This window comes from Oncorhynchus tshawytscha, linkage group LG21 (assembly GCF_018296145.1).
Source record: "Oncorhynchus tshawytscha isolate Ot180627B linkage group LG21, Otsh_v2.0, whole genome shotgun sequence".
Taxonomy (NCBI): Eukaryota; Metazoa; Chordata; class Actinopteri; order Salmoniformes; family Salmonidae; genus Oncorhynchus; species Oncorhynchus tshawytscha.
Window position 1 is genome coordinate 1292875 of NC_056449.1, and position 72089 is coordinate 1364963.

Consider the following 72089-nt stretch of genomic DNA (forward strand, 5'->3'; position numbering starts at 1 on the left):
CTCTTATGGCCAATCTTCCAATGATATGCCTACAAATACGTCACAATGCTGCAGACACCTTGGAGAAACGATAGAAAGGGCAGGCTCATTTCCGGCGCATTCACAGCCATATAAGGAGACAATGGAAAACAGAGCCTCAAAAATTCTGCCCATTTCCTGGTTGAAGTTTCATCTTGGTTTCGCCTGTAGCATGAGTTCTGTGGCACCCACAGATAATATCTTTGCAGTTTTGGAAACGTTAGAGTGTTTTCTTTCCAAAGCTGCCAATTATATGCATAGTCAAGCATCTTTTCGCGACAAAATATTGCGCTTAAAACGGGCACGTTTTTTTATCCATAAATTAAAAGAGCGCCCCCTATATCCAAGAAGTTAATTTAGGTGAAAAGGAGACTGTGACTAAGTTTCAAACCATAATGTATGTAGAGCAGAAGTAGTAACAACCTGATATAGGGGAAGTGATAAAAACATTAGGAAATGCAAAGAAAGAGTACACAATTGTTGTTTAATGAATGTATCCATATTAACACTCACACTGGTATTCAGTACAGTATGAATGACCATGGCCCTAAGACTGATTGGATTGTACCAGTAGGTGCCCCTCTGCAAGGCCCCCCTTAGCCTTGTACATTAGCCAATTTGTAAGTAACAATTTGTATCCTTTTATCAAAAGTCAATAGAAATGAGCATTTAAAACCTTTTTTATTCATGTATTTGTATCTGGGGGCATGACCCCTGGCCCCCGTAGCAAAATGTCACCCCCCCAATGTCAGAGTCACTCCTACACCCCTGGTGCTCACTGCAAAATGTCATGGCAGTGTATTAGACATAATGATAGAGCTAGTCTTTTGCTCACTCCATTCAACATTTCAAACTATAGCTGTCTTGACCTGTTTTTGAACACACTGAATGCACTATAGTGAACTCAAAAATGATAATGATAGCAATGATAGTCATCTTTTGGCATATTTACCTCAATATTGTAGTTTTAAATTACACAGCATACCATGCAGTTAAGACATCATACAAAGCAAAAGTATACTACATCTCGAGGCTTAGTGCTTCCTCGCGTAGCGTAAACTAAAGGCTATCTTTAAAACTTGTAAGGGAGGATGTTCCTGTGGCGGGATCAAATCAGCGGATATTTTAGAGCGCCACCTATTGTTTTCGATAAAACTCAAACTTTCATTAAAACACAAATGCAATGTAGTGAATTAAAGCTACACTCGTTGTGAATCTAGCCACCAAGTCAGATTTGTAAAATGCTTTTCGGCGAAAGCATGAGAAGCTATTATCTGATAGCATGCACCCCCCAAAATACCAGACCGTCAACAAAACAACAGATTTTGCGGTAGCCGGCGCTACCCAAAACGCAGAAATAAAATATAAAACATTCATTACCTTTGACGAGCTTCTTTCTTGGCACTCCTATATGTCACATAAACATCACAATTGGGTCTTTTTCCCGATTAAATCCGTCATTGTATACCCAAAAATGTGATTTGCTGAAGACCGGTCTGATCCAGAAAAATGCCCCTTTACATGACGCAACGTCACTCTTCCAAATTACAAAAGTTACCTATATACTTTTACAAATCACTTCAAATTACTTTTCTAAACCAACTTTAGGTATTAATAAACGTTAATAATCTATTAAATTGATCACGGGGCGATCTGTATTCGATAGCAGCAAGTCTTGAAATCATCGTCCATGTTTTCACATTCAAAACATCCTGTGGTGAGCCCAAAGAAAGGAAATGCGTCACGTTTCCAAACCAAGGATAAAGCAGCCCCTAAATGACAGCATTGGCGACATCGTGTGGAAGCTGTAGGCATTTACAGGGGCTTGACATGTATTTTCTTCAGCCTTAGACAATACATTGACTGGCAGATGGATATTATTTTTGTGTTTTTTGGTGAGCAGTTTTTCGAAGGATTTTGAGTCCTAGCCACAGACACGATTTAACCAGTTTTAGAGACTTCAGGGTGTTTTCTATACACACACACCTATCATATGCCAGGAATATAGTATATGCATGAGTAGCAGGACGCTGAAATGTTGCACGATTTTTAACAAAAAGCTGCGAAAATTCGCAGCCTCCTTAACAGGTTTTAAAAAAAATGTAAGACTGAAATTGACACAAATTGAAAATTTGCAGCCTCCTTAAGAGGTTTTAAGCCGGGCAAGTTCTGCTTCTCATTGCAGTGTGACATGCACAGCGGTCTAATGATAAATCTCACTTTAAAAACCCTTCAGTATGATTGTTAACCCTAATTAATGCAGGATAATAATTCTGCCTTGGAAAGAGTCAGTTTCATGTACAGTGTTATGTACCATCTACAGTGCATTCAGAAAGTATTCAGACCCATTGACTTTTTTTCACATTTTGTTACGTTACAGCCTTGTTCTAAAATTGATTAAATGTTTTCCAGCTCATCAATCTACACAAAATACCCCATAATGACAAAGTGGAAAAAGGGTTTTAGAAATTTTTGCAAATATTTTAAAATTACTAAACTATACCTTATTTATATGTATTCAGACCCTTTGACCCTTTGGAAAACACAAACAACGAGGTCAACGGAATTGTCCGTAGAGCTCAAATGCAGGATTGTATCGAGGCACAAATCCAGGGAATGGTACCAAAAATTGTCTGCAGCATTGAATTTCCCCCAAAACACAGTGGAGTTTGCAACCACCAAGACTCTTCCTAGAGATGGCTGCCCGGCAAAACTGAGCCATCGGTGGAGATGGACCTTGGTCAGGGAGGTGACCAAGAACCTGATGGTCACTCTGACAGAGCTCGAGAGTTCCTCTGTGGAGATTTGAGAACCTCCCAGAAGGAAAACTATCTCTGCAGCACTCCACCAATCAGGCCTTTTTGGTAGAGTGGCCAGATGGAAGGTACTCCTCAGTAAAAGGCATATGACAGCCCACTTGGAGTTTGCCAAGAGGCACCTAAAGGAATCTCAGACCATGAGAAACAAGATTGTCTGCTCTAATGAAACAAAGATGGAACTCTTTGGCCTGAATGCCAAGTGTCACGTCTGGAAGAAACCTGGCACCATCCCTATGGGGAAGCATGTTGGTGGCAGCAACATGCTGTGGGGAAGTTTTCCAGCGACAGGGACTGGGAGACTAGTCAGGACCGAGGAAAAGATGAATCGAGCAAAGTACACAGACATCCTTAATTAAAACCTGCTCCAGAACACTCAGGACCTCAGGCTAGGATGAAGGTTCACCTTCCAACAGGACAACGACCCTAAACACACAGCCAAGACAACGCATCAGTGGCTTCGGGACAAAGCCTCAATGTCCTTGAGTGGCCCAGCTAGAGCCCGGACTTGAACTCGATTAAACATCTCTGGAGAGACCTGAAAATAGCTGTGTAGCATCGCTGGTAGACACTGGTAGACACTCCCCAAAATAACAGGTGTCAAGCTTGTAGCGTCATACCCGAGAAGACTCGAAGATGTTATCGCTGCCAAAAAGTACTTCAACAAAGTACTGAGTAAACGGTCTGAATACTTAATTAAGTAAAACTGATATTTTAGTTTCTTTTCAATAAATTTGCAATAATGTCTTAACCTGTTTATGCTTTGTCATTATGGGGTATTGTGTGTGGATTGATAAGGGAAAACAATGATTTAATATATTTTAGAATAAAGCTGGAAGTAAAAAAAATTGGAAAAAGTTAAGGGGTCTGAATACTTTCCGAATGCACTGTATATATCATTCCTATCTGCATCACATATAGGACACAGATTCAAATCTCCATAGATGTCCTTCCCACGATATGCCATTAATTTCCATTTTATTTTCAATATCTGGTAGTTTCCAAGACAACGTGTGAAGTTATTTAGAGATGAGTGAGGATAAATGCTATCTGTTTGGCCCTCCCTGCTGATATTTCTTTGTGCAGTGTGTCCCCAATGAGAAGCCTGTTGTGTACCTCACTGAGCAGCGACATGAGAAAAAACTTGTTTACTCTGCGGAGCACGATGTTAGGGAGTGTACACGGCTAATGATTCAAACGGTGAAGAGACGTGAACGTACATTTTCATGTTTAGACATGTGGGATAGACGCTCAGGACCTGAAGTAAGGATATGCATATTCTTGATACTATTTGAAAGGAAACACTATGAAGTTTGTGCAAATGTGAAATAAATGTAGGAGAATATAACACATTAGATCTGGTAAAATATAATAAAAAGAAAAAAACTAAAGATTTTTTGTACCATCTTTGAAATGCAAGCGAAAGGCCATAATGTATTTTTCCAGCCCAGGTGCAGATTTTGGCCACTAGATGACATCAGTGTATGTGCAAAGCTTTAGACTGATCCAATGCACCATTGCATATCTGTTCAAAATGTTGTATCAAGACTGCCCAAATGTGCCTAATTGGAATATTAATAACTTTTTAAGTTCACAACTGTGCACTATCCTCAAACAATAGCATTGTATTCTACTGTAAATTGGACATTGCAGTTAGATTAGCAGCAATTCAAGCTTTCTGCCAATATCAGATGTGTCTATGTGCTGGGAAATGTTCTTGTTACTTACAACCTCATGCTAATCGCATTAGCGCACATTAGCTCAACCATCCTGTGGCTGGGACACCGATCTGTAGAGATCGTTAAGAGGTGAAATGTTGCTGGTACTGTTGCTGGTACTGTAGTAAAAGGGGGTTGTGTGTGTGATTGTATGTATTCCTTTAGTTTTTTTCCTTCCAGCTGTGGTAGTTGACAGTTCAGCTTTTTTGCTTTTTCATGCATCACACTTCAGCAAACGTTCTTGCAAAAATACACATTACATTTAAGTGTGCGTGTGTGCATGCACTTGTAAGTATACCGTGTGGTATGTGTACTGTACATTTTCTCATGGCCATGAACTCGGAAAAATTAGGATTTAAAACCTGTTGGGCCTAAAGGGAACACCGCCTCCCATTCAGCTGAATTTTTTTAAATTTAGAAATATTTAACTTTCACACATTAACAAGTCCAATACAGCAAATGAAAGATAAACATCTTGTTAATCTACCCATCGTGCCCGATTTTTAAAACGTTTTACAGCAAAAACACAACATATATTTATGTTAGATGACCACCAAATTCAAAAACACACAGTCACAAAAGCATAAATATAGATAAAATGAATCACTAACCTTTGATTATCTCCATCAGATGACACTCATAGGACATCATGTTATACATGTATTGTGTGTTTTGTTCAATAATGTGCATATATATATATAAAAATCGCAGTTTACATTGGCGCGTTACGTACAGTAATGTTTTGATTCCAAAACATCCGGTGATTTTGCAGCAATACTCACAATAAACATTGATAAAAGATGCAAGTGTTATTCACAGAATTAAAGATAAATGTATCCTCTATGCAACCGCTGTGTCAGATTGAAAAAAAATATATATAATAATAATCTGAGAACGGCGCTCAGAACCCAAAGAAAAAGCCGCCATTTTGGCATCAACAGAAGCTACAAAAAACACTGTGAATATCTTCATCAGAAGGCAGTTCCAGGAATCCCAGTTCGACAATAAATGACTGATTTATTCCATAAAGTTCCAAAAAGCCCATAATTTAGCCACTTGTTGTTAGCTTGTTCAGCCCAGCATTCAAGCCTCAAAAAGTATGAGCAATTCCTCCAGACAAAACTCAAAAAGTTCCATTACAGGTCGTAGAAACAAGTCAAATGATGTATGCAATCCATATTTAGGATGTTTTAAACATTAATCAGCAATAGGTTCCAACCGGAGAATTTCATTGTCTAAAGAAAAGCATAGGAACGGGAGGACACTCTCTCGTGACCGTGCGTAATGAGACCGAGGCTTTCTCAGACCACCCACTCAAAGAGCTATTATGAGCCCCACCTTTATAGTAGAATCATACAACCAGAATCTAAAGACGATCTTGTGGAAGCCCTAGGAAGTGCATGCTCATCCATATCTAAGGTGGACATCCAATGGCACTGTTTTCTAAATTGAGTTCTCACTTCCTGTTTGGATTTCTTCTCAGGTTTTTGTCTGCCATATCAAATAAAATTTATTTATATAGCCCTTCGTACATCAGCTGATATCTCAAAGTGCTGTACAGAAACCCAGCCTAAAACCCCAAACAGCAAGCAATGCAGGTTTCGAAGCACGGTGGCTAGGAAAATCTCCCTAGAAAGGACAAAACCTAGGAAGAAACCTAGAGAGGAACCAGGCTATGTGGGGTGGCCAGTCCTCTTCTAGCTGTGCCGGGTGGAGATTATAACAGAACATGGCCAAGATGTTCAAATGTTCATAAATGACCAGCATGGTCGAATAATAATAAGGCAGAACAGTTGAAACTGGAGCAGCAGCACGGCCAGGTGGACTGGGGACAGCAAGGAGTCATCATGTCAGGTAGTCCTGGGGCATGGTCCTAGGGCTCAGGTCCTCCGAGAGAGAGAAAGAAAGAGAGAAGGATTCACACAGGACACTTAGATTCACACAGGACACCGAATAGGACAGGAGAAGTACTACAGATATAACAAACTGACCCTAGCCCCCCGACACATAAACTACTGCAGCATAAATACTGGAGGCTGAGACAGGAGGGGTCAGGAGACACTGTGGCCCCATCGGAGGACACCCCCGGACAGGGCTAAACAGGAAGGATATAACCCCACCCACTTTGCCAAAGCACAGACCCCACACCACTAGAGGGATATCTTCAACCACCAACTTACCATCCTGAGACAAGGCTGAGTATAGCCCACAAAGATCTCCGCCATGGCACAACCCAAGGGGGGGCGCCAACCAAGACAAGATGACCACATCAGTGAATCAACCCACTCAGGTGACGCACCCCTTCCAGGGACGGCATGAGAGAGCCCCAGCAAGCTAGTGACTCAGCCCCTGTAATAGGGTTAGAGGCAGAGAATCCCAGTGGAAGGAGGGGAACAGACAGCAAGAGACAGCAAGGTTCCGTTCACTTTCCCACTCCTGGGCCAGACTACACTCAATCATATGACCCACTGAAGAGATGAGTCTTCAGTAAAGACTTAAAGGTTGAGACCGAGTTTGCGTCTCTGACATGGGTAGGCAGACCGTTCCATAAAAATGGAGCTCTATAGGAGAAAGCCCTGCCTCCAGCTGTTTGCTTAGAAATTCTAGGGACAATTAGGAGGCCTGCATCTTGTGACCATAGCGTACGTGTAGGTATGTACGGCAGGACCAAATCAGAGAGATAGGTAGGAGCAAGCCCATGTAATGCTTTGTAGGTTAGCAGTAAAACCTTGAAATCAGCCCTTGCTTTGACAGGAAGCCAGTGTAGAGAGGCTAGCACTGGAGTAATATGATCAAATTTTTTGGTTCTAGTCAGGATTCTAGCAGCCGTATTTAGCACTAACTGAAGTTTATTTAGTGCTTTATCCGGGTAGCCGGAAAGTAGAGCATTGCAGTAGTCTAACCTAGAAGTGACAAATGCATGGATTCATTTTTCTGCATCATTTTTGGACAGACAGTTTCAGATTTTTGCAATGTTACGTAGATGGAAAAAAGCTGTCCTTGAAATGGTCTTGATATGTTCTTCAAAATAGAGATTAGGGTCCAGAGTAACGCCGAGGTCCTTCACAGTTTTATTTGAGACAACCATTAAGATTAATTGTCTTTGTTTCTTGGGACCTAGAACAAGCATCTCTGTTTTGTCCGAGTTTAAAAGTAGAAAGTTTGCAGCCATCCACTTCATTATGTCTGAAACACATGCTTCTAGCAAGGGCAATTTTGGGGCTTCACCATGTTTCATTGAAATGTACAGCTGTGTGTCATCCGCATAGCAGTGAAAGTTAACATTATGTTTTCGAATAACATCCCCAAGAGGTAAAATATATAGTGAAAACAATAGTGGTCCTAAAATGGAGCCTTGAGGAACACCGAAATGTACAGTTGATTTGTCAGAGGACAAACCATTCACAGAGACAAACTGATATCTTTCCGACAGATAAGATCTAAACCAGGCCAGAACTTGTCCGTGTAGACCAATTTGGGTTTCCAATCTCTCCAAAAGAATGTGGTGATCGATGGTATCAAAAGCGGCACTAAGGTCTAGGAGCACGAGGACAGATGCAGAGCCTCAGTCCGATGCCATTAAAATGTCATTTACCACCTTCACAAGTGCCGTCTCAGTGCTATGATGGGGTCTAAAACCAGACTGAAGCATTTCGTATGTTTGTCTTCAGGAATGCAGTGAGTTGCTGCGCAACAGCCTTTTCTAAAAATTTTGAGAGGAATGGAAGATTCGATATAGGCCGATAGTTTTTTATATTTTCTGGGTCAAGGTTTGGTTTTTTCAAGAGAGTGTGAGCGGACCAAGTAATTGGGCGTCACTCTAAAGCGGGAAGGTGGAATAAACGAGTCAGGAGTAGGTTTTCTTGATTGAACACAGTTCTCTATTGAGGGCATTTGGTCAACACAAACACTCCAACATAATCAATGAAAATCTTCTAAGGAAAAACATACATCTTCTTCTCCAGATGAAACAGGAACACAATAGGATTATCTTTAAACTACAACATAAAGTCACGGGATTGTCACCGTCTTAGTGGTTCTTCCTGGATAGCTCCTCTCTCTCGGTGGCCATCTTTCAGAGATAGTTTCCCCCCCATCTCTGCTGGTTCCATTCTCTCTCTTATAGGGGAAGGAGAGTATGTCATTAGTAACGTCAGCTGTGCTTAATTGCCTCTGGTTACCTTGTCTCCCATGCCTTGTTGGGCTACTATCCATGAGCCCAGCCTGCCCTCTGGTGGTCCTTCCACAAGAGGCTTTATTACTGTCACTTTTAGTGAGTTTGGTACACATCCGGTGGATAGAGAGCCGTTTATTATCTTCAACATAGGAGGGCCAAGCACAGGAAGCAGCTCTTTCAGTAGTTTAGTTGGAATAGGGCCCAGTATGCAGCTTGAAGGTTTAGAGGCCATGATCATTTTCATCATTGTGTGATATAGTACTAAAACACTTGAGCGTCTCTCTTGATCCTAGGTCCTGGGAGAGTTGTGCAGACTCAGATTTAAAGAGGAGTCTGTAATTTGCTTTCTAATAATCATAATCTTTTCCTCAAAGAAGTTCATGAATTTATCACTGCTAAAGTGAAAGTCATCCTCTCTTGGGGAATGCTGCTTTTTAGTTAGCTTTGCGACAGTATCAAAAAGGAATTTCGTATTGTTCTTATTTTCCTCAATTAAGTTAGAAAAATAGGATGATCGAGCAGCAGTAAGGGCTCTTCGGTACGGCACGGTACTGTCTTTCCAAGCTAGTCGGAAGACTTCCAGTTTGGTGAGGCGCCATTTCCGTTCCAATTTTCTGGAAGCTTGCTTCAGAGCTCGGGTATTTTCTGTGTACCAGGGAGCTAATTTGTTTTTAGTTTTTAGGGGTGCAACTGCATCTAGGGTATTGCGCAAGGTTAAATTGAGTTCCTCAGTTAGGTGGTTAACTGATTTTTGTCCTCTGGCGTCCTTGGGTAGACAGAGGGAATCTGGAAGGACATCAAGGAATCTTTGTGTTGTCTGTGAATTTATAGCACAACTTTTGATGTTCCTTGGTTGGGGTCTGAGCAGATTATTTGTTGCAATTGCAAACGTAATAAAATGGTGGTCCGATAGTCCAGGATTATGAGGAAAAACATTAAGATCCACAAAATTTATTCCATGGGACAAAACTAGGTCCAGCGTATGACTGTGACAGTGAGTGGGTCCAGAGACATGTTGGACAAAACCCACTGAGTAGATGATGGCTCCGAAAGCCTTTTGGAGTGGGTCTGTGGACTTTTCCATGTGAATATTAAAGTCACCAAAGATTAGAATATTATCTGCTATGACTACAAGGTCCGATAGGAATTCAGGGAACTCAGTGAGGAACGCTGTATATGGCCCAGGAGGCCTGTAAACAGTAGCTATAAAAAGTGATTGAGTAGGCTGCATAGATTTCATGACTAGAAGCTCAAAAGAGGAAAACGTCTTTTTTTTTTTGTAAATTGAAATTTGCTATCGTAAATGTTAGCAACACCTCCGCCTTTGCGGGATGCACGGGGGATATGGTCACTAGTGTAGCCAGGAGGTGAGGCCTCATTTAACACAGTAAATTCATCAGGCTTAAGCCATGTTTCAGTCAGGCCAATCACATCAAGATTATGATCAGTGATTAGTTCATTGACTGTAAGGGATCTAACATTAAGTAGCCCTATTTTGAGATGTGAGGTATCACAATCTCTTTCAACAATGGCAGGAATGGAGGAGGTCTTTATCCTAGTGAGATTGCTAAGGTGAACACCGCCATGTTTTGTTTTGCCCAACCTAGGTCGAGGCACAGACACGGTCTCAATGGTGATAGCTGAGCTGACTACACTGGCTGTGCTAGTGGCAGACTCCACTATTCTGGCAGGCTGGCTAACGGCCTGCTGCCTGGCCTGCACCCTATTTCATTGTGGAGCTAGAGGAGTTAGAGCCCTGTCTATGTTGGTAGATAAGATGAGAGCACCCCTCCAGCTAGGATGGAGTCCGTCACTCTTCAGCAGGTCAGGCTTGGTCAGACTCGGCCTCTGACTCCGACTCGCTGCTTAATGGGGAAAACCGGTTGAAAGTTTCTGTCGGCTGAATGAGCGACACCGGTTGAGCGTTCCTACAGCATTTCCTTCAAGAAACCGTGAGAAAGTTGTCCGGCTGCGGTGACTGTGCCAGGGGATTTATACTACTATCTGTACTTACTGGTGGCACAGACGCTGTTTCATCCTTTCCTACACTGAAATTACCCTTGCCTAACGATTGCGTCTGAAGCTGGGTTTGTAGCACAGCTATCCTCACCGTAAGGTGAGTACAGCGACTTCAATTAGAAGGCATCATGTTAATGTTACTACTTAGCTTCGGCTGTTGGAGGTCCTGACGGATCGTGTCCAGATGAAGCGTCCGGAGTGAAAAAGTTGAGGAAAAAAATATATATATATATATATAAACGGTAATTAAAAAGTAAAAACCGTAAAGTTGTCAGGTAGCAAAATAGGTTGGCAACAAAACGCACAGCAACTCGAAAACAAGTCTGCAAGTTGTGACCGGAAATGACCGGAAAATATGAGTTCTGTTATACTCACAGACATAATTCAGAGGGTTTTCTATCCACCAGTAATAATAATATGCATATATTCCCATCTGGGAAAGAGTAGGAGGCCGTTTACTCTGGGCATGCCTTTCATCCAAAAGTGAAAATGCTGCCCCCTAGCCTCAACAGGTCACTGTCCACATCAAATCAAATTTTATTGCAATGAAATGCTTCCTTACAGGCCCTACCCAACAACGCAGAGAGAAAGAACAGAGAAATAGTAAAAGTAATAATAAATACACAATGAGTAACGAAAACTTTGCTCTTTACACAGGTACCAGTACCGAGTCAATGTGCATGGGTAATTGAGGTAGAGATGTACATATAACTAGGAATAAATTAGAAATACAGTGATAGATAATAAACAGTTGTAGCAGCGTATGTGATGAGCAATTTGGTTAACTATTTAACTAACTATTTAGCAGTCTTATGGCTTGGGGGTAGAAGCTATGATTTGTTCCAGGCATCGGTACTGCTTGCTGTACAGTAGCAGAGAGAACAGTCTATGTATGACTTGGGTGGCTCGAGTCGTTGACAAATTTTCTTTCCTCTGACACCGCCTGGTATAGAGGTCCTGATGGCAGGGATCTTGGCCACAGTGATGTGCTGGGCTGGACGCACCACCCTCTGTAGAGTCTTGCAGTTGGATGCCAAACAGTTGCCATACCAAGCAGTGATGCAGCCAGTCAATGATGCTCTCAATGGTGCAGCGGTAGAACCTTTTGAGGATCTGAGGGCAAATGTCAAATCTTTTCAGCCTCCTGAGGGGGAAGAGGCATTGTCGTGCCCTCTTCATGACTATGTTTGAGTGTGTGGACCTTGATAATTCTATAGGGATGTGGACACAGAGGAACTTGAAGCTCTCAATCCGCTCCACTACAGACCCATCAATGTGAATGGGGGTGTGCTCGGCTCTCAGGTTTCTGTAGTCCACAATCAGCTCCGTCTAGACTTGTAAGATATCTAGACAAAACGGGTCCCTGACTACCTCTGGAGGTGGGCAGGTAGATCTGATCACAATGTGTCTTTTGATTCTCTGCACCATCTAACAATGTGGGCAAAATCAGAATGTGGGAAAGATCTGGACAAAGGACACATTTTAAAACCAGGTATTAACTGGGCTCTAAACATCCTTGTCTGTCCTACACCACACTCTACCTTCATCCACAGGGGATCATCAACCAGATGTGCTGCATTCAAGGTCTAATGCATGTGGATAATTACTCTTATAAAGTTAAGTGATGTCAGACATATTAAAACTACATAAGTGGCTATGCGGTTATCTAATTGACTGAGATGGTTGTTAGTACTTGCTCTGGACTGTATAGATTGGGAATCCTATTGAATAAAACAGGGTTGATTTCAGCAAGTCAGTGTCCAGGAAGAAAATTCATTGCCATTCTGATCCAGCCCTTTCAGAATGATTTATAACCATTACAGCACAATATATATTGTTATATATGAACAATTCCACAAATAGTCACATTTTGTAAAACATTTTATAATATAGAAATGTTACTATACTTTTTTCTTACATATTCAGATTGATACAGCAGGATTCAGTGCACCTGAGGGCATATATGATTGGATAATGGGATTGACCCTGCCTTTTCCAAGGGAAGGAATGCAGGGCAGGCTACAACGTTCACTCTCTCTAGCTGCCTTGCCTCTCTCTATGTCAGGGTTGTATTTGGCACTTTTCTCTACACAGAAGATTTAGATTGGGGGGTGTCCTACTAACAATCCCAACCTAATGCCACCATTGTTCACATTGAGACAGCAAAGTCAGGGAGAAGCATCACTGGGCGGTATTGATGTCATAATAGCTTGAAATATATTACTAGATATACTTCTCTTTAATGCAACCGCTGTGTCAGATTTCAAAAAAGCTTTACGGAAAGAGCACACCATGGAATAATCTGAGTACAGCGCTCAGAGACCAAAACAAGCAATACAGATACGAGCCATGTTATGGAATAAACAAAAGTCAGAAATAGCATTATAAATAGCTTTGATCATCTTCATCAGAATGCTCTCCCAGGAATCCCAGTTTCACAATAAATGTTAGTTTTGTTTGATAAAGTCCATCATTTATGTCCAAATACCTACTTTTTGTTTGCGCATTTAGTACAGTAATCCAAATGCGCAGGCACTAGGTCCAGACAAAGTCAAAAAAGTTATATTACAGTTAGTAGAAACATGTCAAACGATGTATATAATCAATCTTTAGGATGTTTTTATCATATATCTTCAATAATGGTTCAACCTGAGAATTCCTTTGTCTTTAGAAATGGGTGCGCACCTGACTGAGCACATGGCCTTCTGGCAGACCCATGACTCAATCAGCTCTCATTCTCTCCCACTTCACAGTAGAAGCCTGAAAAAAGGTTCTAAAGACAGTTGACGTGTAGTGGAAAACTTAGGAAATGCAACATGACCCCACAGACACAGACAGGTATATTGGATAGGCTAAGACTTGAAAACCTACAAACCTCAGATTTCCCACCTCCTTGTTGGATTTTTTTCTCAAGTTTTGCCTGCCATATGAGTTCTGTTATACTCACAGACATCTTTCAAACAGTTTTAGCGTGTTTTCTATCCAAATCTACTAATAATATGCATATCCTAGCACTGGGCATGAGGAGCAGGCAGTTTACTCTGGGCACGCTTTTCATCCGGACGTGACAATACTGCCCCCTACCCCAAAGAAGTTAAGTTTGCTGAAAATAAACACAGTTGAAAGTGAGAGGATGTTTATTTTTTGATGAGTTTGTCAGTATCACAGTGTGATAAATATTACGTCTACCAAACAATGTGTAACTCTCATTGACCTATAGTGAATTATGTTTTATTTAATGCTTCACTGCAGAATTTTCAGAAGGAAGGTTTCTTGTAAATACCTATTTCTCAGTTCAATTGTTGAATGATGTTCAAACAAAAAGTTCTAATTTATTAAAGATAGATTTTTCGAAACACATGATAGATCACATTTAATGAACGTCATGAGAGGGAATGCTTTTCACCTTACATTTCCCTCTACATCAATTATCTCTTATTTTTCAACTACAAAGCATTATGATATGAATATGTATTTATGTTGCTTTGTTGCTTTTCTTGAGGCTGACTTACAAAATAATGGCTGTGATTCTTCAAGGTGGGTAATGGTTTGCCGGTAATGAGGTGAAAGGGGGTTCTCTTTCTTCACTCTGGTGGGGGAGTATACATCACACACATGTACGTGTAGAAAGACGAATTAAGATGTATTTGGAATATGATTATAGAACAATGGAGGCGAATCAGTGATAAAAATCACACTCTCGACGTTGGCAAGTCATCAGGTACTCCACAACTCAATGATGCTGAGGAGTAAACAAGCTACACAGCAGCTAAATTCTGACTCAGATTTCAGCACCAGCAGTAGCAGCTCTACTGTAATGATGACATTGGATGCTGTAGGTGTCCGGATGTCCGGTTATCTGTTGGGCAGAACACACCACCCTCTGGTGAGCCCTGCGGTTGCAGGCAGTGCAATTGCCATACCATGCGGAGATACAACCCGACAGTATGCTCTCAATTGTGCATCTGTAAAGGTTTGTGAGGGTCTTAGGGGCCAAGCCAAATTTCTTCAGCTTCTTGAGGTTGAAGAGACACTGATGTGCCTTCTTCACCATACTGTCTGTGTGGGTGGACCCTTTCAGATCGTTGGTGATGTGTAAGCCGAGGAACTTGAAGCTTTTCACCTTCTCTACTGCGGTCCAGTCGATGTGGATTGGTGTTTCCTACCTTCACCACCTGAGAGCGGCCCGTCAGGAAGTCCAGGACCCAGTTGCACAGGGCAGGGTTCAGACCCAGGGCCCTGAGCTTAATGATGAGCTTGGATTGTACTATGGTGTTGAAGGCTGAGCTATAGTCAATGAACAGCATTCTTACATAGGTATTCCTCTTGTACAGATGTTATAGGGTAGTGTGCAGGGGTAGTGTGCAGTGCAATAGCGATTGCATCGTCTGGGGATCGATTGGGGTGGTATGCAAATTGAGTGGGTCTAGGGTGTCTGGTAAGGTAAGGTAGAGGTGATATGATCCTTAACTAGCCTCTCAAAGCACTTCATGATGACAGAAGGAAGTGCTATGTGGTGTTTGTCATTTAGTTCACCTTTGCTTTCTTGGGTACAGAAACAATGGTGGACATCTTGAAGCAAGTGGGGACAGCAGACTTAGACAGAGAGAGATTGAATATGTCCATAAACACAGCCAGCTAAGTCTATGCGTGCTCTGAGGACAGGGCTGGGCCGGCAGCCTTATGAGGGTTAAGACATTTAAATGTCTTACTCACATCGGCCATGGAGAATGAGAGAACACAGTCCTTGGGAGCGGGCCGCGTCGGTGGCTCTGTGTTATCCTCAAAGTGGGCGAAGAATATTTTTAGCTTGTCCGGGTGCAAGACTGTGGTGTCCGCAACGTGGCTGGTTTTTCCTTTGTAATCTGTGATTGTCTGTAGACCCTGCCACATAATTCTCGTGTTTGAGCCGTTGAATTGCGACTCCACTTTGTTTCTGAACTGACGTTTTGGCTGTTTGATTGCCTTATGGAGGGAATAACTGCACTTTGTATTTGACCATATTCCCAGTCCCCTTGCCATGGTTAAATGCGGTGGTGACCGCTTTCAGTTTTGCGTGAATGCTGCTATCTCTCCACGGTTTTTGATTTGGGTAGGTTTTAATAGTCGCAGTGTGAACAGCATCTGCTATACACTTCCTGATAAACTCAGGCACCGTGTCATTGTATAGGTCGATGTTATTCTCAGAGACTACCCGGAACATATCCCAGTTTGCGTGATAAAAACAATCTTAATTTATGGATTCCGATTGGTCAGACCAGCGTTGAATAGACCTTAGCACGGGTAATCCCTGTTTGATATTCTGCCTATAGGAAAGGATGAGCAAAAAGTAATCATGATCTGATTTGCCGAAGGGAGGGCGGGTGAAGGACTTGGAGTAGCAAATTCAAATACAATTACATAAAAATCATCATTTCATTAAATCACACATGCAAGATACTAAATTATAGCTACACTCGTTGTGAATCCAGCCAACATGTCAGATTTTAAAAAGGCTTTTCGGCGAAAGCATAAGTATATGTAGGTATTTTTAAACATTAATAATCGATCAAATTGAAGACGGGTCTATCTGTGTTCAATACAGAAAGACAACAAACCAATGCTACTTTTCAAGTCTTGCGCAACTCTCAACAGTGTTACCCATTTCCTAGATGGCCGTACTTCTTCATTGCACAAAGGAATAACGTCAACCAAATTCCAAAGACTGGTGACATCCAGTGGAAGCGGTAGGAACTGAAAACAAGTGCCTAAGAAATATCGTTTCCCAATGAGAACTCACTGAACAGACAGAGACCTAAAAAAAATCTGAACGGTTAGTCCTCGGGGTTTTGCCTGCTACATAGGTTCTGTTATACTCACAGACATGATTCAAACAGTTTTAGAAACTTCAGAGTGTTTTCTATCCAAATCTACTAACAATATGCATATCTTATATCTTGGCATGAGTAGCAGGAAGTTGAAATTGGGCACGCTATTTATCCAAAAGTGAAAATGCTGCCCCCTATACCTTAAGAAATTAATAGGGACAGCCCCCTTTTTAAGATTTTCGCCTAAATGATATACCCAAATCGAACTCCCTGTAGCTCAGGCCCTGATGGAAGGATATGGATATTCTTGGTACCATTTGAATGGAAACACTTTGACGATAGTGGAAATGTAAATTGAATGTAGGAGAATATAACACAATGGATCTGGTAGAAAAAATACCACCATCATTCAACCACCATCTTTGAAATGCAAGAGAAAGGTCCAAGTTCTAGCCATCACTCTGGTAATTCCAATAGTGTTCACAAGATGGCAGCAGTGTATGTGCATAGTTTCAGATGGATAACTTGGAAGTATGAGTGAACTACAAGACTAAGTGTGAAGTCCCCAGGTACATTTGGGAAAATCGTGAAGGATATATTAGCATTCATATTACATTTTTCGGCATGAATATCATCAAATCTGTATACTTGGACTTTGATTTAAAACCTCTTAAGGAGGCTGCGAATTTTCGCAGCTTTTTGTTAAAAATCGCGCAACATTTCAGCGTCCTGCTACTCATGCCAGGAATATAGTATATGCATATGATAAGTGTGTGTGTATAGAAAACACCCTGAAGTCTCTAAAACTGGTTAAATCGTGTCTGTGGCTAGAACATAACGTGTTTAGGAGTCAAAATCCTTCGAAAAACTGCTCACCAAAAACACAAAAATAATATCCATCCGCCAGTCAATGTATTGTCTAAGGCTGAAGAAAATACATGGCAATCCCCTGTAAACGCCTACAGCTTCCACACGATGTCGCCAATGCTGTCATTTAGGGGCTGCTTTATCCTTGGTTTGGTAACGTGACGCATTTCCTTTCTTTGGGCTCACCACAGGATGTTTTGAATGTGAAAACATGGACGATGATTTCAAGACTTGCTGCTATCGAATACAGATCGCCCCGTGATCAATTTAATAGATTATTAACGTTTATTAATACCTAAAGTTGGTTTAGAAAAGTAATTTGAAGTGATTTGTAAAAGTATATAGGTAACTTTTGTAATTTGAAAAAGTGACGTTGCGTCATGTAAAGGGGCATTTTTCTGGATCAGACCGGTCTTCAGCAAATCACATTTTGGGTATACAATGACGGATTTAATCGGGAAAAAGACCCAATTGTGATGTTTATGTGACATATAGGAGTGCCAAGAAAGAAGCTCGTCAAAGGTAATGAATGTTTTATATTTTATTTCTGCGTTTTGGGTAGCGCCGGCTACCGCAAAATCTGTTGTTTTGTTGACGGTCTGGTATTTTGGGGGGGTGCATGCTATCAGATAATAGCTTCTCATGCTTTCGCCGAAAACCATTTTACAAATCTGACTTGGTGGCTAGATTCACAACGAGTGTAGCTTTAATTCACTACCTTGCATTTGTGTTTTAATGAAAGTTTGAGTTTTATCGAAAACAATAGGTGGCGCTCTAAAATATCCGCTGATTTGATCCCGCCACAGGAACATCCTCCCTAACAAGTTTTAACTTTCCAAGTATTAGTAGCCATATTGTAAGTTCAACATTTGCAAAACAACCAGTTTTCATAAATTCATAACTCTGAATATCCTTATAATTTTTGTCCAAAATGAAAAGGCATGATGTCATACAAGGTTAGTAGCTACATTTTACGACATTTACATGGTTTCCGGATACTCCCATAAAGCCCAGCTCATTGGCAATCTAGATGGCTTTGTTTGACCCCGATTGGTGCTTATTTGACAAAGATACAGTCATTCAAGTGATGACCATCCATGTCATCGGCGTGCAATGAAGGCGTCACTCTCTGACCAAATATGGTGTCCTATAGGATATACCACACCCATAATGATAAAGTGAAGACTTGTTACCTTCGAAGATGTGATTTGACTCTTTGAGACTACGTTTAGGGTGAGATCTTCACAGATTTCTTTCTTTGCAAATTGAACGAGTGGAAATACAAAATCGATCGTGCATGCTATATGGACCTTTTTAGGATATGAAACAGGATTTTATCTAACAAAATGACACTTCATGTTATCTCTGGGACCCTTTGGATGACAAATTCGAGCAAGATTTCAGAATATATGAACACATTTCACCTTCAGAGATGAATTTATTAACCTATTGCGGTGAAAAAGTGTTTTTGTTGTTAGGAGCTCTCCTCAAACACTAGCATGGCATTTTTTCTAAGTAATAGCTACTGTACTGGACAGTGCAGTTAAATTAACAAGAATGTAAGCTTTCAGCCGATATAAGACACTTACAGTTGAAGTCGGAAGTTTACATACACCTTAGACTCAGTTTCACAATTCCTGACATTTAATCATAGTAAAAATCCCCTGTTTTAGGTCAATAAGGATGACCACTTTAATTTAAGAATGTGAAATGTCAGAATAATAGAAGAGAGAATGATATATTTCAGCTTTTATTTCTTTCATCACGTTCCCAGTGGGCCAAAAGTTTACATACACTCATAGTATTTGGAAGCATTGCCTTTAAATTCTTTAACTTGGGCCAAACATTTCGGGTAGCCTTCCCCAAGCTTCCCACAATAAGTTGAGTGAATCCTCCTGACAGAGCTGGTGTAACTGAGTCAGGTTCATAGGCCTCCTTACTCGCACACACTTTTTCAGCTCTGCCCACACATTTCCTATAGGATTGAGGTCAGGGCTTTGTGATGGCCACTACAATACCTTGACTATTTTGTCCTTAGGCAATTTTGTCACAACTTTGGAAGTATGCTTGGGGTCATTGTCCATTTGGAAGATCCATTTGCGACCAAGCTTTCACTTCCTGACTGATGTCTTGAGATGTTAATGAAATATATCCACATGATTTTCTTTCCTCATGAAAGAAAGAAGTCATCTATTTTGTGAAGTACACCAGTCCCTCCTGCAGCAAAGCACCCCCAAAAATGATGCTGTCACCCGCGTGCTTCACGGTTGGGATGGTGTTCTTCGGCTTGCAAGCGTCCCTCTTTTTCCACCAAACATAACGATGATCATTTTGGCCAAACAGTTCTATTTTTGTTTCGTCAGACCAGAGGACATTTCTCCAAAAAGTACGACCTTTGTCCCCATGTGCAGTTGCAAACCGTGGTCGGGCTTTTTTATTGCGGATTTGTAGCAGTGGCTTCTGCCTTGCTGAGCGGCCTTTCAGATTATGTCGATATAGGACTCGTTTTGCTGTGGATATAGATACTTTTGCAACTGTTTCCTCCAGCATCTTTACAAAGTCCTTTGCTGTTGTTCTGGGATTGATTTGTACTTTTCACACCAAATTACGTTCATCTCTAGGAGACAGAATGCGTCCCTTGCTGAGTGGTAATACTTGCGTACTATTGTTTGTACAGATAAACGTGGTACCTTCGGGCATTTGGAAATTGCTTCCAAGGATGAACCAGACTTGTAGAGGTCTACAATTTTATTTCTGAGATCTTGGTTGATTTCTTTTGATTTTCCCATGATGTCAAGCAAAGAGCTACTGAGTTTGAAGGTAGGCCTTGAAATACATCCACAGGTACACCTCCAATTGACTCAAATTATGTCAATTAGCCTATCCGAAGCTTCTAAAGCCATGATATCATTTTCTGCAATTTTCCAAGCTCTTTAAAGGCACAGTCAACTAAGTGTACGTAAACTTCTGACCCATTGGAATTGTGAAACAATTTGTCTGTAAACAATTGTTGGAAAAATTACTTTATTCATGCACAAAGTAGATGTCCTAACCGACTTGCCAGAACTCTAGTTTATTAACTTCTTATGGCTGGGGGGCAGTATTGAGTAGCTTGGATGAATAAGTTGCCCAAAGTAAATGGCCTGCTCCTCAGTCTCAGTTGCTAATATATGCATATTATTATTAGTATTGGATAGAAAACACTCTAAAGTTTCCAAAACTGTCAAAATATTGTCTGTGAGTATAACATAACTGATATTGCAGGCGAAACCCTGAGGAAAATCAAACCAGGAAGTGGCCTCTATTTTGAAAACTCCATGTTCCATAGCCTGCCTTTGCTCCAATTGAAGGGATATCAAGCAGATTCCATTTCTTATTGCTTCCTCAAGGTGTCAGCTGTCTTTAGACATATTTTCAGGCTTTTATTTTGAAAAATGTGTGAGAAACATAACATCTCGTCATTGTGTGGCCGGGTGCCAGCAGCGTTTTGTATGCGCAACAGAGTTTGGGCAGCCATTGCCTTTCCCTCTCCTACTGAAAAAGACAGTTGCAGTTGATATATTATCAATTATATATTTTAAAAACAACCTGAGTATTGATTATAAAAAACGTTTGACATGTTTCTGTGGATATTACCGATACTATTTGGAATTTGTCTATGTTGTCGTGACCGCTCTTGCCTGTGGATTTCTGAACATAATGCGCCAAACAAACGGAGGTATTTTGGATATAAAAATAATCTTTATGGAACAAAAGGAACATGTATTGTGTAACTGGGAGTCTCGTGAGTGAAAACATCTGAAGATCAAAGGTAAACGATTAATTTGATTTATTTTCTGATTTTCGTGGCCAAGCTACTTGATGCTAGGTGCTCATAATGTTTTGTCGACCGATCGATAAATTTATACAAACGCTTGGATTGCTTTCGCTGTAAAGCATGTATACAAAATATGACACGACAGGTGGATTAACAAAAGGCTAAGCTGTGTTTTGCTATATTGCACTTGTGATTTCATGAATATAAATATTTTTAGTAATATTATTTGAATGTGGCGCTATGCAATTCAGCGGTTGTTGATGAAAATTATCTCGTTAACGCGATTGCAGCCATAAGAGGTTTTAACAAGAAATTTGTGGAGTGGTTGAAAAATGAGTTTTAATGACTCCAACCTAAGTGTATGTAAACTTCCAACTTCAACTGTAGTTGAGAGCAGTAGCAACACTTACGCAGTTCTCCATGGCTAAGGTTATATCTTTATATCAAATGCTTCTCCTGTGAAATAGTAACGTGCTACATACGCCTAGCCTCTTGAAATGGGTAACACTAATGTGCAATGTGTAATAATAGTGACTTTATTCCTCACAGTGAACAAAGCTGCCAATACTATTCAGTTCATAATTGAAAAATATAACGATCTTTTATGAGATTTCAGAGAAGACACACAAGTACATGGATCCTCTGAGGGGAAAAAGACAAATCATGTGAATGTAGTTTATATGTGTGTGTTACAGCATCAATCTTTCATATTATTAGGGTGCCTGACACAGCTGGCTGAGGGCGGAGGGGGGGGGATCTAATGCTTCACATGAATAGGGGGAAGTGTCTCCTGTCTCCTGTTTCATTCCTCAGGTGCATGTGTTTTCTGTCGATTTCAGCATGCAACACAAAAGGGATGATGAAAACGTGCTGGGTTTTCCCCCACTGCTGGCCTCCTAAGCAGCTCTCCCGTCACTGCTTTTTAATTACGATCCAACAGGTGGAAAATGGTACATCAACTAGCCTCTGGAAATTTAATTTAAATTTCTTTAATTAATTTATGTATTTTTTGTGACGCACTTGTCTTTATGGCCTATATTGTTGCTTTTGTTGCTGTGTTATGAAATGAGCTCTGGGAATGCATATTTAAAATCCAGAAGACAACTACTTTTGTCACATTGAGTTTTGAATACATTATGTCATTACTGTTCAAGAAGAAATGTCAAACTCCTGCTGAAAATACGTATGAATAACACCAATGAATCATACCACTTATCTGCGGGTCCACCAAGCCCATGTAATTTTATGTAGGTTGACATAACATTAGCTGAACAATACATCAAAATCTATATATCCCAGGCATCATACTTGGTGGAGCAGAGATACGTGTTCTATGCAATGTTTATCTTCCCCTGATTGACTTTGCTCTAAAAGCACATTGATTTCCATTCGGGTGCCCGTATTTAAATATAAAATATACATAAATATAAATGCAACATTCAACAAGTTAAAACTTCTTATGGCTTAGATCCAGTTAAGAGCGGGTGAGGTGGCGATGATGGGACTGGCTTCCTCTCTCATCAAAACATACCTGCAGACGAGAGACACATGGATAGAGAGAGAGCATGATTGATCTTTGTTTTTTTGTTGTAACATGGTCAGTCATCATAATCATCAGGAGGATAAATGCATGGATCATTAACTCTGGGACTACTACATCTCTATCTGTATTTCAATCTAAAGCATCTCTTTAATAATACTTCCTGTTGACCCGACCAAGTGACCTCTCACCTATGATCATGCTGTACCCTCTGTGTCAGCCAGTTCAGATGCAGGAGTGGTTCACCAACACAGCTGATATAACCTAGAGGATTTAGGGAGAAGGGGGAGAGGTATGAAGTGAAGGAGAGAGACTGCTGTTGAGAAAATAAGGTAGTTAACTTGTTGTAACTCCCATCCTGTGAATGGGATCATTGCATTGATTTCTTCACCATAATTTGCAAATAAATTCATTCAAATCCTACAATGTGATTTTTCTAGTTTTTGTTTTCGAATTTTGTCTGTCATAGTTGAAGTGTACCTATGATGAAAACTATAGGCCTCTCTCATCTTTTTAAGTGGGAGAACTTGCACAATTGGTGGCTGACTAAAAACTTTTTTGCCCCACTGTACAAGACTGAAAAGAAAAACCCCTTGTGACATAGAAACAACGGGTACATTTTCCTGTTGATCACACCCACCATAATTTGTGTGTGTTCAAAAGGGGGGCTCAGATAGCCACGGCCTAATTCCTGTTTTACAGATGCCTGCACATTGCGTTCACAAACTACTGAATTATTAATATTTGATTTACACAAGCAGTGGGTGAGCTTTGGATCTCACTCCCAAGGTTTATTCAAAAAGTTGCTTTCATCCTCATCTGATAGAAGGTGACTTGCTGAAGATAGCATAATTTTTAATTAATCTTTGGATATGATTTTGTCATGTTTGAAATTAATTAAGTCCACAGCTCTGTCTTCCACCCTCGTCAAAAATTCCTACATGATTTGTAATTTTCCAATAGGATTCTCACAATTCTATAGGATTTTGTGTCACCTCTATCAGAATCCTATTGAACTACGTTTTTGGACATAATCCGACACACAGTCTACAAAGGCCTTTAGTCAAACACCATGTAACCATGTTTGAAGTTGCAGTCAAGTCTCTACTTCCACACTCGGTCTAAATGTGACTTCACGGGAGAAAGAAAATGTGTTTTTTGGCAGAATTGCCTTCTCGAACATGTGAACTTTCATGTGCATTAATATCAAACTTGAAAGTCATCTGTAAATATCAATAAAATTGTTAAATTATGAGACCAGCTGGTTTAGCCGCAGAAAAAGTAAGCAACCTTCCCACTATGGCTGAGTTAATGAGTGGGCTGGACATGCTGAAGATGAGTTTGGATAGGTCTGTGTTGCCTCTTGTGTCTCTAAAATTAGCTGCTCGTAATGGGTAAATAATCGTTTCTACTGCTGTTTTTTTAAAGATATTATGTTAGCCATGGAGAGCTGCACATATGTTGCTACTGCTCTCAACAACACGCCATGAATTTTGCAGGCACTATCGACAAAGGTAAGTGGGAAAAGTTGTGATGGACTACTTTCTGGATGATGATCGTGTCATTAAATGCTGACTTTCATTTCATGACACATTTTGAAATCAGTGGAACACAACAGGCCAAACAATCTGTGCAAACTAAATGGAAACATAACAGGATGTCTTATAAAAGGGGTTGCTGTCGACTGTGAAGCTTTCATCCATGTATACAGGTAACAATCTAGCTACAGATTGAGACATTAAACATTTCTAATTTGGTCAGAAAGTTGTTTTCATTGCAAGATAAAGCTTGCTGTTAGCTAGCCAGCTGGAGTTAGATGACTGGCTTGCTAACAAACAATGAACTTAACGTTATTTGGTTAACTTTAGCTTGCTATGACAATCGGTTTGTATTGCTATTAATGTCACTCTATGGATTGGGAATATAGTTTATTTTTTAGCTAGCTAGCGAACGTTAACGTGACATGTCTTAACAAAAGATCCCAAATTAAAGCTTGCTGTATGTAAACTAGCTAACATTAGCTGATGTTAGGTGGCTGGCTTGCTTGCTAACATTAACTTATGTGTTTGAAGTGCGTGTAACGTTAGTGATGTTCTCTCAGAATGCCATTTCGCATTGCTAGGAATAGCCTAATGTCAGCTATCTAACACTGAACGTATTGGTTAATTTTAGCTCGCTATGACAATCGGTTTGTATTGTTAGTAATGTTACCCTATGGATTGGGATTATGGTTCATTTTTTAACTAGCTAACGTTAACGTGAGATGTCTAAACTCAAGATCCCAAGTTAAAGCTTGCTGTTAGCTAGCTAAGGTAGCTGGCTTGCTAACTGACATTAACTTATGTGTATGAAGTGTGTGGAACGTTTGTGATGTATTCTCAGAATGCCATTTCCCATTACTAGTTATAGCATAATGTTAGCTAGCAAAAATGGTGAACTTTAGCTAGCTATGACAGTCAGTTTGGATTGTTAGTTAAAGCTTGCTGTGATGTTAGATGGCTGGCTTGCTACAGTAGCTAACATTACCTGTATGAAGTGTGTGTAGTGATCTTATCTCAGAATGCCATTTCACATCTATTATCTAATAATGCAAAAATATTTGTCTTCCAGCATTAATCAGTAGAACAAGCTATGGCCTGACTCTAATCCACCAGTCATACATTCATCAAAAGTCCAAGCAGCGCAGTCATCAATTTCATGCACCATTTCTTCACCAATTACGGAGTTGGGAAAACACGTGTTGACCTGAATTGTGATAACTGCAGTGGCCAAAACAAGAACAGGTTTCTGCTCTGGTATTGTGCCTGGTGGACCATGCACAAGCGCCACCACAATCTGGACTTTCACTTCCTGATAACAGGCCACACCAAGTTTGCCCCTGACTGGTGCTTTGACCTCATCAAGCAGCGCTTCAGAAAGACCAGAGTGAACACTTTGTCTGTGATTGCTGGTGTTGTGAAGGACAGCACTGTGACAGGGGTCAACATCACACAGCTGGTTGGACTAGAGGATGGTACGGTGCTGGTGTATAGCTATGGCTGGCAACGACACCTACTGTAACTCTATACTTCAGGCCGCTGCCACAGATCAAGCAGTACCAGCACTTCAGGTTAAAAATAATTTTGTTTGTATGAGGGTATTCTTATCTAAACTTGTAAAGTGAATTGATGTTGTGCAGGGTTGTAATGTAATATTTTGTTATTCCCCGTTTTACAGATTCGATGCTCTGGAGCCTGGTGTTGTTATAATTTTACTCAACTATGACAATTAAGTACTTTTTCCACCACTGGATGTGGCTGGGGGTTATAGCATTTCTTTCACATGGCCCATCAATTTAGACAAGTGTATTTGTGTAAGCGTCATCTAATATTTATGCTTTCTGTTTACCTGGAATTTTTCCTTATTGTAGGCTATTGCCAATTTTAGTCTTTAGCACATGACCTCTTGTGAATTCTTAAAGAGATGGGTGGGGTTGGCTTAAGAGGATGTGAACAATGCTGAATGGGTGTATACAAAGTAAAGCTCTCTAGTAGGTACCAAAACATTTAAATGCCCTTTTCTCAAAAGTGAGTTTATCAAGTGTATCAACTTTCAAAGCAGATTTACTTTCCCATTGTTCCTCAAAAATGCCAAGTATGATATACCATTTTGAAGCTCTGTGTCTCTACTTTTATCCAATGTACAAAACTATAATTATAATGTCGCTACATAAAACCGAATCCAGGTGTTAAGTCACAAATACATTTCAACCCTTGTACTTTGCAGACTCTGCCAGTTTAGAAACCACTTCAAAATTGTAATTCCTCTTATGACCAATCAGTTCTCAAATGTTGAGAACTGATTGAACTGATTTCATCTTTCTCCCCTAAAAGGCCATGTTGCAAGTTACATTTGCCAAGAAAAATAGAATATACACCACTTGCAATTGTCATCTCCCTATCAAGCCACTGTATGCTGTGTCATGGGCCTGGAGGGTGACGTACATCTTCTTCAAGTAGCCTGACGGAACAAAGAGCAATGATTTAAGGGCCAGTATGCCCTTCCCCCCTTTGAGGTGCCAACATATACAGTGCATTAGGAAAATAATCGGACCCATTCACTTTTTCCACATTGTTACGTTACTTATTCTAAAATGGATGCAATTGTTTTTTTCCCCTCAATCTACACACAATAACCCGTAAAGACAAAGCAAAAAAAACGGCAGATTTTTTTATGGAATATCTACATAGGCGTGCAGAGGCCCATTATCAGCAACCATCACTCCTGTGTTCCAATGGCATGTTGTGTTAGCTAATCAAAGTGTATCATTTTAAAAGGCTAATTGATCATGAGAAAACCCTTTTGCAATTATGTTAGCACAGCTGAAAACTGGTGTACTTATTAAAAAAGCAATAAAACTGGCCTTCTTTAGACTAGTTGAGTATCTGGAGATTCAGCATTTGTGGTATTGATTACAGGCTCAAAATGGCCACAATCAAATAACTTTCTTTTGAAACCTGTCAGTCTATTCTTATTCTGTTTAATGAAGGCTAATCCATGCGAGAAATTGCCAATAAACTGAAGATCTCGTACAACGCTGTGTACTACTCCCTTCACAGTCCTGCGCAAACTGGCTCTAACCAGAATAGAAAGAGGAGTGGGAGGTCCCAGTGCACAACTGAGCAAGAAGACAAGTACATTAGAATGTCTAGTTTGAGAAACAGCTTGGCACACCTGTATTTGAGGAGTTTCTTCCATTCTTCTCTGCAGATCCTCTTGAGCTCTATCAACTTGGATGGGGAGTGTCGCTGCAGAGCTATTTTTAAGTCTCTCCAGAGATATTCGATCACGTTCAAGTCCAGGCTCTGGCTGGGCCACTCAAAGACATTCAGAGACTTGTCCTGAAGCCACTTTTGCATTGTCTTGGCTGTGTGCTTAGGGTCGTTGTCCTGTTTGGAAGGTGAACCTTCGCCCTAGTCTGAGGTTCTGAGTGCTCTGGAGCAGGTTTTCATCAAGGATCTCTCTGTACTTTGCTCCGTTCATCTTTCCCTTTATCCTGACTAGTCACCCAGTCTCTGCAGCTGAAAAACATCCCCAGAGCATTATGCTGCCAGCACCATACTTCACTGTAGGGATGGTATTGGCCAGGTGATGAGCGGTGCCTGGTTTCCTCCAGACGTGACACTTGGCTTTCAGGCCAAGAGTTCAATCTTGGTTTCATCAGACCAGAGAATCTTGTTTGAGAGCTTGTCTGAGAGTCCTTTAAGTGCCTTCTGTCACAGTGACCATAGTTGTTGAATCTTGTTATGTTCATAGAAATATTTACAAATGTTAAGTGTGCTGAAAATAAACGCAGTTGACAGTGAGAGGACGTTTCTTTTTTTGCTGAGTTTAGTTTGCACACGAACCGCCGCCCATTTGGAATAAGTAATCATTAATGTATTTATTCGTGAGTCTTATCTCTGTCGGAACTAAACCTTCTTGGAAAGGGTTTGGTTCGGCCATTCAGCAGCCCAGTTGTCCAACAGAGGTCACAATGTCCTTCTTCTTAGTTGTCCGGTCTCCATGGGTGTTCATTCCTCAGGACAGCTACTTAGCTGTACCAGTAATTGTCTGACAGGGGAGTTATCCTTTCTCCACCTTGAGTAGATAGTCAGTTCCAAACCACTCTACACACTCAGCTGCAGACTGGCTGTGTCCTGGTCTGGTAGGTGAGTTCATTTTCTTCACCTCGTTGAGGTCCAAAGTCCCAGCCATTTCATGTGTAGCGACCGCTCCACACTTTTCTGGTCTAAAGGTTGATTTCTGTTCCAAGTCTTTATGCACTCTTGGTCAAAAGGGGTGTTCCTTTGAGCACACCTCCTGCACTGCTCACACCTAATCCAGTCCACACCTGTGACTGAAACCTGGGGGAGATATGCCAATTGAAAAGCTCTCTCTTAAAAACATAGCTAGCTATTTGATATAAAATGCTGTGTAAAATAGCAAAAAGGCTATAAAGTAACATTGACCTGTTATGGCTGCAATCCCGGTACTGGGATCGATATGACAACTACCAGTGAAAATAGAGGGCGCCAAATTCAAACCACAGAAATCTCATAATTACAATTCCTAAAACATACATACGTGTCTTATCATTTTAAAGCTTTTCTCGTTGTTAATCCCACCAAAGTGTCCGATTTCAAATAGGCTTTTCAGCGAAAGCACTACAAACGTTAGGTCTCCACCAAACCACAATATGCACAGCCATTTTCCAGCTAAATATAGCATTCACAAAAAGCTGAAATAAATAAAATGATAAAATAGATCAAATGAATCACTAACCTTGAATTATCTTCATCAGATGACACTCATAGGACTTCATGTTGCACAATACATGCATGTTTTGTTTGAGAAAGTTCATATCTATATCAAACAAATCTGAGTTTACATTGGCGCGTTAGATTCACTAGTTCCAAAAACATCAAGTGATTTTGCACAGCCACATCATTCAACAGAAATACTCAACGTAAATGTAGATGACAGTACAAGTTATACACATGAAATTATAGATATACCTCTCCTTAATGCAACCACTGTGTCAGATTTTTTAAAAACTTTACGGAAAAAGAAACGCATGCAATAATCTGAGACGGCGCTCAAAAGTAAAAACAAGACAGATTAGGATAGAAAACACTCTAAAGTTTCCAAAACTGTCAAAATATTGTCTATGAGTATAACAGAACTGATATTGCAGGCGAAACCCTGAGAAAAATCAAACCAGGAAGTGGCTTTTATTTTAAAAACTCCATGTTCCATAGCATCCCTTTGCTCCATTTAAAGGGATATCAACCAGATTCAACAGTCTTCAGACATAGTTTCATGCTTTTATTTTGAAAAATGAGCCAGAAAGATAAAATCGTGTCAGGTGGTCACATGAGTTTTGATCGCGCAACAGAGTTTGGACAGCTATTGTTTTTCCCTCTCCTACTGATAAAGACATTTGCGATTGATATATTATCGATTATATATTTTAAAAACAACCTGAGGATTGGTTATAAAAAACCTTTGACATGTTTCTGTGGACATTACGGTTATTATTTGCAATTTGTCTGCGTTGTCGTGACCGCTCTTTCCTGTGGATTTCTGAACATAACGCGCCAAACAAACTGAGGTATTTTGGATATAAAAATAATCTTTATGGAACAAAAGGAACATTTGTTGTGTAACTGGGAGTCTCGTGAGTGAAAACATCAGAAGATTCATCAAAGGTAAATTATTCATTTGATTGCTTTTCTGATTTTCGTGACCAAGCTACCTGATGCTAAGTGTACTTAATGTTTTGTGATGCGATCGATAAACTTACACAAACGCTTGGATTATTTTCGCTGTAAATCATAATTTCAAAATCTGAGACGACAGGTGGATTAACAAAAGGCTAAGCTGTGTTTGGCAATATTGCACTTGTGATTTCATGAATATTAATATTTTTTGTAATATTATTTGACTGTGGCGCTATGCTATTCAGCGGTTGCTGATGACAATTATCCCGCTAGGCATAAGCTAGGCAGTTAGAGCTAGGCAGAATACTGCTCCCTTTGGAGGAATTGCGTGCCCATAGTAAACGGAAAAAAAATCTGTCCAAAATTGCTAATATATGCATATAATACACTCTACAGCTTCTAAAACCGTTCAAATGATGTCTGTATGTAAAGCAGAACTCACAGGGCAGCCATTCTCCCATTCTCTTTCTGTCAGCAGTAAAGTTGGGCCAACTTTGACGTCATCGCCCCCACCCTTCCCAACCAGCTACGGATCTGGGAACAGTTTGTATGTCTTCAGCGAGGTGTCTCCTTTCAATAGGGCGTTTCATTGTGAAAATCGCGCTCTCTCACCCTTTGGCGGGCTAAAACATTCGGGTCACACGAAAATACATGCACTCTCATGCGCACGTCGCATCTGGAGATCCCTTTGTTCCAGGAATCATTACACAATGTGAGTTTGTCTGTTCTAGTTGAGAATTGTTTTGCACGTTTAGAACATCCTAAAGCGTGATTCTGCACTTAGTTTGACCAGTTTAGTCGACATATAATATGTAATTTTGAAGTTTTGATGCGCAACTCTTCGAATTTTGGCTACATTTCAGCCGGAATTTGTCGCGTTTGATAACCCAAAGATGCAGACTTGAAAGCCAAACGCTGTTTTTGGTAAGTATGACTCCTTGCACGACTTCTGATCGAAGACCATCAAAGGTAAGGGAATATTTATGTGGTAATTTTGTGTTTATGTTGACTCCAATATAGCGGAGAAATATTGCTAATGTCTGAGCGCCATCTCAGATTATTGCCTAGTGAACGAATTCTGTAACGTTAAAAATAAATGTAACACAGCGGTTGCATTAAGAAGCAGTGTATCTTTCTAACTATATGTAGAACATGTATATTTAGTCAAAGTTTATGATGTGTATTGCTGTTATCTGGTGGAGTTATCATAATTTCTCCGGACATTTTAGTAGCATTTTTTGAACATGTCGTCATTGTAAACAGAGATTTATGGATATAAGTGGCATATTATTGAAAAAAACATAAATGTATTGTGTAACATGTCCTATTACTGTCATCTGATGAAGATTTTCAAAAGGTTAGTGAATTATTTTTCTTTTAATCCTGCGTTTGTGATTACATCTTTTGTTCGACAAAATGGCTATTAGCTGTGTCTTTGGTGGTGGTTTGACATAAATATGTGCTATGTTTTCGCCGTAAAACATTTTAGAAATCTGACTTGCTGGGTAGATGAACAAGGTGTTTATCTTTCATTTGAGCTATTGGACTTGTTAATGTGTGGAGGTTAAATATTTCCAAGAATATTTTTGCATTCTGTTCGCCACTGTTTCAGTTGAGCGGGGGGTACCCCTTGGGGAACCTGTACCGTTAACACGTTAAGGCATGAGTAGCGTCAAGAAGTTAACCTCTTGATTCTAGCCATCCCAGATCCGGGATCGTGAATACAGCCTCAAGCTCATTACCATAACGCAACGTTAACTATTCATGAAAATCGCAAATGAAATGAAATTAATATGCTAGCTCTCAAGCTTAGCCTTTTGTTAACAACACTGTCATCTTAGATTTTCAAAATATGTTTCTCAACCATAGCAAAACAAGCATTTGTGTAACAGTTGGCGCAGCTAGCGTAGCATTTAGCGTTAGCATCAGCAGGCAACATTTTCACAAAAACCAGAAAATCATTCAAATAAAATGATTTACCTTTGAAGAACTTCTGATGTTTTCAATGAGGAGACTCTCAGTTAGATAGCAAATGCTCAGTTTTTCCTGAAAGATTATTTGTTTAGGAGAAATCGTTCCGTTTGGTGCGTCACGTTTGGCTACCAAAAAAAAACGAAAAACTAGTCATCAAAACGCCAAACTTTTTTCCAAATTAACTCCATAATATCGACTGAAACATGGTAAATGTTGTTTAGAATCAATCCTCAAGGTGTTTTTCACATATCTCTTCATGATATATCATTCGTTGAAAGCCTCCTTTCTCCTCTCAATCACTGGATGACTGCGTGCAGCTTGTAGATTACGCACCAATTTAGACAAAGGACACCGGGCGGACCCCTGGTAAATGTAGTCTCTTATGGCCAATCTTCCAATGATATGCCTACAAATACGTCACAATGCTGCAGACACCTTGGAGAAACGATAGAAAGGGCAGGCTCATTCCCGGCACATTCACAGCCATATAAGGAGACAATGGAAAACAGAGCCTCAAAAATTCTGCCCATTTCCTGGTTGAAGTTTCATCTTGGTTTCGCCTGTAGCATGAGTTCTGTGGCACTCACAGATAATTGCAGTTTTGGAAACGTTAGAGTGTTTTCTTTCCAAAGCTGCCAATTATATGCATAGTCGAGCATCTTTTCGTGACAAAATATTGCGCTTAAAACGGGCACGTTTTTTTATCCATAAATTAAAAGAGCGCACCCTATATCCAAGAAGTTAAGAGGCTCCTCTGTCCTCCACTCATTATCTGTATAAAAGACACCTGTCCACAACCTCAAACAGTCACACTCCAAACTCCACTATGGCCAAGACCAAAGAGCTGTCAAAGGACACCAGAAACAAAATTGTAGACCTGCACCAGGATGGGAAGACTGAATCTCCAATAGGTAAGCAGCTTGGTTTGAAGAAATCAACTGTGGGAGCAATTATTAGGAAATGGAAGACATACAAGACCACTGATAATCTCCCTCGATCTGGGGCTCCACGCCAGATCTCACCCCATGGGGTCAAAATGATCACAAGAACGGTGAGCAAGAATCACAGAACCACACGGGGGACCTAGTGAATGACCTGCAGAGAGCTGGGACCAAAGTAACAAAGCCTACCATCAGTAACACACTACGCTCCCAGGGACTCAAATCCTGCAGTGCGAGACGTGTCCCCCTGCTTAAGCCAGTACATGTCCAGGCCCGTCTGAAGTTTTCTAGAGAGCATTTGGATGATCCAGAAGAAGATTGGGAGAATGTCATATGGTCAGATGAAACCAAAATATAACATTTTGGTAAAAACTCAACTCGTCGTGTTTGGAGGACAAAGAATGCTGAGTTGCATCCAAAGAACACCATACCTACTGTGAAGCATGGGGGTGGAAACATCATGCTTTGGGGTTGTTTTTCTGCAAAGGGACCAGGACGACTGAATGGGGCCATGTATTGTGAGATTTTGAGTGAAAACCTCCTTCCATCAGCAAGGGCATTGAAGATGAAACGTGGCTGGGTCTTTCAGCAGGACAATGATCCCAAACACACCGCCCGGGCAACGAAGGAGTGGCTTTGTAAGAAGCATTTCAAGGTCCTGGAGTGGCCTAGCCAGTCTCCAGATCTCAACCTCATAGAAAATCTTTGGAGGGAGTTGAAAGTCTGTGTTGCCCAGCAACAGCCCCAAAACATCACTGCTCTAGAGGAGATCTGCATGGAAGAATGGGCCAAAATACCAGCAACAGTGTGTGAAAACCTTGTGAAGACTTACAGAAAACGTTTGACCTCTGTCATTGCCAACAAAGGGTATATAACAAAGTATTGAGATAAACTTTTGTTATTGACCAAATACTTATTTTCCACCAAAATTTGCAAATAAAATCATAAAAAATCCTACAATGTTATTTTCTGGATTTTGTTTTTCTAATTTTGTCTGTCATAGTTGAAGTGTACCTATGAAGAAAATTACAGGCCTCTCTCATCTTTTTAAGTCGGATAACTTGCACAATTGGTGGCTGACTAAATACTTTTTTGCCCCACTATGTAGCTAGTGAGCTAAGCTATAGCATTAGCATTGTCTTTCAAAAGAGACAACTTACAAATGCGGAAATTCTCTATATTTTTTAATATTCTGTCAAGATATTTGAGTATGAAAGTCAGGAATCAGATTCTGACAGTGAGGAACTGCCCCCCCAACCTTGTAGCCATTGAGAACCCTGAATCTGAGGACTCCTTGTCCACTGACGAAGTCCCAGGTCCCTTTGAAGATGCTGGTGGTGATGGAGGCACACCGACAGTGGATGAAGTACAAGAGTTCTGTGGTAGTTGGAAGGCCGCCAGCCATTTCACCCCTCCTGGCCCTGCAGTTTGCTTTGATGAGTCCCAGTCTGGAGTGCAACACCCCTTGCCATTCCCATCTGAGGCAGAGTGCTTCAAGTTGTTTCTGACAGGGAGACATAGTAGAGGAGACCAATCACTCTGCCTTGGAAGAGAAAAGAGAGCCAGGAGTGAGGTTGAAACTTGTTAAATGGGTGACAACCACAATTAGTGAAATGTATACCTTCCTGGTGACAGTCCTTCCCATGGGGATAGTAAAGAAGAACTCCCTAAGAGAATACTGGAGCACAGATCCTATGTTTGCAACTACCTTCTTTGCAACCCTCTTTTCCCAAGACCTCCTCCTAGTTATGCTGGGATGCCTGCATTTCGTCAACAATGATACTGCCACCCCAAATGACCCGTTATACAAAATAAGACATGTTCTTACCAGCCTGACATAAGCATTTGGTCAGGTCTTTGTGCTATAGTACCTGATGTTAGCGAAAGGTAGGCTGGCGTTCCGTCAATATATTCCCTCCAAAAGGCACAGGTTTGGGGTCAAGTTCTTTGTCATGTGCAATGTGAAGATTTGTAGAGAACAGTAAAGTTTACACAGGGTCCACCACTGACATCTAACATGATGAGGGGCTTGGGGTGTCCGGGTCCGCGGTGATGACCATGCTGGTTCCTCATCTCAGCAAGGGACACACTTTGTATGTGGACTATTGTTACAGCAATTCCACATTCTTCCAGCATCTGCTCTCCAACAGCACAGGGGCCTGTGGCACAGTCAGGTCGAACAGGAAGGGGATGCCAGCATTCAGGAAGATGCAGAGAGGCGAGGTGGAGTTCAAGGTGAACGGTCAACTGCTGGCAGTAAAGTGGCATGACAAACGAGACGTCCATGTCTTCTTCACTGTCCTTACAGCAACCATGTTGGCCACAGGGAAGGTGGACCAAGTGGTATAAGACATTTTTCCATCTGATCGCCGCTGCCATTAGTGACCACATTGTTCACCGCCAACTAACAGGTGAGATGATTACTGGTATTCTTTGTAATTGAATGTACAGTTCACATGCAAATCACATACAGAAACTATTATAACGGAGTAAGGCACTTACTTTAATAGAAACGCAAAAAAAAGCTGAAGAGGGTGTGAACGATGTTCAATTGGTGTAGACAAAGAACAGCTCACCAGTAGATACCAAAACATTCAAAGGGCATTTTCTCAAAAGTGAGGTTACAACTTTCAAAGCATAATTACTTTCCCATTGTTCCTCAAATGCAGTGTATGATTTTCCATTTTATAGCTCTAGGTCTCTGCTTTTATCCAATGTGAAAAACCCCATTTCAAATTTTGCTACATAAGACCGAATCATGTCTAGATGCTTTTTATAGTGGAGATGGTAACAGTGTTAACTTGTGGAATAGACTGGCTGGAATGTGGTGTTAAACAGTCTTCCTTGGTTAAAACAATTTTTTCCCCCTGCTTATAAAATGTTTGGGGCGGCAAATCCCTCCGGGGGCAGGGGGCCTGTTGCTCTGTCTCCTGGCTCCTACACCCTTGGTGAGGACCCACTCCCCATCCTCCCATGGGTGAGCATTGTTTGCTATTCATGTGTCTATTGTAACTTTGTGAGGCAAAGATTTGTGATGCAGGGAGTGAGTGGGTACACTGCTAGTATGAGAACTCCAAATAACTGGGGCAGAGAGAAAAAAAAACACCAGACCTGACTGAATCTTACTGCAGTGTTTCACATTCAATCAAAATGCACTACTGACCCCTAGTGTCTCAGGCTAGACTATCAGGGCAATGTGGCTTTTCCAGGAGTAAGTAAAGGGTTAAAACATACAAGCCATGGAAGTCTAATTGTATTGATCCAACTCATACAGTATTTATTCTAGTATGTTTCAGGTGTGATTAGAAAGCTGCTTTTCTGTTGACACACCTTTTAAAAGAAATGCCATATTCCTGTCACCCAATGAGTAGTAGCTGTTGTGGGTTTTCTGTATATAATTTGCGACAGCTTTTGTGTTGCATGTGTTACTTGATGTGGAATAGACTTCCACGTCATCATGGCTCTATGTAGCCATGAGCCCCACCCTGCCTATTGTAAACCATTTCTCCATCCCATTCCCTCAGTTAAGCAAACAAAGAGGAGAGGCTATGACTATAATGTATGTAGTAAATTAAATTTGCTGTCAATTACTTTATTTTATAAATACCCTTTATTTTGTATGTGTCCCTTTTCAAGGTTTAATAAAAACCTTAATTCAGCCAAGAAATACATCTCATTGTTGAAACATTCAACAGACTGAACAGTCATGTACCAATGGGATTAATTAGTTGCATTGCAGTTGTGTGTGGTGTTGTTGCCATTCAGCCTCATTTAGCGTTGGTATGGAATAATGGATAATTGACAAATTACCTCAGGCTTAGGAAATATTTGGAGAAAGAAGTCACACTTATAGTTTGCACAAATCTTTATTTGAGTTGCTGTAATACAGAGATGCAGACTGTATAAAAGCATACATTCAATCTAACAATGTCTTTATTGTATTTTAATTGAAAATGAAAGCATAGTCTTCCTTTATTCACCATTTTAATAAAGAAAGGGCAATACCAGTATTAATGGCCTGCAGACTCAGACAATATCCATGACTATGGAGAAAGTACTCACACTTCAAGACCCTATAGACAATGGCTTTTCATGAAGTAACATGGTAAGTAATGAAAAGTTTATGGGTGTGTGCGGAGTGGGTGAGTGACTTTAGGGGGAGAAAGAACCAGTGGAGACAGCAACAGGCTGGTAGAGGGGGCAAGGTGAGATTGGGCCAGCCATGTCCAGGTGTCAGGCCAAGTTGTCCTCTAGTGTGAGCATGGCTAAGACCATGGTACACCAAATACACTGGGGGTAGAGAATAATCAATAGTGATGCTGTGGACACTGGAAATCTGACTAAATGCTACCTTAATTTGATTGCTTTTCTAATTTTCGTGACCAAGTTACCTGCTGCTAGCTGGACATAATGCTATGCTAGGCTATCGATAAACTTACACAAATGTTTGTCTTGCTTTGGCTGTAAAGCATATTTTGATAATCTGAGATGACAGGGTGATTAACAAAAGGCTAAGCTGTGTCAGTCGATGATTACGCCCCCGGATCCGGGATGGGGTGTCACTAGAGGTTAATAAAGAGATATGCAGAAAGATAATCTGTGGATCCTTTCATGTTTTTTATTTTCAGCCAGGCCCATCTTTTCAAAGAAACACCATTATTTCAATCTCTAGTTTTGTAAAATTAGTAGTTTTGTTATGGCCTTAAAATAATCCAGAAGAATTCAGTAAACATTGCCACACAACAGGCAGAAAACGTAATGTTCTATTTTCAACCTGGCCCATCTTTTCAAAGTTAACACAATTGTATTAATGTATATCTCTATTTGAACAAAATAAGTAGATTTATTTTGATCACAAGAAAATCCTAATAATTAATGTAAAGATCCCCACAGTCAGACAGACAAATGAGTGAGAACAATTAGTTTCCATGGCTGATCTGGCTTCCACTTTGAAATAATATGAGTAAATGAATAGATGACATTCAAAATCAAATCAAATTGTATTTGTCACATAGACATAGTTAGCAGATGTTATTGTGAGTGTAGCAAAATGCTTGTGTTTTTAGTTCCAAAAGGTTATCTAACAATTCCACAACAACTACCTAAAACACACAAATCTAAATAAAAGGAATGGAATATAAAGAATACATACAAATAAATATATGTTTGAGCAATGACAGACGGGCATAGGCAAGATGCAAAAATGGTATAAAATACAGTATATACATATCAGATGAGTAATGCAAGATATGTAAACATTATTAAAGTGAATAGTGATCAATTTATAGGCAGCAGCATCTCTGTGTTAGTGATGGCTGTTTAACAGTCTGATGGCCTTGAGATAGAAGCTGTTTTTCAGTCTCTCGGTCCTAGCTTTGATAAACCTATACTGACCTCGCCTTCTGGAAGGTAGTGGGGTGAATAGGCAGTGGCTCGGGTGGTTGTTGTCCTTGATGATCTTTTGGCCTTCCTGTACATCGGGTGCTGTAGGTGTCCTCCTGGAGGTCAGATAGTTTGTCCCCGGTGATGCGTTGTGCAAACCGCACCACACTCTGGAGAGCCTTGCAGTTGTGGGCGGTGCAGTTGCCGTACCAGGCAGTGATACAGCCTGACAGGATGCTCTCAGTTGTGCTCTCAGAGGGTTTTAGGTGACAAGCCACATTTCTTAAGCCTTTTAAAGTTGAAGAGGCGCTGTTGTGCTTTTTTCACCACACTGTCTGTGTGGGTGGACAATTTCAGTTTGTCCGTGATGTGTACACCAAGGAACTTCCCTCCTTCTCCACTGCTGTCCCGTTAATGTGGGTTTCTCCCTCTGCTCTTTCCTGAAGTCCATGATCATCTTCAATGTTTTGTTGAAGTTGAGTGAGAGGTTGTTTTGCTGACACCACATTCTCCCCTACTCCCTGTAGCCTGTCTCGTCGTTGTTGGTAATCAAGCCTACTACTGTTGTATCGTCTGCAAACACTATGGTTGAGTTGGGTGAACAGAGTACAGGAGAGGGCTGAGCACGCCCCCTTGTGGGGCCCCCGTGTTGAGGATTAGCAAAAGTGGAGATGTTGTTTCCTACCTTCACCACCTGGGGGCGACATGTCAGAAAGTTCAGGACCTAATTGCGCAGGGCGAGGTTGAGACCCAGGGCCTCAAGCTTAATGATGAGCTTGGAGGGTACTATGGTGTTAAATGCTGAGCTATAGTCAAATCCTCTTGTCCAGATGGGACAGGGCAGTGTGCAGTGTTATGTGGTCTGTGTACCTATTGAGGCAAATTGAAGTGGGTCTAGGGTGACAGGTAAGGTGGAGATGATAAGATCCTTGACTAGCCTTTCAAAGCACTTCATGATGACAGAAGTGAGTGCTACGGTGAGATAGTCATTTAGTAAAGTAAAGTTACGTTTGCCTTCTTGGTTACAGGAACAATGTAACACTATTACACTATATTATCCTCAAAGCGGGCAAAGAAGGTGTTTAGTTTGTCTGAAAGCAAGACATCGGTGTCCGTGATGTGGCTGGTTTTCTTTTGTAGTCTGTGATTGTCTGTAGACCCTGCCACAAACGTCTTGTGTCTGAGCCGTTGATTTGTGACTAAACTTTGTCTCTATACTGACATTTAATTTGTTTGATTGCCTTACGGAGGGAATAACTACACTGTTTGTATTCACACTTTTGGTTTTGCGCGAATGGCGCCATCTATCTACAGTTTCTGGTTAGGGTAGGTTTTAATAGTCACAGCGGGTACCACATCTCCTATGCACTTCCTTATAAACTCACTCACCGAATCAGCGTATAAGTCGAGATTATTCTCTTAGGTTACCCGGAACATGTCCCAGTCCACGTGATCAAAAAATCTTGAAACGTGGATTCTGATTGGTCAGACCAGCGTTGAATAGTTCTTAGCATGGGTTCATCCAGTTTGAGTTTTTGCCAAAAGGAAGGGAGGGAGGGAAATGGAGTGGTAGTCAGATTTGCCAAAAGGAGGGCGAGGATGGCCTTGATGCATCGCGGAAGTTAGAGTAGCAGTGATCCACAGTTTTGCCAGCACTGGCAATATGCTGAAATTGTTTAACTTCTTATGGTAGGGTAGCATATTTCAACCCTGCAGGCGCTACACAAAACACTGAAATAAAATATAAAACATGCATCATCTTTGACGAGCTTCTTTTGTTGGCACTCCAATATGTCCCATAAACATCACAATTGGTCCTTTTGGTCGATTAATTCCATATATACCCAAAATGTCCATTTATAAAGCGCGTTTGAATAGCTTACAAAAATGCAACGTCACTACAAAACATTTCAAAAGTTGCCTATAAAACTTTGCCAAAATATTTGAAACTACTTTTGTAATACAACTTTAGGTATTTTTAAACGTTAATAATCAATCAAATTGTAGACGGGGCAATCTGTATTCAATACAGCAAGTAAACAAACTATGCTCCTTTTTACGTCTTGCACAACTCTCAATACTGTAACGTTTGTTCGGTATGGGGGGCAACAGTTTCACTTTTGGATAAATAGCGTGCCCAATTTCAACTTCTCGCTACTCATGCCAGGAATATATGATATGCATATGATAGTAGATGTGGATAGGAAACACTCTGAAGTTTCTAAAACCGTTTCAATCATGTCTGTGACTATAACAGAACTTATGTAGCAGGCAAAACCCCGAGGACTAACTGTTCAGATTTGTTTTTCTTTTTTGCTTCTGACTGTTCCCTCTGTTGTCTTTGCCAAGGGATATTTCATAGGAACCTGTTTTCCTACCACTTCCACTGGATGTCACCAGTCTATCAAGAAGTTAAAGGGATATCAACCAGATTCCTTTTCCTATCGCTTCCTCAAGGTGTCAACAGTCTTTAGACATAGTTTCAGGCTTTTATTTTTAAAAATATAACATCGCGTCTGTGGATAGCTGGGTGTTCGCATGAGTTGTTTGCGTAACACAGTGGGGCAGCCATTGACTCTCCCTCTCCTACTGAAGAATAGACAGTGCCGGTTGATATATTATCGATTATGTATTTTAAAAACAACCTGACGATTGTTTATAAAAAAACTTTGACATGTTTCTGTGGACATTATGGAAACTATTTGGAATTTCTGTCTGCGTTGTCGTGACCGCTCTTTCCTGTGGATTTCTGAACATAACGCGGCAAACAATATTTTGGATATAAAAATAAACTTTATGGAACAAAAGGAACATTTGTGTTGTAACTGGGAGTCTCGTGAGTGAAAACATCCGAAGATCATCAAAGGTAAACGATTAATTTGATTGTTTTTCTGATTTTCGTGAACAAGCTACCGGATGCTAAGTGTACTTAATGTTTTGTCGTGCGATCGATAAACTTACACAAACACTTGGAATTCTTTTGCTGTAAAGCATAACTTCATAATCTGACACGACAGGTGGATTAATCATATTTATTCCTGTCAGCGCAATGTACAAATAATCCAAGTGGCTGTATCGACTCCGACAGCATAATCACTGCAATAAACTTGTCTTCAATATAATCTCATAATTTACACAGACCCACCGCGGACCTTCGTGTGAAAAGGCGTTCCATGGTCTCTTTTGTCAACAAGTTCAATGTATTCCAAACACTTGTGGTAACCAGATGATACAAATTATTTAGGTAGCCTAGTAAACAATGCCTCCTCTGGTATGTTCTATTGCCAACTGTCTGGGACTCGTTGTTTCCCTGTTAACCTCTCTAGGGTATGTGGAACGCTAGCGTCCCACCTGGCCAACATCCAGTGAGATTGCAGAGCGGCAAATTCAAATACAGAAATACTCATTCTAAAAATTCAGATAACAAAACATATTTTACATAAGTTTAAAGATTAACTTGTGAATCCAACCACGGTGTCAGATTTAAATGCTTTATGGCGAAAGAATACCTTACGATTATTTGAGAACATAGCCCAGTAGACAAATCATTACAAACAGTAACCAGCCAAGTGGAAGAGTTACACAAGTCAGAAATAGAGATACAATTAATCCCTTACCTTTGATGATCTTCATATGGTTGCAATCAGAAGACATTCATTTACTCAATAAATGTTCCTTTTGTTCGATAAAGTCTCTTCATATCCAAAAACATCCGTTTCGTTCGTGCGTGTTATTCAGTAATCCACAGGCTCAAATGCAGTCAAAACAGGCAGACAAAAAAATTAAAAATAAACAAATTGTGTCCGTAAAGTTCATAGAAACATGTCAAATGATGTTTATATTCAATCCTCAGGTTGTTTTTAGCCTAAATGATCTATAATATTTCAACCGGACAATAACGTTGTCAATATAAAAAGTAAACAAGAAAGGGACGCTCTCGGGAATGCGCCTGAAAAAGCTCTGTGGCATGTCAGGGTCCACCCATTCAGACTGGTCTTACTCCCTCATTTATCAGAATACAAGCCTGTAACAATTTCTAAAGACTGTTGACATCTAGTGGAAGGCATAGGAACTGCAATTTGAGTCCTAAGTCAATGGATACTGTAATGGCATTGAATAGAAAACTACAAAACCAAAAAGAAACTACTTCCTGAATGGATTTTTTCTCGGGTTTTCGCCTGCCAAATCAGTTATGTTATACTCACAGACACTAATTTAACAGTTTTGGACATTTTAGAGTGTTTTCTATCCAAATCTACCAGTTATATGCATATTATATCTTCTGGGCCCGAGTAGCAGGCCATTTCATTTGGGCATGCTTTTCATCCAAAATTTTGAATGCTGCCCCCTACCCTAGAGAAGTTAACTACTCAAAGATATTATACTTATTAAGTAAAATATTAAATTAACTTCAATACACAGAACCATTGCGGACCCACTGTAAAATTAGATGCTTTTTTATTGTAGGTAAACATTTCCCAGTCCAACACGCATAGCTCTGTCCACTGGGGCGTGGCTTACAGAGCGCTCTCTGAAATAAGCGCTCGCATAGTTGTATTCTACCTGATCGAGTTTTCAGCATCCCAGGGAGCAAATTAACGTTTTATAAACGTTTTTTTAGGTGTTGGATTGGTTGTCTAATATTTCTGAATGCATTCAGATAAACGTTGGTTTTGGTTAGTGTAGGGGACAGATTGTTTTGTAAACATTTGCCATAGGTGTCATCAATGTTTGGTAAACATTGGTATTAGTATAATTTACAAGTTTTGCTATTAGTTCCTTTTTAAATGCTAATGAACATTCACAAACTTTGGTAATGGTTGTATTTTATAATGGTTTGTCCATCAAAGTTCGCCAATGTTTGACAAATGTTGGTTAACATTGGTAATAGGTGTTATATGCGACGATGCAGTCAACTATATATATGTATATTTATTTTTAACCAACAAATACCATATAAAACTGTTAATTACTAACTCTTGATTAACTATAATTGGATTGGTAACTATTTACATGACTGAAAAGGGGACTACTATAGATAACATTATTTATTTAACCAACAAGGAAATAAAAAATACAATATTAAACTGTTAATTACTAACTCTTGATGGACTATAATTGGATTATGGTTCCCTTTTTTTTATACCACTGGACACATTTAAATAAAATCACTGGAGTTATAAAATGTCCTCTTTAGTCAAAAAGCATTAGGTTCGACTCCAGGCTTGTGCTCCTCTCTCTTGGGCTTCTGTGTCTTGGGCTCCTGTCTCTTCGTTAGAGCATTGGGTCAGTAACCGAAAGGTTGCTGGATCGAATCCCCGAGCTGACAAATTAAAAATCTGTTGTTCTACCCCTGAGCAAGGCAGTTAACCCACTGTTCCCTGGGTGCCGTAGTTGTCGATTTTAAGGCAGCCACCCGCACCTCTCTGTTTCAGAGGGGTTGGGATAAATGCAGAAGACACATTTCAGTTGACTGCATTCAGTTGGAGAACTGACTGGGTATCCCCTTTCCCTTCTGTCTCTTGGGCTCGTGCTTAAGCATCCGTCTCTCTCCATTAGAGAGACGGAAGTGTTAAAACTCATCATTGGACTTGTAACATTAATTGAGGGGAACAGTCAGCTCGTGCTCTTTCACATGGCACACAGAGCTCTTTCTGTTCATTTGCGACTCTTCTTCTCTGGAGACAGATTAGTCAATTTTGACAAGTAAGAAGAAGAAGAAAGTTACCTAGCATTATGGGATAGTGGTGAAGTAAACAAACATGGCTGTACCCATGAAGTAGACCTGTTGACAGCTTAATAGGTTTTATAGTTACTAATGTATAGGCAGGTCTTCGAATGCCAATTTTTCTCCCTTTCATACTGAACTGGGACCACAGTCTGTTGGTCCCAATGTGCCCTATCATCTTCCTGACAGTCTTCCCCACTGTGTTGGACCCATATATACTGAGATATGATGTCTAGTCAAGTAATTGAGAATTTGATTAATGGTATGTCTGACAGAAACAATGAAAAACTACCTACAGTAGTAGCCCATAATACATTATAGGCCGGTTTTTTTCTTACAAAAGTACTTGCAGTGAGAACATTCCAATTGTTTGCGAAAATTCTCCAGTGTTGAGATCCGCTTACACAGCAGCTTCAGGTCAGCCACAGAGTCTAACGGGGATGGCAGAATGTTGAGGTCCTCAGCTGTGGTCGATGGCCTTGTAGCATTAACTTCATATGGCTGCAGGGGCAGTATTGAGTAGCTTGGATGAAAAGGTGCCCATTTTGAACGGCCACCTCCTCAGTCTCAGTTGCTTATATATGCATATTATTATTAGTATTGGATAGAAAACACTCTAAAGTTTCCAAAACTGTCAAAATATTGTCTGTGAGTATAACAGAACTGATATTGCAGGTGAAACCCTGAGGAAAATCTAAACAAGAATTGGCTTCTATTTTGAAAACTCCATGTTCCATAGCCTCCCTTTGCTGGATTTAAAGGGATATGAACCAGATTACTTTTCCTATCGCTTCCTTATTTTGAAAAATGAGCGAGAACGATAACATCGCGTCAAGTGGTCACATGAGTTTTGCTTGCGCAACAGAATTCGGACAGCCATTTCCTTTCCCTCTCCTACTGTGAAAGACATTTGCGGTAAACATCGTTTGAAAAAATGTTTGACATGTTTCTGTGGACATAATGGAAACTATTTGGAATTTTCGTCTGCGTTGTCGTGACCACTCTTTCCTGTGGATTTCTGAACATAGAGACAAACAAACGTAGGTATATTGGATATAAAAATCATCTTTATGGAGAAAACGGAACATTTGTTGTGTAACTGGGAGTCTCATGAGTGAAAACATCTGAAGTTCATCAAAGGTAAACGATTCATTTGATTGCTTTTCTGATTTTCGTGACCGAGCTACCTAATGGACGAAATTAATCGAACAAAAGGACCAATTGTGATGTTTATGGGACATATTGGAGTGCCAACAGAAGAAGCTCGTCAAAGGTAATGCATGTTTTATATTTTATTTCTGCGTTTTGTGTAGTGCCTTCAGGGTTGGAATATGCTACCCTCTTTGTTTACTATTGTGCTATCATTAGATAATAGCTTCTTATGCTTTCGCCGAAAAGCCTTTTAAAAATCTGACACGTTGGCTGGATTCACACCGAGTGTAGCTTTAATTGAGTATCTTACATGTGTGATTTAATGAAAGTTTGATTTTTAAAGCATTTTTTTTTATTTGCCGCGCTGCATTTCCCTGTTTTTTGCCCAAGCGAGACGCGATTGTCCCGCCTATTCTATGAGAAGTTAATCTGCATGTTACTCAAGCCCAGAAGCCCAGGATATGCATATAATTGGTAGCATTGGATAGAAAACACTTTGAAGTTCCTAAAAATGTTAATATACCGTCTGAGACTATAACAGAATTGAAATGACAGGTACAAATCTGAAGAAAACAAAACAATAATTTAAAAAAATGTTGAGGTCCCAGGCTCTGGAAAGCTATGGGTCCTATGTAATACCAGCTCCCAGATTCCAATTCCTATGGCTTTCACTAGATGTCAACTGTCTTTATTTCAAGGTTTCAGGCTTGTTTCTTGAAAAACGAGCAAGAACTTGGAGTTTTGGTGAAGAGACAATATCAGTCTTTTGGTGCGCGAGGAAGAGGCCACACACTTACTAATTTTACTTTCCTATGGAACATACTACTTTCCGTATAAAATATTATAGTTTATTTACATTTTAGGGTAGAACGTTTGACTTGTTTGGACAAAGTTTACCGGTAGCTTTTTGAACCTCTTAGTCTGCATGTTGAACGAGTGGAATACTGAAATCAATGGCGCCAACTAAATGGACTTTTTGGGATATAAAGAAGGATTTTATCTAACAAAACGACCATTCATGTTACAGCTGGGACCCTTGGATTGCAAACAGAGGAAGATCTTCAAAAGTGAGTGATCTATTTAATCGCTATTTGTGAGTTTATAAAGCCTGTGCTGGTCGAAAAATATGTTGATGTGTGGCGCCGTCCTCATACAGTCACATGGTATGCTTTCGCTGTCAAACCTATTGTAAATAGGACAATGCAGTTAGATTAACAATTTAAGTTAGATTAACAATTTAAGCTTTTAAATGACATAAGATGGTATGTTCATGAATGTATAATATTACGATATTTTACTTGAATTGCGCACCCTCCAATTTCACAGGATGATGTCGACAGGTGTCCTGCTAGCGGGACGCCTATCCCTAAGTTAAGAAACTATAGCTTTGTAAAATTGGTTAGGACATCTACTTTGTGCATGACACAAGTCATTTCTCCAACAATTGTTTACATACAGATTATTTCACTGTATCACAATTCCAGTGGGTCAGAAGTTTACATACACTAAGTTGACTGTGCTTTTAAACAGCTTGGAAAATTCCAGAAAATTATGTTATGGCTTCAGAAGCTTCTGATAGGCTAATTGACCTAATTTGGGTGAATTGGAGGTGTACCTGTGGATGTATTTAAAGGCCTACCTTCAAATTCAGTGGCTCTTTGCTTGACATCATGGGAAAATCAAAAGAAATCAGCCAAAACCACAGAAAAAAATGTGTAGACCTCTGCAGGTCTGGTTCATCCTTGGGAGCAATTTACAAATAACTGAAGGTACCATGTTCATCTGTACAAACAATAGTACACAAGTATTAACACCATGGGACCACGCAGCCATCATACCGTTAAGAAAGGAGACTGTCTCCTAGAGTTGAACGTAATTTTGGCGCGAAAACAGCAAATCAATCCCAGAACAACAGCAAAGGACCTTTTGAAAATTCTGGAGGAAAGAGGTACAAAATAATCTATATCCACAGTAAAGCGAGCCCTATATCGACATTATCTGAAAGGTTACTCAGCAAGGAAGAAGCCACAGCTCCAAAACCGCCATAAAAAAAGCCAGACTACAGTTTGAAACTGCACATGGGGACAAAGATCGTACTTTTTGGTCCTCTGTCCTCTGGTCTGATGAAACAAAAATAGAACTGTTTGGCCATAAAGACCATCGTTATTTTTGGTGGAAAATGGGGGAGGCTTGCAAGCCCGAAGAATACCACCCCAACCATGAAGCACGGGGGTGGCAGAATCATGTTGTGGGGGTGCCTACTGCAGGAGGGACTGGTGTACTTCACAAAATAGATCGCTTCATGAGGCAGGAAAATTATGTGGATATATTGAAGCAACATCTCAAGACATCAGAAGCTTGTTCACAAATAGGTCTTCCAAATGGACAATGACCCCAAGCATACATCCAAAGTTCTTGGCCAAAGTTCCATCAACTTGTTTGCAGAATGCCGAAACGCGCGACCACTTGAGTGCAGACACGACTCTGTTTTCTAACTGTACTTAAGTAAATTCACTGCAGTAACGTTGTTGGGTCACTTGGTAATTGTTATATGTGATAACATGTAACATTAACTTTTAATTACGTAATCAATGTTGATGTTAGATTGGCCAAGAGTTCATTCTCATTTGTGTCAAACAGTACCAAATTCCAACCTATTGGCTACCTTGGAATAGGTTTCAAATCCATTTATATTTGAAACCTCCTGACAACATTTAGAAACTTTGGCCAAGAGTTCCCGTTCGTATGTGTCAAACACTACCAAAGCTCAACCTATTGGCAACGTTGGAATATGTTTCAAATACCTTTATTTTGGAATGTTGAGAAAACATTGTTACAACATTTGTTTTTGCAACACCAATATACAAACTTTCCCAACCTAAATCAAACTTCGGTTTAGGTTCCAGGAACATTTTGTGCTACCTGGGATACCCTGTTTCCATCGTGACTTTTTTAATGCGTCAAGTAAATCATCCGCATGAAATGGTTAAATGGAAACCTGGTATATGTGTCAGTCTTTGCGAAGCTTGATAAAACAAATGGAAGCAGTAAGGACAAAACTCACACAGGCCTACAATTAATAACATGCTGCTATTTATACCATCTGGGTATAATGGATTAATAAAACTGCTGATTTTAGAAGTCATGTTAAACTATAGAGGAGATGGATTGACTATCAAGGGAATAGTTTGATTCACGAAACACTCACATATCTCTCCTATCATAGTTTCTCGTCCAGCACAACATAACATGGAAGTCTTCATAACAGTGCTGAGGAACTGAACGCAGCATACAATTGAAAACCTTTTTTCTCACTGCCTAAATTCCCACGTTATTCATCTAGATATACAATGTTATGGTACATCTATTCATAGTTGTGACCAATCCGTAACAAATCATTGTAGTCAGAGTGTAAGGCCAGCATTTTCCACAAGATGGCAATGTAACTTCACTTATGTTTCTCTCTTTTATTGCATAGCAGATTATGCTCTCTGTTGGCACTGCACTCTACTCTAGGTTTAGACAGTGATGGAAAAGTACCCAATAGTCATACTTAAAGTAAAGATACTTGTTATTTTCTATTAAGGTGACAGTGATAGTCACCCAGTTAAATGTAACTTGAGTAAAATTATTTGGTTTTAAATATACATAAGAATCAAAAGTAAATGTAGTTGCTAAAATATACCAAGGTATAAATAATAAATAATTTAATAATTTAAATAAAGAATAAATAATTTCACTTTCCTCATTAAGAAAACCAGATGGCACAATTGTCTTAAAAAATAATAATAAACGGACAGCCAGGGCCACACTTCAATACTCATAATTTACAAAGGATTTGTGTTAAGTGAGTCTGCCAGATCAGAAGCAGTAGGGACCAGGGATGTTCTCTTGAGAACTGTATGAATTTGGACCATTTTCCCATCCTGCTAAGCATTCAAAATGTAGCGAGTAATTTTGGCTGTCAGGGAAAATGTATGGAGTAAAAAGTACATTATTTTCTTTAGGAATACAGTGGAGTAAAAGTAAAAGTTGTCAAAAAAGAAATAGTCAAGTAAAGTACAGTTAGCCAAAAACGACTTAAGTAGTACTTTAAAATATTTTTACTTAAGTACTTTACACCACTGGGTTTAGGGCACTCCTAGCTGTGCACCTGCCACAGCAATTGTATATTTCTATCACATTGTGTTGTGTGCAGGAGTAACAATAATCTGTCAAACAAGTCATGTGCGTGAAATTGACTCAGCATTGACTTTGTATTTATGTGGTCTCCTGTAGGAAGCTGACAGCCACCAAAAGGACGAGTTGTTAATTCATGGTCGAGAGAACAGAACTAGTTAGCCATGTGGGCAGGCTCAGGGCTGGTGCTCTGGGCGACAGTGAGGCTGGGGGATTTGACTTTGAATGGGGAGGAGGCCCTCTCTCGCAGCCTGGCACTGACATAAAGAGACCTGTTATGGGTGACAGAGGCGGGTTGGGTAGGGAGGGTCGGAGGAGTAACTGTCCCAGGCAGAGACAGAGTAGGGATTGTGAGGGTGGCACGGGCCAGCTGGGGAGGGACAGAAGGCGCTCAGTGCAGGGCAGGAAGTGGGACTTGTGTGAGGAGGGAAGGACACACACCCACACATGCAACACAACACTGAGGAGCGATGGTGTGGTGCTTTGCAGACTCCGCTGCAAGGTCCCCCACTCCTGGGCATAGATGCTGACAAACGAGATGTCCCTCCTGTGACTCTTAGCTACAGGGCCAAGCCCCCCTCCTGTCATGCTATCTGCACACTCTAAAGGCCGAACAGGCTTTGGCATCTATACAGCAGAGGTATTTTGCATTTATGATGCCCATTAACTAATTCATTTTTCGTTTTATCATCAAGGACATGGAGATACCCTTACCCAGAGCAGCTGACTGTAAATACATTAGGGCAATGGAAGTGCACTGAGATTTAGATTATTTGAAAAAAAAAAACTTTGATTTCAAAGTTTAACAAACCATACATATCTATGCACAAGGACTACTTTAATAATTTATAAAAACACATTTACAGGAAGAACTGTGCATTTTTATATGACCACATTTTCCAAAAACTCAGTTAAATATCTGCTCTGAATTAAATGTCTGCAGAAAGAATGGGGTGTCCGTTATGACATGACATGACACTTTGAGTTGGAAAAAAATCTATTTTGGTTATTGAACTACAGTAAGTGAAGTGGATATACACCCGGTAACCGAATTGCGGTAACATAATTTCTGATTATGCATTTCTGTACTACACAGAAATGCATAATTATGGATATGAATGTCATTCTCTTCATGGTGCTGTATCCTAAATACGCTCACAAAGGTAGCAACATGCAATATCCTCCTTTGCATATTTGGGTATTATTCTACACACGGCTATTATTTTAATGTGCTCCGCCACCAAAAAAGACCACATTTGATTGGTCAGGATCTGAACCAATCATAGATGTCTATGTTTCACAAGTTTGGATATTAAAGTACAGCACAGTAGAGCTCAGAACAGTACAGCACAGAATGGAACAGTAGAGTTCAATTGCGTATCGTCAAGTAGAGTACAGTAGAGTTCAGTGCAGTACATTATAGTGTACTCAACTTGTGTGCTCTACTGTGTACTGAACTGTACTCTATTCTACTCTACTGTACAGTACTACACTCTACTTTTCTTAACTGTACTGTACTCTACTGTACTGTACTGAAATATACTCTACTTTTCTTTACTGTACTGTGCTGTGCTGTCCACAGTAGAGGTGGACCGATTAATTAGGGCCGATTTCAAGTTTTCATAACAATCGTAAATCTGTATTTTTGGACACCGATTTGGCCGATTTTTTTTTTACACCTTTATTTCATCTTTATGTAACTAGGCAAGTCAGTTAAGAACACATTCTTATTTTCAATGACGGCCTAGGATTTGTGTTAACTGCCTCGTTCAGGGGCAGGACGGCAGATTTTCACTTTGTCAACTCGGGGGATCTTGCAACATTACAGTTAACTAGTCCAACGCTATAACCACCTGCCTCTCGTTGCACTCCACAGGGAGACTGCCTGTTACGCGAATGCAGTAAGCCAAGGTAAGTTGCTAGCTAGCATTAAACTTATCTTATAAAAAACAATCAATCATAATCACTAGTTAACTACACATGGTTGATGATATTACTAGTTTATCTAGCGTGTCCTGCGTTGCATATAATCTGACTGAGCATACAAGCATACAAGTATCTGACTGAGCAGTGGTAGGCAGCAGCAGGCTCGTAAGCATTCATTCAAACAGCACTTTCGTGCGTTTTGCCAGCAGCTCTTTAATGTGCATCAAGCATTGCGCTGTTTTTGACTTCAAGCCTATCAACTCCCAAGATTAGGCTGGTGTAACCGATGTGAAATGGCTAGCTAGTTTGCGTGGTGTGCGCTAATAGCGTTTCAAACGTCACTCGCTCTGAGACTTGGAGTGGTTGTTCCCCTTGCTCTGCATGGGTAACGCTGCTTCGAGGGTGGCTGTTGTTGATGTGTTCCTGGTTCGAGCCCAGAGAGGAGCGAGGAGAGGGACGGAAGCTATACTGTTACACTGGCAATACTAGAGTGCCTATAAGAACAACCAATAGTCAAAGGTTAATGAAATATGAATGGTATAGAGGGAAATAGTCCTATAATTCCTAGAATAACTACAACCTAAAACTTTTTACCTGGGAATATTGAAGACTTATGTTAAAAGGAACCACCAGCTTTCATATGTTCTCGTGTTCTGAGAAAGGAACTTAAACATTAGCTTTCTTACATGGCACATATTGCACCTTTATTTTCTTCTCCAACACTTTGTTTTTGCATTATTTAAACCAAATTGAACATGTTTCATTATTTGAGGCTAAATTGATGTATTATATTAAGTTAAAATAAGTGTTCATTCAGTATTGTTGTAATTGTCATTATTACAAATAAAATAAAATAAAATAAATTTTGGCCCCCCAATAATCGGTATTGGTATCGGCATTGAAAAATCATAATCGGTCGACCTCTAGTCCACAGCCTTCTTGCCCGGACCAAATCTGAACCAATCATGGACGTTTATGTTTGGGCCAAATGAAGGCTGAAAGAGATAGAAAACAGTTATGAGCTGAACATAACAGTATGCCAGTGGAAGGGAAGACAGTAGCAAATCAAATATTATTTGTCACATGCTTCGTAAACAACAGATGTAGACTAACAGTGATGCTTGCTTATGGGTCCTTTCCCAACACTGCAGAGTTAAGATAAAAATATCAATAGTAACACAAGGAATAAATACACTGTGGATAAAGAATAACAACGAGTAAAAGTAAAATGGCTATATACATGGAGTACCAGTACCGAGTCAATGTGGTGTCGGTCATTGAAATAAAATAAAAACTCTAAAATAAAAAGTCCCGACATGACCAGGGAAGTTGCAGAGAAAAGTTCATGTTTCATCCTGGTGGGAAAAAGACAACATGAACTTGTTTCACTGTTGCTTTCCCTGCTACACTCCTCTTTACATGGGAGTGCACCAGACTGAGCTTCGACAAGATCACGTGAGGTGAGGAAATCACAGCTTAGTCGATTAAATAAAAAATATATTTTGTGTTTTTTTAGATATCTTTCTTGTCATATATCTTCAGAAAGAAAAACACTAGCAACAACAAGAAGAAGAGCTCTGAGAATTTAGTTGATAGGGAATACAGGGATGGATGGAGGGTTGGTATATATGACTAATCTAAGCTACAGAGCGTTTGGAAAGTATTCAAACCCCTTTACTTTTTCTACATTTTGTTACGTTACAGCCTTGTTCGAAACATTTAAAAAATATATATATTCATAAATCTACACACAATATCCCATAGTCACAATGCAAAAACTGTTTTTTAGAAATGTTTGCAAACGTATTAAAAACTATTCAGACCCTTTACTATGAGACTTGAAATTGGGCTCAGGTGCATCCGGTTTTCATTGATCATCGTTGAGATGTTTCTACAACTTGATTGGAGTTCACCTGTGGTAAATTCAATTGATTGGACATGATTTTGAAAGGCACCACCTGTCTATACAAGGCCCCACAGTTGACAGTGCAAGTCAGAGCAAAAACCAAGCCATGAGGATGAAGGAATTGTCAGTAGAGCTCCAAGACAGGATTGTGTCGAGGCACAGATCTGGGGAAGGGTACCAACAACGTTCTGCAGCACTGAAGGTCCCCAAGAACACAGTGGCCTCCATCATTCTTAAATGGAAGAAGTTTGGAGCCAGCAAGACTCTTCCTAGACCTGGCTGCTTGGCAGAACTGAGCAATCGGGGGAGAAGGGCCTTGGTCAGGGAGGTGACAAAGAATCCAATGGTCACTCTTGCTCCAGAGTTCCTCTGTGGAGATGGGAGAACCTTCCAGAAAGACAACCATCTCTGCAGCACTCCACCAATCAGGCCTTTGTGGTACAATGGCCAGATGGAAGCCACTCCTCAGTAAAAGGCACCTAAACAAGATGACCTGGTCTGATGAAATCAAGATTGAACTCTTTGGCCTGAATGCCAGGCATCATGTCTGAAAGAAACCTGGCACTATCCCTACGGTGAAGCATGGTGGTGGCAGCATCATGCTGTGGGTGTGTTTTTCAGTGGCAGGGACTGGGAGACTAGTCAGGATTGAGGCAAAGATTAACGGAGCAAAGTACAGAGAGATCCTTGATAAAAACCTCCTCCAGAGTGCTCAGGACATCAGCCTGGGACAAAGGTTCTCCTTCCAACAGGACAATGACACTAAGCACACAGCCAAGTCAAAGCAGGACTAGTTTCGGGACAAGTCTCTGAATGTCCTTGAGTGGCCCAGCCAGAGCCCGGACTTCAACCCGATAGAACATCTCTGGAGAGACCTGACAATAGCTGTGCAGTGACGCTCCCCATCCAACCTGACAGAGCTTGAGAGGATCTGCAGGGAAGAATGGGAAGAAAATCCCCATACAGGTGTTCCAAGCTTGTAGAGTCATACCCAAGATGACTCGAGGCTTTAAACGATGCCAAATGTGTATCAAAAAAGTACTGAGCAAAGGGTCTGAATACTTACACGGCAATTCAAAAGTTTGGGCTCACTTAGAAATGTCCTTGTTTTTGAAAGCAAAGCACATTTTGTGGCCATTAAAATAACAGAAAATTCATCAGAAATACAGTGTAGACATTGTTAATGTTGTAAATGACTATTGTAACTGGAATCGGCAGATTTTAATGGAATATCTACATAGGCATGTAGAGGCCCATTATCAGCAACCATCACTCCTGTGTTTCCAATGGCACGTTGTGTTAGCTAATCCAAGTTAATCATTTTAAAAAGCTAACTGATCATGAGAAAACACTGAAAAACAACTGTTGTACTGATTTAAAGAAGCAATAAAACTGGCCTTGTTAGTATCTGGAGAATCAGCATCAGTTCAATTACAGGCTCAAAATGGCGAGAAACAAAGTACTTTCTTCTGAAAATCGTCATCCTATTCTTGTTCTGAGAAATGAAGGCTATTCCATGAGAGAAATTTACAAGAAACTGAAGATCTCATACAACGTTGTGTACTAGTCCCTTCATAGAACACCAGCCTCAACGTCAACAGTGAAGAGGTGACTCCTGGATGCTGGCCAAGGCAGAGTTCCTCTGTCCAGTGTCTGTGTTCTTTTACCCATCTTAATATTTTATTTTTATTGGCCAGTCTGAGATATGGCTTTTCTTTGTAACTCTGCCTAGAAGGCTAGCATCCCGGAGTCGCCTCTTCAATGTTGACGTTGAGACTGGTGTTTTGCCGGTACTATTTCATTAGTTACAGTATGATAGCTAAGGAGTCTCCAGATTACATCTTCATACTAAGGGCAACCATGGCATCCGTGAAAGGGAGAAGCGTCCAACCATGATTTGTACGGGTCAGAGAGTCTAGCTAGCAACATTTTCAGATATTACACTTTTCTAATTTTGACAAAGTATTTTAATTTCAAATTAAAGTGTACTGTTAGCTAGCTTGCTAACTTTAGGTGGCTGGTTTGCTAGCTAACGGTACGTGTATAATCTTATTATTAGTACAGTGGGGCAAAAAAGTATTTAGTAAGCCACCAATTGTGCAAATTCTCCCACTTAAAAAGATGAGAGAGGCCTGTAATTTTCATCATAGGTACACTTCAACTATGACAGACAAAATGAGAAAAAAAATCCAGAAAATCACAATGTAGGATTTTTAATCAATTTATTTGCAAATTATGGTGGAAAATAAGTATTTGGTCACCTACAAACAAGCTAGATTTCTGGCTCTAACAGCTCTGAAACTTTGGAAACCTGTTCTAGAGCTCAAGTCGACAGTGCAAGGTGAGTTATGAGGCTCTAGAAGCTTCTCAGACCGAGAAACAGCCTTGTACATTTGCAATAACTTCAATTCATTTTGACCATCACGAAAATAATGACATTTAGAAAAGTACCTATGTCTCAAGACTAGGTGCATTGAAACCGCCTCGGCCCATAGAGATGGACGCTAACATTTCTGTCCAATAGCTCATTCAAGGACCCCATAGCAACGACCGGAAAATGTTGATTTTCAGCACCAATTAAGGTCGCTGCTCAGGCTCCAAATGACCTATTGAGCCTAAACTTGGGATTTGGGGTTGCCTAAGCTAGGCCTACACATAATGTCAGAACTGGACCCGCAGCTAGAATGTAACTACATGTTTTATGTTTTTATTATGGTTTAAACAGAAGGCGCTGTGAATTTTGGGCCTGCTCTGAAATATGTGATAGTTTGCCTCTAAACGAGTTGGAAAAAGTGTGTTGTAGTGTCAGTTTGTATCAGTTTGATGTTAGAATGATATCTAATTGACTGATGGACGGTGACTGGCTGGCTGACTTTTGTCCATTTGCAATATGTTTAAACAGTGATAGACCATCACCAAAGTGACATTCTGAAATCAATTTTGCTTTTCTGCAGACTTTTTGAGAATGTCAAATTCGTGATGGTAAATGCCCATTGAAACATATTGCAAATGGACAGCCTACGATCGTACATAACATCCTGATTTGGCACATTCAGTACATTCATATTGTATTTGGACATTTCTTATGGCATCTGGGGATTGTTCACTGACTTTTGACTTCCTTTAAAATCATATTGCAAATGGACAAAACATATGCCTTGTGCACAATTAAAATATGATGGCAATAAAATATGACAAAAGTATGTTCATACAGTTCTTATACATATTTGAAATAAGAAAATTTACAGTGGAGCGCACTCGCCATCTATTGGATTTTTGCTGTGTGACACTTGGCATATGGCATTTGCAATCCGTTTTGAATGTAACGACGTCCATTTGAGTGGCATTGTACATCGTGTATATGTTTCATATGGTGCCAATAAGATCCCATTCATTTTTGTCCATTTTAAAGGGGGGGGTGTTCAGTTACATACCAGCAATAACATTAAATGACCGGCAAATTCAATCAATGAGATCAAAGCACAAAGACAAAATACCTGAAGTGTTGCTTGTTCACCCAGGATCATCTCCTTGTACTGGTGACAGAGAGCAGGTTTATGCTGAAAGACAAATACCAGAAATGTATGTTAAACAAATCAAATCAAATGTGATTGCTCACATACACGTGTTTAGCAGATGTCATTGCGGGTGTAGTGAAATGCTTGGGTTTCTAGCTCCGACAGTGCAGTAATATTTAACAAGTAATATCTAACAATTTCACAACATATACCCAATACACACAAATCCAAGTAAAGGAATGGAATTAAGAATTTCTGGTCTAATAATGTAAGAAATAATACATAAACTAAATATTGCAAAGTTTCCTAAGAGCTAGAAGCAAGCAAAGCTCTGTGTATGCCATTTTAGTGGATTCTAACACCAGAATCATCCAGATGTTTTTTTGTAATTTTGTCATTTCAATAACTTGATTTCAATAAAAACCTTGAACCCAGCTGTCCCTGACTTATTCTAAATATGTGTATGTTACACTCTAGCAGTACTTTCAGACACATATCATAATAAAATACAAAAACTTTCTGAGCATTTCATCCTCAAAGTGCCTGTTCAAAATGATCATATGCGTATTTAAGGGTAGAATAGCAGGGCCTTGATGAGTACCAATAGCCACAAGTCTAATAAATCTATTTAACTAGAAAAGACTGGCCTCAGTGAACCCCCCTTCATGTCGATGTAATTTGGATGTGTTTTATGAATGTGTTAGGTAACATTGGAATACCAAATGTAAATGTTTGAAAGAACATTTCATCACTGTCACTTAATTGCATCACTTCCCATAAACAAGTCTCTTGCAGTTGAAATAGGTGCCGGGAACTGTGCACATTTTTGGCTCGCGTGGAATCTTTGCTGCTGCTTTGGCCCACATTATGTCTCTCACATAGCCCATGTGCCAGACTAATGATGAAGGTTCTCCTTCTCATGGGTGTTGTTCATGCACTGTTGAACAACATGTGTGCTTTGATACCAGCCAAGTCAAGCATGTTGTAGAACACAGCAACAGGCCAGCATCGAGTTCCTCCTTTCACCTTGTACAGCCTTGCCATCTGAACCAAAACATTATCCTACACTCACTCACCTGCTGTCCGATATGGATCCTGAAGGCCTGAAGTAGACTAATAAGGCCGCAACCTAGTCTCAGAGCATTTCGTATTATTATGTATGTAAATCTGAGACAGTCCATTTAGTATGATATGTTACATTTCATATTGTATGTATTAATTTGTGGATGTCCATCATTTGGTATGATATGTTATGAATTACAACTTAAGTAACCATCTGTATTATGTAACCATACCATACTAATTTGAGTGTCCTGGATTTATATTTACTATGTTACGTCAAGTCTAGGACCAGGATGGACTGCTTGGATATGGTGCACTAATATAGGGTACACTGTTATGAGAGTATAATTAGAATAGATGCAAACAATAGTGGCCTGCCCGGTTCATCATTCACAAGTGATTACATAATTATCAATATTCTTTTCCCCTCACTCAACAACTAACCCATTCTCCCCTTTTCTCCGCCATCATACTATACTTAATTTATTGAATATGTTACATGTGTGAAATTAGACGGACGGACCAGGCCAGGGAAACCATGAAAAAAAATTACAAGCCCTGGTTATAACTCCAGTTCCATTTGTGATTATAAGTTTCAAACAATGACCGTGTGTTATAAAGACTTAATTAGGAAAAGTCAAGGAAGAGGAGGACATCGACTTTAAAAATGGCAGAGTAAGAGGCTTTGGTGGAAATTCTTAGTGAGTCGGACCTATATGATAGCAGCAACCTGGACACCCAGGTAAAGAATGTTTTTGAGAAGGATTATTTATATAAATTTCTATGGTTTACTATATGAACTTACCATTTGTATATAGGTGTGGGCTGCATCTTTGTGCTTTGTATTTACAGTATAGTGATGTCCTGTCCTGTGTAGCCTATATCCTGTGTATCATTTCAAAGCAGTTATACTGTATATTGTATATGCACTACCAGTGAAAAGTTTTAGAACACCTGCTCATTCAAGTTTTTTAAAAATGTTTACTATTTTCTACATCGTGGAATAATAGTTAAGACATCAAAACTATGAAATAACACATATGGAATCATGTTGCGGGCTGCTGCTGCAGCATTCTATGGCACGTGATTTAATTGTCAGTCATTTTTTACGTTAATGCAAGTTAGTGCTATTTTGACCACCAGAGGGCAACTTTGAGAATCATTTGATAGTCTACCATATTGGAATTACTAGAGAATTATTTTGTATAGCCATGTAGCCATGAAACCCACTCAGACACAGTCCAGGGAAAAACCACCTGTTAAACATGAACTAATGAAAACGCAACCCAAACTAACTGACAATCAAACGGAAACAATCCCGCACAAAAACCCAAAGGAAATGTCGAGATAAATACCCCCCTAATTAACCAAAATGAAACCAGGTGAAACACAAAACAGACATAACCAAAAGAAAAGGAAAAAGGATCGGTGGCAGCTAGTAGACCGGCGATGACGATTGCCGAGCGCCACCCGAACAGGGAGAGGAGCCACCTTCGGTGGAAGTCGTGACATTGGTATGCTTTTTTCAAGATGAGTGATGAGAAGAGAATCGTCCAAACCATTTGGGTATCTCACTCCACCTCCATATGCCATGTCTTAAAATTTGCAGACAGATGGATTAAAAGTAAGTTTACCTTGTAATACTTCTGACAGCCAACTTTCTAGCTCCGCCCATAACTTCTGGACTGTAAAGCATTCCCAGAAAGCATGGATTATTGAGCTATTATTAGTTTTACACTTAAGACATGACTCTGCTGTTGTGCTGTAGAATTTGTGATTTACTTCCATTAAATGTAATTTTGTTAGCTATGCTCCATCTTGTGCCAACATCTGTTCTTTTTAAGTCTTGCTTCCAATACTTTATATTTTTTGCTACGACTGTCAGTTAGATATGCTCTCTCTCTCCAAGGTTTTGTATATCTTCCCTATCATATGGACAATTTTCTGACTCAAATAAGATTCCCTCAAGGTTGCTCTGATGTCCAAAAGATTTCAAATCAACATTTTGTGATATGTAACTTTTAAGTTACATGTATTTGAAACTATCTCCATTGGTCAATCCAAAATGACTTTTTCATTCTGTCATTTACAGTTTCTATGCCATTAGTTTTCCATTTGGAGCAATTTATCTGTGAATTATGAAAAGCTATCCAAGGATTTTTTCATAAGTTTGTGATATTGGTTCTTGTAGAATGTGTTATATTTTCTTCCATATTGTTATAGTGTTCTTAACTATGAAGTTGTTAATAGTTTAATCCTTTGAAAATTGACAAGTAAAATTCTGGAGATGTGCATCTTCAAAATGTACTCATTGTTCCTCTTTAGTGCACGTAAAATCCTTAGGTAGCGGGTTGATACAATTCCAAGTCTGGAAGGTTGAAACCACCCTCAGACTTAGGAAGATGTAAAATGTTCCTTTTATTCTAGGAATTTGATTTGCCCATATAAAGTCTGTTATGACCAAGTATACTTTTTTAAAGAAAGTCTTCGGTGGGATAATTGGCATTACATGAAATAAATACAAAAACTTTGGCAGCCATGCTATTCTAAACAGGTTTATTCTACCTGTAATATTTATGGGAAGATTATTCCTTTTAATTCGATCTGCTTTCACATTGTTGATTCATGGAATAACATTTCTTGTTTGTTGTGAGTTATTTAGCATCCTAAATCTTTTCTATTTTTCTGTGATCCACTTGAAGGACTTCTGTAGATCATGCGTCTTTAATTTTTCCTATTGCAATTGTTTGGATTTTTTCCAAGTTGTTTTTTTAACCTGAGATTTGAGAATTCTGAAAATATTTTTATATTTTTTTCTGCAAGTGGTTCAATTGCCAGTGCAAACAGGAAGGGGGAGAGAGGAAATCCCTGTCTTGTGCTCCTTTCTGAAGCAATTGCATTAGATAATGTATTATTTGTGTATATTCTTGCTTTGTGACATTCATACAATACTTTTATAAAATGTATTAATTCAGCTGGCAAGTTGAAAGCTTCCAAAGTTTTGAAAAGAAAAGCCAGTTTGAAAACTGAAACATGTTCTTGTAACGGCCGTTGGTGGAAGAAGGTGAGGACCAAGGTGCAGCGTGGTACGTTTTCGGCATTTTATTAAATATAACTGAACACTAAATACAAAGTAACAAAAGTCACAACCGGAACAGCTCCGTCAGGTGCAACACACACCAGGTGGGAACAGGCTACCTAAGTATGGTTCTCATTGGGAACCATACCAGGCCAAACACATAGAATTATAACACACAGAACAAACAGAATGCCCACCCCCAACTCACGCCCTGACCAAACTAAAATAGAGACATAAGAAAGGAACTAAGGTCAGGACGCGACAGTACCCACCCCCCAAAGGTGCGGACTCCAGCTGCATACTCCCATAGTGGAGGGCCTGGGTGGGTATCTGTCCGCGGTGATGGCTCTGGCACGGGACATGGACCCCACTTAGGTGGCGCCTTTGGAGCGGCGACCCTCGCCGCTGACCCCGGACTGGGGACCCTTGCAGCGGGCCCCTCCCGCCTGTCTGGCAGCGCTGGAGTGAAGGGTGACTCTGGCAGCTCCGGACTGGAGGGAGACTCTGGAGGAAGGAGACGGAGAGACAGCCTGGTCCTTGGAGGAGGCACAGGATAGTCTGGGCTGTGGAGGCGCACTGGAGGTCTCGAACTAAGGGCCTGCACAACCCGTCCTGGCCGGAATGGTGATTTTAGCCCGGCAAGTGCGGGGCTCAGGTACAGGACGCACTGGGCTGTGCAGACACACAGGAGACACAGTGCGCAGCGCCGACGCAGGATATCCTGGCCCGAGGAGACGCACTGGAGGTCTGGAGAGCAGGGCTGGCATCATCAGTCCTGGCTGAATCCTCACCCTACCCTGGCAGATGCGGTGAGCTGGGATGTAGCACACAGGGCTAAGAACACATACTGGAGACACCGTGCGCTCCAGCGCATAACACGGTGCCTGACCAGTACGATGCCTGCCATGGTGAGCACGTCTCGGAGAGCTGTAATGCTGAGCTGGCACAGGACGTGCAGGGCTAGGGAGGTGCACAGGAGGCCTGGTGCGTCGGTCTGGCACAGTCTTCACCAGACGGCTAGCAAGCACCTCAGGACGAGTAATGGAGAGCTGACTCAGGTGACATCAAATCCTGGACACGCTCTGTCGGGCGGATGTCGTGCCTCATGCACCAACACAGCAACTCCCTCATTACTCTCTCCTCCAATCTCTCCATTAACTCCTTCACTGTTTCTGCTTCGCTCCCTTCACTCACCTCCAATTCTGCCCTGACCGGCTCTGGTTCCATCCTTGGCTCCTTACGGTAAGCACGGGGAGTTGGCTCAGGTCTGACTCCTCACTCTGCCACACTCCCCGTGTGCGCCCCCCCCCCCAATACATTTTTGGGGCTGCCTCTCGGTATTCCTTGCCAGCCATGCCAACTCCTTGTAGAGTTTCCGCTCAGCCTTAGCTGCCTCCAGTTCCTCCTGTGGATGGCGATACTCCCCGGCCTGTGCCCAGGGTCCCTTGCCTTCCAGTATCTCCTCCCATGTCCATTTCTCCAGATAGCGCTGCTGCTCCTCACCACGCTACTTGGTCCTTTGTTGGTGGTGGGTAGTCCTGTATGGTGAAACACAGATACAGAAAATAACTACCCACAAACACCAGGTGGGAACAGGCTACCTAAGTATGGTTCTCAATCAGAGACAACGATTGACAGCTGCCTCTGATTGGTAACCATACCAGGCCAAACACATAGAACTATAACACACAGAACAAACAGAATGCCCACCCCTACTCACCAAACTAAATTAGAGACATAAAAAAGGAACTAAGGCCAGGACGTGACAGTTCTTATATTTGTCAGTGTTTTTTTATAAACCCTGTTTGATTGATATGTATCAAGTCTGGTAAGACTTTGCCATTCTATTGGTGATAAGGTTAGATTTTTATTGTCACAATTTATTAAACCTATGAGTCTATAATCAGCAGGGGACTCCAGATTTTCCTGGTTTTAATATAACTGAAATAACTTTTTGTCACATGGAACTAGGAGTTAACTGAATTGAGTGATATATGTGTTGTCATTTGTGTATAAAAGGGGCTACTTTGTCCCAAAATGTTGTATTGAATTCTATGGGAAAGCAATCCATTTCTGGTGCCTTTCTCGGTGCGAATCTTGGCATTTTAAGTGTAGACTCTTACATGTGTATGGGATGCAGACTGCTCTTGCCACAGAAGACAGAGCTGCCACAGAAGACAGATACCAGCAGCTGTATTCAGGACAACATTGTTATTGAAAGCTGTAGCTATACTTTGCATGTTGTCCATGATGAAAATATGAGTAAATCCAATGGATCTTTCAAATATCCACAGTAGCAGAGAGCAGGATGTACTGTACGATTTGACAGAGAAGCCTTGAGTGACAGAATGTCCCAGCCCCCTCATTATTGCAACCAATAATGGCTATGCAAGATTCTGTATTTTGTCTACGTCTAAACAGCTTTGTGATTTCTCATTTTGTTTATATTTACAGATGACATTTATTATTGCACATAAATTCCCATTCAAAAAGTTATTTCTGCCCCCAAAAATATGTTTTTTACGTTCAATTGCCTTTGCTTTGAAGTAGGGATTTCCGTCATATGCCCTGCTTTCACATATGCTCATCATGGAATGAGAGATGAGTGTCACGAACTTCAAAATGAGCAGACCAAGGCGCAGTGTGCATTGAGTTCCACATCTTTTTAATACAATGTGAAACTAGAAACAAAACAACAAAACTTACAAAGAACGTGAAGACGTAGTGCCCAACCACACTAACAACATCACACAAAGCAGGTGGGAGATAGGGCTTCCTAAATATGATCCCCAATTAGAGGCAATGATTACCAGATGCTTCTAATTGGGAACCATATAAAACCATCAACATAGAAATACACATACTAGATCACCCCCCTAGTCACACCCTGACCTAAACCACTATAGAGAATCCAAGTGCTCTCTATGGTCAGGGCGTGACAATGAGATAATCTGGTGACACTCATATTTAGAAAAGTAAGTTTTCCATTTGATAAAAAAATTAAATAAAAGCCTTTAGTAGGCTACCCTTACCCTACTATAATGAAAACTGGTGTAATGCATCTCGTGTCTTTCTTATCCTGACAATTTTTTGTACTTTTTAACTTTTACGTGATATCGAATTGGTAGAATTTACAGTCTTGTCCCATCGCTACAACTCCTGTATAGACCCAAGAGAGGCAAAAGCTGAGAGCCATGCGTCCTCTGAAACACGACCTGACACACCGCTCGCTTAACCCGCAACACACTAATGTGTCGGAGTAAACACTGTACAACTGGTGACCGAATTCACCATGCATGCCCCTGGCCTGCCACAAGGAGTTGCTAGAGTGCGAAGCAATGCCTTAGACCGCTGTAGGGCCTATAGGGCTACCGCCAGCACTTAGATTTACCATTGTGTTAGGTTTGTTAAAAACTTCTTAGGGCTGAAATCCCTTCAACGGGATCGATATGACAACAGCCAGTGAAAGTGCAGGGCGGCAAATTCAAAACAACAGAAATCTCATCATTAAAATTCCTTAAACATACATGTATCTCATACCATTTCAAGGTAATCTTGTTGTTGATCCGATACAGTGTCCGATTTCAAATAGGCTTTACAGCGAAAGCACCACAAACGATTATGTTAGGTCAGAGCCAAATCACAAAAACACACACAGCCATTTTTCCAGCCAAAGAGTGGAGTCACAAAAAGCAAAAATAGAGAGAGAATTAATCACTAACCTTTGATCTTCATCAGATGACACTCATAGGACTTCATGTTACACAATACATGTATGTTTTGTTCGGTAAAGTTCATATACAAAAAATCTCAGTATACACTTGGCGCATTAGGTTCAGTAGTTCCAAAAACATCCAGTTAATTTGCAGAGAGCCACATCAATTTAAAGAAATACTCATCATAAATGTTGATGAAAATACAAGTAGTATACATGTAATTAAAGATATACTTCTCCTTAATGCAACTGCTGTGTCAGATTTCAAAAAAGCTTTACGGAAAAAGCAAACCATGCTATAGTTATCTGAGAACGGTGCTCAGAGAACAAATACAAATAACCGCCATGTTGGAGTCAACAGAAGTCAGAAATAACATTATAAATATTCACTTACCTTTGATGATCTTCATCAGAATGTACTCCCAGGAATCCCAGTTCCACAATAAATGTTTGATTTGTTCGATAACGTCCATAATTTATGTCCAAATAGCTTTTGTTAGCGCGTTTGGTAAAGAAATCAAAACTCATGAAGAGTGTTCACTAGTTGAAGATGAAATGTCAAAAGGTTCCGTTACAGACCGTAGAAACTTTTCAAACGATTTATGGAATCAATCTTTAGGATGTTTTTAACATAAATCTTCAATAATATTCCAACCGGAGAATTCCTTTGTCTTCAGGAAAGCAAAGGAATGGGAGATACCTCATGTTAAATGAGCGTGACTGCTGCCAGACCTCTGACTCATTCAGCTCTCATTCGGCCCCACTTCACAGTAGAAGCATCGAACAAGTTTCTAAAGACGGTTGACATCTAGTGGAAGCCTTAGGAAGTGCAAGATGACCAATATCCCACTTTATTTTCGATAGGGGCAGAGTTGAAAATCGACCAACCTCAGATGTCCCACTTCCTGGTTTCATTTTTTCTCAGGTTTTTGCCTGCTATATGAGTTCTGTTTTACTCACAGACATCTTTCAAACAGTTTTAGAAACTTGCGTGTTTTCTAATAATATGCATATATTAGCACCTGGGACTGAGGAGCAGGCAGTTTACTCTGGGCACCTTATTCATCCAAGCTACTCAATACTGCCCACCAACCATAAGAAGTTCAAATAGAGCCCTGTATAAAATAAATAATACAAAAACTGAGCTATATTGTATGCAATTTTTTGGAGGGTAAAATTTGTTTTCTCAAAAGATAAGTGGGCGGGGTATTGGCACCCCTAATTTCAATACATTTCAATGCCTCACATTGCAAGGGTAACGGCACAGTCTTATCCTAAAAGGCCATTCCTCCATACAGAATCTTTCCAGATCCTTGATATCCTTCATCTGTGTTTATGGACTGTCCTCTTCAGTTCACAACACATGTTTTCAATGGGTTTCAACTCCGGGGGCTGAAATGGCCATTGCAAAATGTTGATTTTGTGGTCAATTAACAATTTCTTTGTGGATGTTGATATGTGCTTGGGGTTATTGTCATGAAGTATAGCTCAGTATTTCTGTTATTTATTTTATACAGTCTTTTTTGCTCCTTTATCAATGGTGCTAATTATTCTGTACCTGACTGTACCTGTGTACCCAGCATTTTGGGGGCCCTAAGCAAGATTTGGTTGTACTGCAATTCTACAAATTTATATTTGCAGTTTTAAAACTGATTTCATGCGATTGTACAAATTGTTTTAAAAAATTGCAGTTCAACAATGAAGTGAAAACTGGCTGATGTCACGCCCTGGTCTTAGTATTTTGTGTTTTCTATATTTATTTGGTCAGGCCAGGGTGTGACATGGGTTTATTTTGTGTTGTGTTTATGTATGGGGGTTTTTCGTAGGTTTTGGGATTGTGGCTTAGTGGGGTTTTCTAGCATAGTCTATGGTTGCCTGAGGCGGTTCTCAATCAGAGGCAGGTGATTCTCGTTGTCTCTGATTGGGAACCATATTTAGGCAGCTATATTCTTTGAGTGTTTCGTGGGTGATTGTTCCTGTCTCTGTGTTAGTTGTCACCAGAATAGGCTGAATAGCAGAAAAGGAGTTGGAGCCTTTAGGACGGGAAACTTTTGGAAGGATAATATTGATGGGGATTCTAAAGCTGACGGTGAAGGACGTGTTTTGTTTCCAAGGCAACTCGTTGGAGGGAGCATATGACGTGGCACTATATACAGAGGAGAAACACGATGATATCCTGAGAAGGGCAAGAGCAGTGGGAGGTGAGAGGCCGATGAGCCACTATGAAATAACAAGCCTGGCGAGGAACAACTTTAGGGTTGTAACTGTCAACATATACAACCCATACGTTAAGGACGAAGAGGTGAGGGCCTTTCTGGGGAGATACATGGATAACGTCTCCTCAGCAAGGCACCTCAAATGGAATGGGAGGAGAGGCTTCCAGGCCCTCCTCAGGGAGGACCCAAAGGGACATGGTGGCTACCTCCATCCTCCTGCTATGTTCTCCCTGGGGGCTGACGGGGATGTTGTTTTATGCACGTCAGCCTCCATTTTGCAGGCGCTGTATGGCCTATGGCCACGTCTTCGCCTCGTGCAGCGCAAGAAAATGCAGATTTTGTGGATCTGGGGAGCACGAGGCGAAGGATTGTGACGAGCCTAAGGCGTGCCACGGGTGTGGCTCGTTAGCACACCTGTGGCGGGGGTGCCCGGCTCGTCAGAGGTCATACGGGTCTGTGGCTGGGGGGGAGCAGGAGCGGGGGATGGGGGAAGAAGAGGAGGGGAAGGAAGAATGCCTCAGGACCAGAGTACAGGTCCAGAGGGGAGGGTCGCAAGGAAGGAGGAGGAGCAAGAAGCGGCGGATGGAAGAGAGAAGGAAACGGAAGGCACGGGAGTAGGAGAACCAGGAAAAGCGGCGGAAGAAGGCAAGCGAGTGGAGGGGCATGAGAGAGAAGAAAGCGAGGGAGTAGTGGTGGAGAAGGAGACCCTGGTGGAAGAGATGAGGGGTATGGTGGAGGAACTGGCGGGGGGAGGGTGGTATCTCTCCACTGCCGCCTTCACCAAAGAAGAGAATGAAGAGGAGGGTGCGATTGGCCGACAGTGAGAGGGAGGGGATGGTCAAGAGAGTGATGGGGTGGGAGAAACCTCTGGGTTACTGCTGGTTTCCCCAGGCCCTCAACTTCTGTTGGGTGGGGACACACCTAACAAGACTCAGGACTGGGTACAGGAGGAGGTGGGAGTTTTTGTTTGGGGACTCAGCCTCCCTATTTTTTCCAAACCAGCTGCAGCACTGGGGAGGGGAGGAGTGTGGGGGTAGACCCAGGGTGCAGGGCACCCCGGAGCCAAACACTATTCCTGCATCCTGGGTTGGTGAGATGGAGGAAGAGGGGGGGATGTCGGGAGTACAGATGGTGTTTTCACAGGTAGATATGGAGCAGGGGAGCATCGGGTGAGTCTCCTGTTTTTGTTTTTTTCTGTCTGGGTTTAGTATTTGAGTGTATTACATGTTTTTATTTTATTCTTTCATGGGGTCTAATTTTACTTTTGTTAGTTTAAATGTAAGGGGTTTAAGGGATTTTGTTAAGAGGAGGGCGGTTTTTAGTTATTTGGAGGGTGTGGGGTTTGATTTTTGTTTTTTACAGGAGGTTCACCTGAGGGATGGAGGGGATGTTAGTAGGTTTAAGAGGGAGTGGGACAAGGGGGAGTCGGTTTGGGGTATTGGGGGGGTGCACTCATCGGGGGGTAGGGATTTTGTGTGGGCACAGGGAGGTAAAAGTGGAGGTTTCTTTAGTGGTGATGCAGGGGAGGGTTATAGGGGTGGATGTCACGATAAGGGATTGTAAATTTAGATTAGTGGTGGTGTATGGGCCACAGGTGGTGGCAGACAGGAGGGAGATGGTGGACTGTCTGACGCCCCTGTGTGTCACTAAAAGGAAATTAGTGATAGGGGGGGATTTTAATACAGATTTAGGAATAGGGGGGGATAGCAGTGCAGGCGCCATTAACGGGCTAATGGCTTGCCATGGTCTGGTTGATGGTGGTCTGCACACTTCTCCGAAAATGGCCGGTCCTACATGGCGCAACTCCAGGGGGGTTGAGCGGAGGCTCGACTATATTTTTGTACCCAGGTCTTTGGGTAAGTTGTCTGGGCGGCTGTTGCCTGTTTTCTTTTTGATCACGACGGGGTGCTCCTGCAGGTGGGGTCGCCAGTCTGCCTCTTTGGTAGGGGGTACTGGAAGTTAGATCGGGATGAGCTGGAGGAGCAGGCTTTTGTTGACGGGTTTTATGGTTTCTTTTGGAGGCTTGAAGGCCTCTGGTCCATGTGCGAGGGGGTGTTAGAGTGGTGGGAATTAGTTAAGGTGAGGATTAGGGCTTTTATAATAGGGTATTGCAAGAGGGAAAAAAGGGAGGAGAGGAGGGAGGTGGATCGTATCCAAAGGTTAATTGAACTCGAGTATGAGGCAGGCAACCTCAGCGGGTCGTTTGACTGGGAGAGATCCAAAACCCTAAAGGCGCAGCTCAGGGAGTTGCAGGAGCGGAAGGCTCGAGCTTTCCTGGAGCGTGCGCATAGTGGCTTTCTAGAACACAATGAGACTTGTTCTGCTATGTTCTTTAAGTCAGTTAGGGCCAGACAGAGTAGGAAGGTAATGCATGGCGTTAGGGAAGAAAATGGTAGTAAAGTTAGAGAACCAGAGGATATGGTCAGGGTGACAACTGATCATTTCCAAGGTTTATTTAAGGAAAGGGAAATAGATGTAGAGCAGGGAAATGTGTTTTTAGAACACTTGTCCAGGCGGTTGCCGAAGGACATTAGAGAAGTGATGGAGGCCCAGATCTCACTAGAAGAGGTTGAGAGCGCTCTTAGGAGGATGGGAAAAGGGAAGGTGCCTGGGATGGATGGGCTGCCAGCTGAGTTTTATCTCAAGTTTTGGGGTATACTTGGACCAGTGGTCCTCGAAGTCTTGAAGGCCATCCTTGAGACGGGGGTCCCGGGGGGGATCAATGGCTGTTGGTGTGCTGTCACTTTTATATAAGAAGGGGGAAGTAACAGACCTTGGAAACTGGCGGCCGTTGACCATGCTGTGTGTAGATTACAAGCTACTTGCAAAGGTTTTAGCAGAACGGTTGCGCACAGCCCTTCCCTACGTCGTCCATGAGGATCAGACGTGCGGGGTAGAGGGCCGGTCTATTAGATGGAACCTACAGTTAATCAGGGACTCCATCGCTTGGGTTGAAGATAGAGGACTGCTTTTAATGGTAGCAGCGCTAGATCAGGCGAAAGCCTTTGATCGCGTGAATAGATCCTTTTTATTCAGAGTGTTAGGTCGATTAGGATTTGGGGAGAAGTTCATAGGATGGATTTGTACCTTATATGTCGGAGCGGGGTGCCGAGTTAGTGTAAATAGTCACTTGGGTGACGTTTTTAACCTCTCGTCTGGGGTCAGGCAGGGGTGCCCACTCTCGGCTCTCCTCTTCGTTCTGTACATGGAGCCTCTGGGGGCTGCCATTAGGGCAGACACAGGGGTGGAAGGCTTCTTGATCCCTGGAAGTGGTGGGCTGCGTGTTAAGATGATGCAGTACGCCGACGACACTTTCTTGCTGCTGTGCAAGGACTCGTGCCTGACAAGGTCCCTTGCCATCTTTGGGGATTTCACCCGAGCGTCGGGAGCGGTTCTGAAACATGCAAAGTCTTCCGTCAAGTTTTTCGGAATATGGCGCGGTAGAACGGATGTGCCCGGGGGGTTATCTCTCTGTTAGGGGGCCCTGAGGATTCTCGGGGTCCATTTTGAGACCTCCGGCTCAGCGACGCTAAACTGGAACATGCGTATCGCAGTGGTACAGAGGAAGCTAGCAATGTGGAAGGCTAGGTATTTGTCTTTTATGGGCAAAGTCCTGATCCTAAAGGTGGATGTGTTGCCGTCTCTTTTGTATTTGGCGTACATCTACCCATTGCCGGCTTGTCTGAGGAGGCCTCTAGTGAGGCTTGTGTTTCAGTTCATGTGGAGTGGCAGGTGCGAGTGGGTCGCCAGGGCACGCATGCTCTGTCCCATCGGGGAGGGAGGTAGGGGGGTACCACATTTCCCCCTCAAGCTGGACGCAATTTTTGTTTCTTTCTTGTTAACGGAGCTTGCTCATCCAGTGATACACCCGTCCGGTTACCTCCTGCGGGTGTTCTTCTCGTATCAGGCGAGAAGTGTAATGGTGTGGTCTAACACGGGTCCTCGGGCGGAACAGCTGCCGTGGCACTTTGGTCATGCGGCCAAGGGGCTGCGTGCGCACCCTGAGGTTGAAGTTGCCCGAGTAGGTTTAGATCACAGGCACCTGTACGAGGAGGTCAGAAAGGCAGGGAGTCCGGCGCCTGTAGTGGGCATCTCGGAAGTGGTCTGGGAGGGAGTGCAGGTGCGGGGTCTGGACAACAGGCTCAAGGACCTGAATTGGTTGAGCCTCCATAAGTGCTTGCCGGTACGTTCCATCATGTACCGGTATAGTTTGGTGCAATCCCCCACCTGTCCAAGATCCTCTTGTGGCAGGGAGGAGACTGTGCGCCATGTCTTTTGGGACTGTGCCATTGCTGCAGTAGTATGGGTTAGGGCACGGGTGTTGTTAGGTTTGGTAAGGGGCGATTTTGTATTGACGTGGGCCAGGTTAGAGAGAGGTGTAGGGAGAGCGAGAGGGACGGATAGGGACAGGTTTCTGCTCTGGATTCTCATGAGTCTCTTTAAATGGGGGCTGTGGGAAGCCAGGCAGAACATGGTGAAGTCAGGAAGAGATTGGGGGGTGGAAGGGATAATGAGGAGGGTGGAAGGAGATTTGAGGGGGAGGATGAAGAGGGAGGAGAGGAAGTGGGGGCAGCATGCTGCTCGGGAGAGGTGGAAGGGGGGTTTAAGGCTGGGTGTCATTTAGATTTGTAAGGGGATAGATTAGGGACGGGGAGATAGGGAAAAGTAGTTTGTAGGGTGACGGGGAGGGAAGATGCTCCCCTGAGGTTTTGTTTGGGGTTTTTGTTTAGTTAAATTAAAATACCATTATTGGAGTATGTATGAAAATTATGAGTTGTAAAGAATGAATGGTATTGAAGGTAATACATAATTTTTTATACAAATATTTTTTTTAAATAGGCTGTATAGGTTTTCACATTCCGTTTGTTGTTTTTGGATTGTTCGCTTTTCATCATTATTAAACATGTATGTAAATTACCACGCTGCATTTTGGTCCGACTCTCCTTCGACGGAAGAAAACCGTAACAGAATCACCCACCACAACAGGACCAAGCGGCGTGGTGACAGGCAGTGGCAGCAGGAGGGAGAGTGCCGGAGCCCGCCTAGGATTCGCTGGAGCAGTGCGAAGAGGGTTATAGGAGAATGGCGTTGAAGAGACAAGCACGGCGGCGCGGAAGGAAGCCCAAGAGTCAGCCCCAAAAATGTCTTGGGGGGGGCTCAGGGAGAGTGTGGCAGAGTCAGGGTTCAGACCTGAGCCAACTCCCCCTGTTTATCGTGAGGAGCCAAGGAGGAGCCCAGAACCAGAGCCGGTGTTGGAGGTGAGCGAAGCAGAGACTGTGAAGGAGTTAATG